General features: G+C 41.1%; 2 protein-coding genes across 2 annotated transcripts; both read right to left on the bottom strand.

Annotated features, from left to right (window-relative positions):
- Window positions 1–30,257: 30,257 nt before the first annotated feature.
- LOC124967516 (insulin growth factor-like family member 2) lies at window positions 30,258–32,411 on the bottom strand. The gene is made up of 3 exons (XM_047529898.1): window positions 32,360–32,411; window positions 30,650–30,902; window positions 30,258–30,487 (listed from the first exon to the last, which is right to left on the bottom strand). The coding sequence occupies exons 1-3, from the start codon at window positions 32,382–32,384 to the stop codon at window positions 30,484–30,486; spliced, it is 282 nt and encodes a 93-aa protein (XP_047385854.1). The 5' UTR covers window positions 32,385–32,411; the 3' UTR covers window positions 30,258–30,483.
- Window positions 32,412–51,994: 19,583 nt separating this feature from the next.
- On the bottom strand, window positions 51,995–63,772 carry LOC124966153 (insulin growth factor-like family member 2). The gene is made up of 5 exons (XM_047527208.1): window positions 63,745–63,772; window positions 53,994–54,131; window positions 52,645–52,695; window positions 52,252–52,504; window positions 51,995–52,089 (listed from the first exon to the last, which is right to left on the bottom strand). The coding sequence occupies exons 1-5, from the start codon at window positions 63,770–63,772 to the stop codon at window positions 52,086–52,088; spliced, it is 474 nt and encodes a 157-aa protein (XP_047383164.1). The 3' UTR covers window positions 51,995–52,085.
- Window positions 63,773–72,089: the final 8,317 nt, after the last annotated feature.

The following is a 72,089-nucleotide window of genomic DNA, read 5'->3' as shown; positions in this document are numbered from 1 at the left end:
CTCATGGTCCTGCTGGTTCCAGCAGAGAGAGGCCCCATTGACCTCCATATGGCCAATGTGACCTGGACATAAGGAGAAAACTGCAGGAGGTAGAGGGGCAATTGACACAAACCCCACGCAGCTCCTAGATGCTGCCTCTAAGGCAGAGAATGCCTGGCAGGAACAGAAAGCCTGTAAGGGGCCTCCCTCCCTGGAAGATCAGGAACCACTGTAAGAAAAGGGCCCTACAGGAGCCTTGGGTATAGTGTGCAGTGGGGAAGTAAATCTGATGGCACCATGAAAATGACAGGGGTGACGAATAAGTCTCAACTTTCTGTGCTCCAGCCCCCTGAATGCAACCTGGGAAAACCAAGAGTAAGCAGAGTTTTATGTGTGGGCCAGATTATCCCATCCCTCTCCTGGAATGAGACGTCACGAAACTAAACACACAGCTGGCCTCCTCACTGAACACAGGGACGCCATTCACAAGTGCCAGCAGAAAACTCACTCTGATTCCAGTTTTCACTTGCCAATCAAAAAGAGGCTGCTCTGCTGGAGTTCCACTCAAAAAGCTAGTAAGGTCGTTTGGGCTGAAGGGACCCTGGGAAGGGTGATCAGTGTTAGGGATACTGGTCTTGGAGATCAGGATTGGTCCTTGGTCCCCCAGTGTTGAAGATTAAACACCCAAGAAATCAGAGGCAAGTGTAGAAAGCAAGTTTTATTTGAGAGAGGGACAGAGATGGGTTTCTCCAGAGAGAAGGGGGCCCAGGCTAGGTGCCTGCAGGACAGTGGGGTCTTGCTTTCTTTTCGACCTCCATACCCAGTTTTCCTTCTCTGAGGATACCTAAGGGCAGGAAGAAGCAGCACAACAGGTAATTGCGTGTGTTGGGACATGGAATATGTGATCTCCGGTTGAGTTAAGCGGGTTAAGCGAGTTGAAAGGGACAGTGCGATTCCATGGGAGGTTGGCCATTCCCTGTGGTATATTTATATAATGCACAGAACTCGAGTTTGTTAAGTTCATCCCACATTCCATGCCCACACATTTCCCCTCCCTCCTCCCTCCCTCTCAGTCTCCTTCTACTCCACTGACATTCTCTATGTCTTTAACATATTCAATCTCTTCTTTCCATTATTTTGCTCTAGTTTCCACAAGTGAGAGAAAATAATCACCCCTGATTTCCTGAATATGACTTATTTCATTTAGCAAGATGTTCTCCATTCCCATCCATTTACCACCAAATGCCATAATTCTGTGTTTTTTTTTAAATGGTTGAGTAAAACTCCACTGTGTATATACAACACATTTTCTTAATTCAGCTATTGACAGGCATCTGGGCTGATTGCACAAGTTGGCTCTTATGAATTGCATTGCTAAAAGCATTAATGTGCCTGTATCACTATATTGGGCTGATTTTAGCTCTTTTGAATAAATACCAAGGAGTGAGATACCTGGGTCCTGTGTTGGTTCATTCCTCGTTTTCTGAAACACCTCCACACGACTTCCAGAGTAGTCGTACTAGTCTGCAGTCCCATCACAAATGTACAATGTGCCTTTTCCCCCTCGTCTTCACCAGCATTTGTTATTATGTGTGTTCTTGAGAGTTGCCATTCTGACTGGAGTGAGGTGAAACCTTTGTGTAGTTTTGATTTGCATTTCCCTGATTGCTGGAGATGTTGAACATTTTGTCATATATTGGTTGGCCATTTGAGTTTCCTCTTTTGAGAAATATCTGTTTAATTGTTTTTCCCATTTATTGATTGGTTTATTTATAAATTTTTTTGATGTTATGTTTTTTGAGTTCTTTTGTATTCTGGATGTTAAACCCCAGTCAGAGAAGCAGCTGGCCAAGTTCTTCTCCCACTCTGTAGGCCCTCTTCCTGATGTCAATCATTTCCTTTGCTGTATAGAAACTTTTGAATTTGACGCCATCCCACTTCTTAATTCCTAGTTTATTTCTTGAGCTTTGGGGGTCTTGATGAGAAAGTTGATGCCTGCACCTACATGCTGGAGTGTTGATCCCATGTTTTCTTCTAGCAGTTGTAGAGTTTCTGTTCTGATTGCTAAGTCCTTGATCCACTTTGAGAAGACTTCTGTGAAGGGTAAGAGAGAGGGATCTAGTTTAATTCTTCTACATATTTAATTCTTCTACAGATTTCCCAGCACCAGTCATTAGAAAGACTTTACTCCAAGGTGGTTTTGGCAACTTTGTCAAGTATCCGATGACTGTATGTATGTGGTTTTGTCGCTGAGTCTTTTATATTCCATTGGGCTCAATGTCTATTTTGATGGTAATACCGTGCAGTTTTTGTTACCATAGAGAGCTATAAGTAATAATGTTCCATGTATTCCGTCCACAGAACCAAATTCATGCACCCAGCCAATGCAATGCCAGGTAACTATAGGAGATCCACAATGCTAGATTTAAAGAATCTCTTCTTATGTATCTCACTGGAAAGGAAGACCCAATCACTGTTTTCTTTTGAGTGACAGGACGCTGATACCAAAAAGTAAGCACCCCACGATCTGGACTGTCTAACCTGAGGAATTTAAAAACTCTCCTACTCTGTTTTTCTAAAAAAAATTCTAGTTGTAGATGGACACAATACCTTTATCTTATTTATTTATTTTTATGTGGTTCAGAGGATGAAACCCAGGTACCCATGCATGGGAGGCAAGGGTTACACTGCTGAGCCCCAGTCCCCAAACTCTGCTACTCTGTTTAATGAGAGTCTAGCAAAAGACTTTCAAGGGTTACAGCTGGATCTAGAAATCCTTTTCCATATGTGAATGACTTGCTCTTAGCCAGTCCTGACTGCAAACATTGCCTTTCAGACACTATTGCTGTATTAAACCACCTCTCCCCATGTAGATATAAGGTGCCCAAAAGAAAAGTTCACCTTTGTAAATAGCAAGTCCCCTATCTCAGACTTCAGGGCTGCCACCTGTAGATTTAATAAATGGCTCTCTCTCAAGGGTACAATCGATTGTGACACCTGGCAGGGTACACCTGGAGCATAGCCTTTGTATTCCCCCCTTAAAAACTAGCTGTGTCCCCTGGCTGTTAGAATGACAGCCTCTGGGACAGAAGTCACTGTGTATTCTCCTTTGCTAATAAAAACTTCTTTTTCCTTTCTCTCCAAACCTTGTTCTTGTTATTGGATCAGCCTCAGGGACAATGACCAATTCCTTCAGTATCACTTACCCAAGATGCAGCCTTCCTGATGTCATCCCTTCAGAGACCCTAGAAGAGTTAAAGGAAAGTAGCAAAAGTTTTAACTTTCATATAAATGAAAGGAAGGCTTCATATAAATGAAGGGGAAGGCTCTCATCAAACCTGGAACTTGTCCACACAAGTCAGTGCGTATTTGGTCCCTTGTGATAATGGGAGAAGGCCTCTGCCATGGCTGAGGAGGGGATCACCTTGATTGCTATGCCCCTGACAGCTTCCAGTCATTGCAGGCAGACTGCAGGTAGGCATGACCATTCTAGCAAGCAGCAGCAGCACCAGAAATGTTCATGGGCAGTCCCCAGCATTTCACAGTTGCCCACATGGCCTTTTGATCTCACAGCTCTAATCTGTATTGTAACCAAGTGGCAATTTCTTCTGCTGGGCTTTCTCCAGCTATCTCATTTTTGCCTTTTGTACAATCTTGATCTGTGCTTCTCTGATAATGGGCTATGCAGAAAGGCAGCCTGAGTGGCACACAGTTAACTTCCTACAAGCTACAAGTCTTCTGCCCCATTCTGCACCTATGGCCAAGATCCAGTGGGGTCTTATGTCCCTTAATCCACTGCCAGGAGCCCCATCCAATGCTGTCCAGAGTGACCAGGATGGTAAGTTCAGCAGGTTTCAATGTGTCTAGTGTCCCAAATATTTGTGCCTGTATTATGGTCTGACTAAATATCTCAGTATACTGGCCAGGCCAGTCCCATATTGTCTGCCTCCTGTACAAATCATATAGGGGTCACAATGCCGAGCCAGACGAGGGATGAAAGACCTCCAGTTACCCAGAAGTCCCACAAATTGTTGTATTTGCTTTACTGAGTTGGCAAGTGGAAAGTGAGGTATAACGTCGTCCTACTGGACCTAAGAGTCCCAAGAATTTCACAGTCAGGGCTCCACTTTGTCAGGGTCACAGCAACCTTCTCCCTTGTAAGTGAGTCAGAAGCATGGGCAGAGCCTCAGTGAGAGATCTGGCCAAGGGAAGAATGTCAGCAACATAATGAGATATTTTTTATTTGTGGAGCTCAGGACCACGATGTTCATCAGTTTTCCCACGTGAAGGCTGCCAGGTCTTGACTCTCAGGGGCTCTACATGTGCTACAGAAGGCATCAGCAAGGTCTCCCACACAAGGGTGTGTTCCAGTTGGGTGTCTAGTTCTTCTGGAAAGGTGGCTGTGTTAGCAGTGGCTGCACAAAGTGGAGGGACTGCTTCACTCAGTTCCCTGTAGTCCACTGTCATGTGCCAAGTTCCATCCTGCTTTCTTACCTACCACTCGGGGGAGTTAAAAGGACTGAGGGCTGGGTGATCTGTATTTATTCTATGGAGTTCACCTATGGTCTCTGTTACCTCTTGATGTCCATGGGGGAGGGGACTATATTTTTGGTGGTGATGATTCAGTGGGCACAGGCAAAACAACAGGGAGTGTTTAGCATGTTCCCTTAAATATTAGCTTCACAGCACACGTGTCTGCTCAGCTCCTGAGTTCACCCTCCCTGTCTCTCTCTGAATATTTTTTGAAGACCAGTATGTAGTCGATTCTATATTTGGTCTCTGGTGCAGAGGCATGGCTTGGTCCTCTGAACCTTGACCTTTTCCCTACTTGTCCCACAATAAAGGGAATCAAGGACCCCTTAGTGGACTCATCCTTCATCACACCTCCCAGCAGGAGATGCGGTGCCTGCCTCTTTCTGGAGGAGGAGTCCATGCTCCCTGTCGCACTGTCTCCCCTTTGGTTTCCTTACTCAAAGGCAATGGCTGGAGCTTCTGGTCCTTTGGCAATTGGTCCACAGTGCACTATGGTGGCAATGCCGGGATCTTCTGTCTCCCCAGACCGTTGCCCAGTTACATTGCCAGTCACAGGGGCTGCCCTACGTGCGGGGGGTAATATTGACACCAGGGCACTGTAAGTGGACAGAGGGCTGCCTGTGACCCTGCATCCCTCCTCGTGGCAGGGGAAGGGTATTTCTGGTCCTGGGAGGGCTGCACATCAACAGCAGGTTTCACTCCAGTTCCTGCCCACATCTCTGAGGTTACCATGCACAGGCAGGAGCCTCAGGACCAGAAAGACCTCCTGGATTTGGCCACATATTGTGAGTAACAAGAAGCAGCCAAGCTAGTCACAACCCACTGTCATCAGCAGCACTGTGTGAAGTCCTTGGCATCAGGCTGGTGAGCAGTCACTGAAGTCACCAAGACAATTCCACACCATTCCACATCATCGGGGCAGCTCCAGTGTCCCTCAGGCAGGGCGGTCATGAAGGCACTTGCTTTCATTCTCTGCCTGGACTTGGCCCCAAGTCCCTCCGGCTCTGGGGCCTGGTATCCTGGGGGATGTGAACACCCCTCTGGCTGGAGCAGATCAGCAGGCTCCTCAGGCTGCTGACTGGGGCTCCCACTTGTGGACCCTTAGTGGTCCAGTTTCCTCCATGTCTTCATCTGACACCTCCACTTCTGAGTCGCTGGACCTAGTGGACTCCCTGTGCTGTTCCCATTCCGAGGGACCCTGTTTTCACTAGTCACCAACATCCTAGTGCAGGCTCTGGGCAAGCACATCTCCTCAGGTCAGCCTGTGGATATGCCTTGACGTGCAGATGCTCCTCTGTTCTGAACAGGCGTCTCTCTCAGTTTGGACTCTTCCTGTACTGGGAGCAGTACCGAGTGGCTAGCTCCAGGTCTGTGGCTAAGCTTAAAGACACAACAGGGCTTTGTCAGCCCTGCAGCAACAACCACTTTGGATGCTGCTTCTGATATTTGCAGCACCCCTCTGCATTAAAGGTGTCCCTGTGCTCACACTGTGGTCCCCACCGCTCCAATAGTGAAGCCAAGTCCAACCACGTCCAGGCTCCTGGCCAGCCCAGATTTCCCCACAAAGCCCATGTTGCCTCCGTCTCCTGAGTCAACCAGTCTCTCTCTGGGATCCTGCCAACAGTGCCCATTTTTCAACCCCAGGGCTGCAAAGGTCCTGGGTACTGTTTTTCAATCCCAAAGAAAGAACTTGGAAGAGTCCTTGCAGAGGCTTTGGTCATTTTATTCCTAACTTACTGCTTTGTTGTTTGCCTACTCCATTTATGCCAGCAGTGCTGGGTCCACATGCTGTGGGACTATACAGGACAGTTGCCTGCCCCCAGCACAGGTGTTATGAGTCCATTCTTTTACCTTAAATCCAGGATCACTACTCAGATCCTCTTCTGAGGCCTGGAGGCAAGGGGAGTGGCCATCCCCTCCCCATTTCCCTCATGGCCTCTGTCTTTTAGAGAACTTACCTCACTGCAGGCTTCCCCAGGTACTGCCCAGTGTTCAGTCCAACAATTAGGAGCACACAAACACAACCCCAAAGAAGGTCGTCTTTAGTAACAATTTTTATTTGAAGACTACCAGCTTGGTAAAGTGTTCTCCTAAAACTGTGGTGGAGCAGGTAATCCCAGGATCCGGCTGAGATAGAAGGATGGCAAGTTAGAGGCTGCCCTCAGCATTTAGTGAGGCCCTGAGCATTTTAGCAAGGCCCTATCTCAAAATTAAAAAAGAAACAAAGGACTGGGTATCTGGCTCAGTGGTAGAGTGTTCGGGGTTCAATCCCCAGTAGTGCAAGTACGCACAGACACACACACGGGAGTGTTCTCCCAAGCTTTGCATTTTAGAAAGTTTGTACACTTGGGGATCATAAATACCATGAAATTTCAAAGAAGCCAGTAACAATTAGCATCACAGTTACACAAAAGTCCTTTACATATTAACCTAGCTTTCACTTTTGAAGTAAAATGCAGAATCCCTGGTGCCTTAGGGTAATTATCATCATGTGACTCTGCCTTTAACAGATCTGTACAGGATACCATCACTGACCAGAATTACCAAGCAACATTAGATGTCTTATAAATTTAGGAATCACTGCTAATGACCACAGGTACACTTGTGTCCTGGCATACGATTGCATCTCACATAAATAATAACAAAATATTCATTCAGTCAAAGGAACAGAGGCAGACTGGGTTTTCAGCAGCTGGGTGCCCAGATGGCAGGGTTTTGAGATAGTGTTTCAGATGGTATTGTCATGGGAGGAGAGGAATTTCCAGGGAAGGGCCTGAGGAGTTCCCAGAGAGAAGGGGGAACTGGACTCAGGACTAGCAGGGTGCTTGGCTCACATGATGGAAAAATAGTGTAAGCATGTGTCACCCAGAGGTACAGACAGGTTGATTCAGGAAAGAAAATTCACACTCAAGGGAGAATGTGGACCAGCTGGAGAGTGAGAGGTGTGTTTGGGGAGTTCCTGGCTCTTCTTTTAAAGAAACCCTTGTGAAGGGGACTATGGAAAGGAACAAAGGACTGAGGTTATTTGTGCTAATTTATAAATTAAACATTATCACAGGTATAGGGTACAAGAGTATTTGTAGTTCAGTACCATTCAAGCTTTCACATATCTAGTGGAGGTCTTGGAATGTATCCCCGAAGTGTAAGAGGAAATGACTATATGTGCATTATTTTAAAAATCTCACTGAGGACTGTTTGGGAAGGAAGATTATGACTAATTTAAAAAATCTTCTTATTATGTACGTTACTGTATTTTTAAAAATCATCTCTTTTCAAAGCCTATTGCTATCAAGGTACTCTGCTTCCTGGCACCTGACACATAGTAGATAATAAATAGACATTTATCAATGAACAAACAAATATGAAAGTATGGAAGCTCTATTCTTACATTTATTTCCCATCAGAGACAATTTCTTGATTTAAATTCATGGCATCGGTCCCACAAATGCTCCCCTAATAAACAAAGAGCAGGTTAAGTGAAAAAATCACCTTAAACATATTTCCTGCAGACTTCCACTCCTCCCAAAAGAGGAACCATTTTTATACATTCATTAAAGAAATATTCACTGGTCGCTTACTGTATGCAAAGGACAGAGCAAAGGGCTGGTATTAACTTCCCCAAAAGACTGTCTTAGCAGGTGCAGGGACTGTGGGGGTGGCCCCTGCCCTATACACCTTAAGGTCTGGGTGCCAGGGTCTCAGCCCCTTCAGATCCACAGTGTCTTCCTCAAACAGGTCATGTTAGCATCCTTTCTCCTATCTGGGGGAAATTCAGAGGTCACACAGCATATCTACATGTTGAAGTTGAAATGTCCCTCCTCTGATGTAAAGGAGAAATTTGGAAAAAGCAGGGAGCCAAACTGAATGCTGGAGCAGGACTCCTGCCACCATAGTGAAGAGGTCACATGTTTGAACCTCTTTAATCCTTAAGGAAAAAATAATTATGTAGAAGACACTCTACTGGAGATTTTAGTTGTTAAAACTGCACAAATTTACTGAGTTCTATGCTCAGATCAATACAGATTGTACCTTGTTCTCCATGAGAGTTCTGCAGGTCCTGGGTAGTGGCTGACTGACCTGTGCATGCAGGGATGGCTAGGGCCCCTGCCCCATCTGTCAATCAGTAGTCTGGCTGTCCCTATCCCCAGAGTTAAGAACAGCAGAAATGCCTCCACCCTTCAAGAATGCTGGGTGTGGCCAGGGGAGGCCAATGCAGTCACTGAAGTCAGAGGCCGCCCCCTTTCACTGCACATCTTCACACTGCAGGGAGTCCCAAAACTCAGGAGAATGTGTTGCAAGAGCCCCACCATGCCCAGGGTCAAGGGTGTTGGCCTCCCAGCTGTCAGACAGCAGGATTCCAGCTGAGGAGTGTGATGATGACATGAAGAACCTTACAGTAAGGACCAGGACTGTGGACCTGCCATGCCTTCACCCAGGCCTGAGTGCCAGGCTGCATCTAATTTTTTCTTTTCTTTTGGTACTGGGGATTGAACACAGGGACATCCCCAGCCCTTTTTATACTTTATTTTGGGACAGGGTTGTTTTCTGAGGCTGGTCTTGCACTTTGGATCCTTCTGCCTCAGTCTTCCAAGTCGCTGGGATTACAGGTGTGAGCAACTGTGTCTGGTTTACATCTCCTCATTTAAAAACACAAACCCATTTGTCTTCCTTCCTTCCATTTCTTTCTTCTTTTGTCTCGCTCTGTTGTCCAGGCTGGCTTCCAATTCCTGGACTCAAGGGATCCTCCTGTCTCAGTCTCTAGTCTGGGACTAGAGGCATGGGCCACTTGGACCTAGTTGCTAAAAGCAATAGTTTTAAGGCTGTCTGGTTGTCTGGGAAACAAGGTTCTGATAGCTATTGTGTGAGGGTGCAGAACAGACAGAAACTTCAGAGAACAGGACAATAGTCAAGAGCCAGCTGCTGGGAACAGGCAATATTTTCTTGTTATTACTTTTATCCTTTACGAATCTTATTTGTTCATATTAATTATAATTTATACATTGCCATCTGTTATAAATTTTAATATAAACATATTACAACTAGGTGCAGCACTGCTTATCTGTAATCCTAGCAATTTAGGCGGCTGAGGCAAGAAGATCACATGTTTGAGGCCAGCCTCAGTAAATTAGTGAGATCCTGTCTCAAAATAAAATTGTGTACAATGAATCAAAATGCAGTCTGTAAAACAATTTTACAAAATAATAAAGAAAAGAAAAATAAAAATGTTTTGGGACGTAGTTCAGGGTTAGAGCAAACCTGAGTTCAATCCCCAGTGCCACTAAAAAGAATAAAATTATTTTAGTATAATATTAGACTATCACTCCACAAATCTAATAAACCTATAATCTCATTTTCTAAAATTGAGGGTTTTTTTTTCCCCTGTGAATATGTAATGTGCATCTCTTTATTTAAAAAAAATCCTGTCTTTTCTATATTGTTTTATTGTGTAGCTTGCTTTTCCCACTCAGAAAATACACCATTTTCCCATGTGTACTAGTCTGCTTCTCATTCCAGTGACCAAAACACCTGACATAAACAACTTAAGGAAGAAAAAGATAATTTTGGCTCTGGTTTTAGAGCCTCCAGCCCAGGGTCATTGGCTTCAAGGCAGAAACTTCATGGAACAAGGGCATGGTGGAGGAAAGCTTCTCAGTGTATGGAAATAGGGAAGGGGAAAGAGAGAGACAGACAGAGAGAGAGTGGGTGAGGGAGGGAGGGAGTGGAGGGGGAGGGAATGTTCCCCATTTTGTAAGTGCTCACAAATTGAGGCACTATAATGATCAAACATCAAACCAGGTGTAGCACCAGATGGAGCTTTTCTCCAAAGCTTCCTTCTTCCTTGAATTTCTGCTTCTCATTTTGGTGGAGGTGCCCCTTCTTCTGAAGCTGCCAGGGGCTTCTGAGCTGCCTGACAGAACTTGTGGTTTGGATCAGGTCAGGTACTCTGTGTGGGGCTTGCATCCATGGCTTTCGCCCAAAGACCAGCTCCCTCCCCTGTCTCACATTTATCTACTGATTCACAAGACAGGCCTAATGGGGCTCAGGGTGCAGGGCAGTCATCCTTATGGTTCTTCTAGTGAGCCAGTGAGGTTCCTTCTGACCCAGGAGTGAGCATTTTAATGAGGGGCTCCCCTGTGAGTCTGCTGCACATCCTGGGTTGTTCCCTGTGCCACCTCCACCCTGCTCAGGTGAAGGGAACAAGGGCCTCTGTGACCTATTTGTGATCAAGTGCTCATACCATTTCTATATGAAAAGCAGCCAGGTTGCAATGATCAGAAGAAAAAGATGAAAAAGCAAATGGATGACTTTATATAAGGGAGGAGTGGCAGGAGGAAAAAGACTCAATTCTAGCAGGAAAATGTTCTGACAAGCATTTTTGAAACAAAAGAAATCCAAATTAAACAATTTACAGTAAACCAATAACTGTCATCCAAAGAAAACAAATTTCCAGTAAGACCGTGACTGCCAGCCATCAGATCCTTCTGCCTTTATCAAGTCAATCATCATAAACACAGTCTAACAGCGGGACTAACACACAGAGGAGCACACAACAAGTTGCACGTCTATAACCCCAGAGACTGCAGATGTCCTGGCAGGAGAAACTCAAGTTCAAGACCAGCCTTGGCAACTGAGCAAGTCCCTGTCTCAAACCAAAAAATCAAAAAAGATGGGATGTAGCTTAGTTGTCATTCAACCCTGGGTTCAGTCCCCCATACCAAAACAGATAATAAAAACCATAAAATTTCACAAACCATAAAATACAAATTACAAAATCATAAAATAATGAAATCCATAAAATTACAAAAATCAGTATGCACTTTCAGATACATAGGCCATGCATGCTGTATATCAATAATAAATCATAAAAAAGATCAAAATCAGGGTAGAAAGGATAATAGAGTGAAACAGACATTAGTACCTCCTGTATCTATATGACTGCTGATCAATGTGATCCTACAATATGTATAATCCAAAAAGTGAGAAATTACACTCCATTTATGTATGATCTATCAAAATGTATAGTTCTACTGCATGTACAACTATTTTGAGCAAATAAAAAAATAAAAAATAAACCAACCTTTAGAAATAAAGCATCTTTTTCTTAGTGATAGGTATATAGCTATAAGTAGAACAGAAAACCAAAATGCTCCCTGGTGGGTACAGAAATAGAATTAGCACTTTCCATTCTTGGTAAATCACAGCATAGATTTCTCTGTGCCAGCCTGGTTTGTCTGTGTAGCTTCCCTGTTAGCTGGCACCACAACTTTATAGAACACATATTTACCAGTATAAAAATGGGTGAAATACAGATCTAATGAGTGGAGACAGAACCTGAAATTATGGAGTAGACATTTTTTTTTCTTCAAATATGCTAACAGGATTCTGTAGAATCACGTGGGAATTTTTCCCTGTGTGGCAATACAAATGCTGCTGTTTACTCTTCACCGTTCACAGTGCAGCTGCCTCATGGATATCAGTGCTGCTGAGGTGGAATTGGGGCATCAGAAAAGGAAAGATATTCTGCCTCTCAAAAAGAAGCAGGCACTGGGCACAGGGATACATGCCTGTCATCCCAGTGACTTGAGAGGCTGAGGCAGGAGGATGGCAAGTTCAAGGTCAGCCTCAGCAACAAAGTGAGGCCCTAAGCAACTCAGTGAGACCCTGTCTCAAAAACAATTATATAAAAAATGAAAAGAAGTGGTGCATTTGAATGCAGGAAAAACCTATGTATTTGTGAAAATTAAAACAAGCATTCTGTCACAAACCCAGCCCATCTCCACAGGCCTGCCCTTACCTGCAAAAGTAGCAAAAAAAAAAAAAAAAGTGAGAGTGCAGAACTGTGTAACCCCACCCTCCCTGCAGTGGCGGCACAGCCCCCTGCTCCTGTCCCTCTATGAGGGGTTAACACCCTGCACCCAGGGGTTGCTGTCTCCCTCTTAAGAGGGCCCCTGTCCTCCCTGGAATTTGTTTGCTTTTCTAAAATATCAGTGACTCTGACTGGGACATGATGGAATTCTCGTCCATCATGGAATCCGAGGACCCCACTTGTTCTAAGTTGAGGTCCCCCTCTCCAGAGACTCCTCCAGTGACATTTCTTCTGGCACCCAACGTGGGGCTCACAATTTACCCAAATTCTTTTGCTTCTACCTTCCTTATGACTTATTCCTGAAGCTCCTGTACTTCTAATCTCTTCCTCTGCTTCCTCCACTTACGAAGACCAAAGAATTCAATCCACTTTATTTGCTATGGCTCCCTATTTTTTGCTTATTTATTTATTTATTTATTAAAACTCTCCTTTTTAGGTGACTGGGGAACCCCTGAACTGTATTGATTCAAGTGGCAATATGGTGACAGTTGACAGTGTCCTTGGGATCTGGTAGGAGTTTCTGAAACCATAAAGTAGTTCACTGATTTTGTCTCTAAAAAAGAAGGGAGGGGACTGGATTGTAGCTCAGTGGTAGAGCACTTGCCTAGCATGTGCGAGGTCCTAGGTTCAATCCCCAGCACCTTTAAAAAGAAGAAGCCTCCCAGTGACTCAGGAGGCTGAGGCAGGGGGATGGGAGATCAAAGCCAGCCTCAGCGACTTAGGCCCTAAACAACTTAGTAAAACACTGTCTCAAAATAAAAAGCAAAAAGGGCTGAGGATGTGACTCAGTGGCAAAGCACCTCTGGGTTTGATCCCCGGTACCAAAACAAAACAAAACAAAACAAACAAAAGAAGAAGCCTATGCCTCTGTTTCTCTACTGTCTGTGATACCCAATCTTATAAGAGCTGCATCTCAATCATGCTGGAGTGTAAACTACATGTGAATCTTCCCCAGGGCACAAAGAATAAAGAAGTATCTCTTAAATTCAGCTGTAAGACTTCAAATAAGTGATCTAAATTTGCTCCTTAGACTTGGACTGTAAATGGATTTTTCCATTGAAGTTTGCCTAACTCTGCTCTGTCCCAGGATGCCTGTCTATTGTAAGATCCTTGTTTTATTTTTGTGGTGGTGCTGGGGATGGGGCCTCACACATGCTAGGCAAATGTTCTCCCACTGAGCCGCACCCCAGCAGAACAGAAGATCTTATGTCCTTGCCATTTTAAAAATCATAACTTCTCAAGTGCACCTAGATTACTTGAGATCGCAGGGATATTCTTTTCATAATGACCTTATTTTTCTTGAAGAACCAAAGTGGATGATCCTGGCCTCCTGGGAATGCTTGGAAGCAGGATCTTCCTTAGAATCTCTGTAAGGAATGAGCTGCATGGCTCACTCAGCTGTGTCCCTGTGTCAGAGCCTCCTGGCCACTGGTCAGATGGGCAGCAGGGGACAGACTAAAAAGTCTAATCCTGGTGGAGGCTCCAAGTGACTCAGGGGAATATGGGACAGACCAAGAGTGTGTTCCCTATAGAGGCCTATTTTTCCCCCAAGAAACCTTTGCAGCATGCAAACTAAAATATGACTAATTCACTGTCTATCCTTGAGAACTGACCCCTTAGGTACATATTAAATAATCTGGATTATTTAAGGCAGAGAATTTAAAGAAAAATAATTTTTTCCTGTACCGTGACTTGGTCCAAATAAATATTAGATAATGAAGAGGTATTCCATAAATAAGAGAGAAAATAGAGAAAATAGATTCTCTGCTTTTTATAACTGACTGCCTTAAAAAAAAAAACTAGTTATTCAACGGTTTTTATCTTAAACAATTATTTTAGTGTAATTCTCAACATCACTTGGAACTAAAGGTCAAAATGAGATCTTCCTAGAGGGTTGTAAATAGGGGGATAAATTGACTGGGATCTGTCTATGAATGGACAATGTCCACCTGAATCATTGATTCAGGTCCACCATGAGAGGTAGACCCTGACCAGCCATCCCCAACTGTAAGGTCTCCCCCATGTCTGTGTCCTCTATTCTATAATCTATTGCCCTGTCACATGACAGATGTCTGTGACAAGCTCTGTTCTGGTTTCTGAGGCCACAGTTTGGTTGTCCCCTAGTCTTTCTGGCAATGCATATTGACCCCATCCCCCCTCTTTGTGGTCATACAGGGCTTTCTAAGCAATTCAGGATTTCTCTAAAACCAGTATGGAGTTGTTTCTTCTCAATTCTTTTGGATTTTTTAGGGATTTCTGAAATTAATTTTGATATCTTTCTTGAGCTGTTTTTCTTTGTTGTTGTTGTTTGACAGAAAAAGATGGCTTTATTTTTGACAGATCAGTTTGTCTAGAATAGACACCAGAAGGCATAAAGAGCTGGGGTGTTTGGGAGATATCTGTTAGGAGAGTGAAAAGCACTAACTCTATCTGGGAGCCCCTTAGAGGAACTTTGATTGCAACGTGGCCCACAACCATGCAAGTGTGTGCTGGCTTACAGCAACTGCTTGCATGTTTATTAACTTCACAATCAACTCAACTAGATCTCACTTGGATGACTGCAGCAACAGATTTACCTATGAAGAGAGGGAATTCTCTTTCAGAGCACAACTTCTTCCTGGATTGGAAGGAACTCTGGGGGGGACCTTACGGAAGGTGCACATTTGGGCCCCAGTGACCCTCACCCTTGAGCCACTCTGCTCACTCCTTGATATCTGGAAATTTTCTGAGACATGTGAGGAGGATTGTCCAGCCCAGGGGTTAGACTGGGGAGGATTCCTAGGAACAGCCCACTTCATTGACCCCAAACACTTCCTGAGCCACAGTCCTGGCTTCATCATCAGATGACATTCTAGAAGAAATGGAAAAAAGTTTGCTCTACTTTGAGCTCTTTTTTTTTTTCTTTTTCTTTTTCTTTTTTGGTCTCTGGTAAATTCACTTCTTTTTTTGATTCTCTGTTATTAAATTATATTCTCTCATTTTATCAGATTTAAAGCATTTAAACTTTTTCTATCTTTTGAACATGTTTTTCTATCTCTGAAAAGAAACTGGTTATTTAATCTTCCCTGGCTTTAAGATGCAGTTTCTCCAGGCCTCAACATGGAAAATGCAATTTTGCTAAATGGCTTTTTGCATTTATTGAGATAATCATATGATTGTGTGTGTGTGTGTGTGTGTGTGTGTGTGTGTGTGTGTGTGTTTGTTATTGATGATTGAACCCAGGGCCATACCCATGCTAGGTTAGCACTCTATCAACTGAGTTACACCCCCAGATCAAATCATATGATTTTGATCCTCATTCAATTTACTTGACGTGTTATATTTATTGATTTACATATATTGAACAATTCTTGTGATACCACCATTTACTGGTGACAAGTTCTGCTTCCTCTAATGTTGAAGTTTGAACACTAGAAAAGCATGCCATGGCAAGCATATTAAGCAGGTTTTATTTAGAAGTAGTAACAATACAGACTTCTCCAGAGGGGGAAATGGGGGCCGTGGATGATGTTCTAGAATACCAAGAAGTGGGCACACCCTACATCTTTTATAGGTTAAGGTCTCTTTTGTTCTCCAGTTCTCTCCCTCCTTATCTCTTCTTCCTGCCTACATGACAAGGCCTGGTTTTGCAGGTGAGATATAAAAAGTGAGAAGTTGATGGGGCAGGGCAGGACAAAAGTGACTCAGCCAGGCAAGGGCCCAGGGAGCATTAATTAGCAGCTCATTGCCTGCAGTCCTTGATAAGGGCAGGTAAATTTGGTAATCAATGAGCTCCTGAGATCCTTGACATTTCATTCTCCCAGGGGCAGTCTCCAACTTCCAGAGGCAGATGGCTTTCATGGCCTCCATTTCCTTGATTTGACCCAATCCCTTATTTCTGCACTAATTGCCTGTCCTCAATTCTGGCTTCACTTACATCCCTGAAATGAAACCAACTTGGCTGTAGTGTATGAACACACTGATGTGATGTTGAACTGAATTTGCTAGGATTCTGTTGCTGGTTTTGCATCCATTTCCATCAGGGATATTGGTCTACAGTTTCCTTTGTTGTTGTGTACTTCTCAGGGTTTTTGGTATCAGGGTAATGCCAGCCTCACAGACTGAATTTGGACAGGTTAGCTTTCTTGCAGTTCTTTGGAATAGTTAGAGAAGACTTGGTGTTAATTCTTCTTTAAAAATTTGGTAAAATTCTGAACTGGGGATGTAACTCAGGTAGTACACTTGCCTGGTATGTGGAAGATTCTGGGTTCAAACCCTAGTACCTCCAAAAAAAGTTACTTCCTTTGTTAAAAGTTTGGTAAAATATAGCCATCTGGTCTTTGGGTCTTTGCCTCTTTTGGTTATTGGGAAATATATGATTCAATTTCATTACTTTATAGTCTCTTAAAGATTTTTTGTTTTCTGTTTTTGTTTGTTTGCTTTTGCTTTTGTTTTATTGTCCTGATGTTTCAATTTTGGCTTGCCATATGTGTCCAGAAAATTATCCATTTCTTTTTGGTTTTCTAATTTATTAGCACAGAATTTTTGATACTGATCTCATGAGGAAAGTCATTAGCAGAGAGACAAAAATAGCTACTGTGGATAATTTGGCAGAACCTAAAATAAGAAATCTTTTCGAAAACCTTGCAGGTAACTTTGACAACATCATTAATTCAGCAGCATTTTGTTCAAAATTATACAAGTGGGTCCTTCTTTTTAATACTTCACTCTCTTTATTTAGCCTAGTTATAGGGTAATAAATGATAACATTGATGAATATTACCAACAAGACAATGTCTGTGCTATTATCAATACAACATGCTGTTTATAGGTAACTTCATCTAGGGAAATTGAAGCCCAGCTTTGTAACATTATATAACAAGGTCAGCAATTGCAATCCTCATTCAGTTCCCCTTGGGTATTTGATTTATTCAGATGGTTACCTTCAAGCCTAAGTCATAAATCAAAATGATAATGTATACTGGCATTATGGAATTTCTATTAATATTACTTTGCATAATCCCAGTGACTCAAGAGACTGAGACAGGAGAAACACAAATTCAAGGCCAATCTGGGCAATTTAGTGAGACCCTGTCTCTAAAATTAGTAAAGGGGACTGAAAATGTGGCCTAGTGGCAGAATGCCCCTGGGTTCAAACCTCAGTATCACAAAAAATGCTGATAATAAAAATATCACTTTATATTATTTCCTTTTAAAATGAAGCACCTATTTTTGTCAGATCTCTGCAGAAATACAACTCTGCTCAAGTATGGTTTTCCTCACACTTTGAGACGACAACCAGCAACTATGGAACAGACAAGATTTAGTTTAGCAATGAAATACAGATGAACCAGGCCTGATAGTTCTCATTCTGACCTATTTGTTGCTCAGATGTGAGTAAAAGGATCTTGACATTGACTTCCAGTCATTAACTTCTCCCCAGTTCCACGTGGAATGTGACCAAACTGGGACATGTCTATCCCACCAACAGGGACACAGTCTAGCTAATGTTAGATAGCAGGTGGACGTGAGCCATGTGAACATGGAATGTGAAGGGTTAATTCTGGGGACTGAGCCTAAATACTCTCAGCATGTCTTTCTTTGAAGCAGCTCACAGAAAGTTCAGCCCAGCCATCATTTTTAAAAGTACCAATATGTTAATCCTCTGTCAGAGTGTAGCTACCAAAGATTTTCTCCATTCTGTAGTTTCTCTCTTCACTTTCTTTTTTTCTTTTTAAGGGAATTCTATTTTATCTATCTATTTATTTATTTATTTATTTTAAAGACTGCATTTTGATTCATTATATGCAAATGGGGTACATCACGTTGTTTCTATGGTTGTGCACGATGTAGATTCATACCATTCGTGTAAATATACATGTACATAGGGTAATGATATCTGTCTCATTCCACCATTTTTCAAACCCCCTCCCTCTCATTTCCTTCTACATAAAGTTCCTCCATTCTTCTCTCACTCCCCACCTGCGGGGGCATCTGGAATTCCATCCAGTGCTTGACAAAGATCCTCTGGAGGATGATTGCAAAGGCTCATCCTAAAAGGAATTGCCGGATGTTTTGCTCCGGAGCATGGTGTTTTCTCTGCTGTGTTTTTCTGATAATATATTACTCATTTCAGTCTGAACGGATTGCTTAAGGGGATGAAGGGAATACAACAAAAATTCTAGAAAATATTACCTACAATCTGAAAAACAATGGGTCTTTACCATTAACAAAATTAAAAATAATTTTGCAACCGTGCAATGAGTCCCTGAAAGCCTCTGGAGAAAATAGTTGTAGATCTGCCTTTGTCTCCAACAGGCTGGTTAAATTTTAACGATGGTTTTGTTCATGTGTGATGGTGAGGTAAGAGAATAAGGTTTCATAACATTCCTTCCTTCCTACAAAGAATATGTCACCCCTATAATAAACGTTGGTACACAATTACAATTGAGACCGCTGCCCTCCTGTACCCCTTAACTCAGCAATTCAGATATTAACCAGATGGACCTAGTAGAGATAGTCACATGAGATTACTTGTCTATTGTTTTAACCACGAGAATATTAAGAATAGTTTTAGGTCACATAGAGTTTAGATAATAATAGTTTGATATTTTTAAAACAATTGTGAATAGGTAAGGATAATCTGTAAGGTTACTGTTTTCTCATAATTTTCTGTTCCTTGTTAAAAACAATTTCTGCCTGTGCTTTGAAAACTTCTTTAATATTAACCACAAGACTGCCATTATAGCCTGAAGAAAACTGTATATAAACCCAGCCCTCCCCAGAATAAAGTGGGATTGATTGCACCAGAACTAGAGTCTGTGTCTTTCATTCTCCATCCATCGCCGACGCTGTCTCCCCGCACCCCGTTTACCGGTGTGGAACCCATGGACTCCTGCTAGGGCTGGACCCCGGCAAGTGGCGCCCAACGTGGGGCACTCTGGTAAACTCCCCATTTATTATTAATTTCTTTCCTTTTCGAGACAGCTAGGATCCTGCCTGGGGTGCCGCGGACCCCTCGGTAGAGAAGGCCGAGAAAGGATAGGCAGGGATAGAAAGAACAGCTACCATGGGAGGTAGTGAAAGCAAAGAAAGAGCATTATTTATTGATATTGCTAAGCACTTATTAACTAAAAGAGGAATGCACGTAGGAACAGCTCAATTAAAAAGATTTTTTCATTTTGTGCAAGAATGTGCCCCTTGGTTTCCTGAACAAGGTACTTTAGATGTTAAAACCTGGAAAAAGGTAGGTGATGCTATGCATGCACATCATAGATTATATGGCAATGAAAGAGTCCCCACGGATGCTTTTGCATTGTGGAATCTTTTTAGGGACTGTTTAGACCCTAGACATGAAAGTGAGCAGCTAAGTAAAAGGGTAAGATCACCAGATGAAATTTCAGAAAAGGAGCCTTTGCTGACAGCCTCGGTTAAAAAATATACAGAGGAAACTCAGAGTGAAAGTGAAGGTGAATCAGACGATGATGAAGACGGCAAAAAGGAGAAAGGTCTACCTGATCAGCTCTCCCCGTCTGATGAGGAGGACTTGGAAGAAGCCGCTTTCAGATATCACAATGAGGATCCACCTTTGGTGGCTCCTGTTGTGCCGGCCCTTCCTAAACCCCCAGATAAAATAAAAAGGAAAGTCCAAAAGGTAGGATTTCTAGGTGCTGTTCGTGAGGCACAAAAACAGGGAGATGTTGGTATTTGTTGCCCCATAGTATGGGCTATAGATGAGGGAGGAGAGCCTCATTGGGAGTCTCTCTCTTTTAAAATATTAAAAGAACTAAAAACAGCTGTAAAAGATTTAGGACCTACTTCCCCTTATACTCTGCAGCTAGTGGAGAATGTGAGCTCACAGTGGCTGACGCCTTTTGATTGGCAACAAACTGCAAAGTCGTGTTTAACACCAGGGCAATATTTACTTTGGAAGACAGAATATGAAGAATTAGCAAAAGCCTCTGTACAATTACAGACGGACAGAAGAAGAAATAGAATAACCTTAGGACAGTTAACAGGAACAGGGGATTGGCTTACTCCTGCAGAACAGATTAAACTTCCTAGAAAGGTTTTAGAGGAAATTTCTAAATTTGCTCAGTTGGCATGGAGGCGATTGCCTTCTGCTGATGCTCCTACAACCTTTCTTAGTAATATTAAACAAGGTAGCATGGAACCCTATGAAGACTTCTTAGCAAAATTAGAGGAAAATATTTCTAAAATCATTACTAATTCAGAAGCGGCTGAAATATTACTTAAGCAATTGGCCTTTGAAAATGCTAATCCTACTTGCCAGGCTCTATTAAGACCAATTAGAAGAACTGGCTCTCTTTCAGACTATATTAAAACCTGTATGGACAGTAGCCCAGCTCATATTCAAGGAATGGCTATGGCTGCTGCCTTACAAGGAAAAACTTATTCACAATATCTTAAAGGTATTAATCAAAATGTTAATGTTTCTAGGACTGCCGGTTTTTCTGGCAAGCCTCAAGGTAATTGTTTTTCTTGTGGACAACTTGGGCATTTTGCTAAAAATTGTCCTAATCTTAAGAATCCAATTGTGCCAGCTCCAATGGCCCCTCAGAATACTGCTGGGGGAACTGGAGCTCCTCCTAAAACAATTTGTCCTAAATGTCAAAAAGGATTTCATTGGGCTCGTGAATGTAGATCCAGATTTCATAAAGATGGTCATTTGCTTAATGGACTAGGACAAGGAGGTTCAAATATGCCTCCTATAAAACAGTCAAGGCAAAATTATCCGGGATTTCAAGCCAATAAATCTTATCCAAAAAACGGGATGAGGGGCCTTCCCCAGGCCCCTCTAAACAATTGGGGATCCCCCAATCCATTTGTAGGACAACAATTAATGACCTGGCCAGAGGAACCCCAGGAAGTGCAGGATTAGATCTGCCTTCCTCTCAGCATTTAATTATTACTCCAGAATCAGAGGTTACTTTAATCCCAACAGGCATATTTGGCCCTTTGCCTGAGGGACATATGGGCCTAATAATAGGAAGAAGTTCTATAGCAAAAGCAGGGATCCAGGTAATACCTGGTGTAGTAGATTCAGATTACTTAGGAGAAATAAAAATTATGGTCTATCCCCCATATAAGACAATACAGATTTTTCCTCAACAGAGAATTGCTCAGTTATTGTTAATACCCTATCTTAAACTTCCAAATCAAGTACTAGCTCCAGAAAGGAAAGGGGGTTTTGGATCAACTAATACTGTGGCCTGGATACAAAAAATTTCAGAACAAAGACCTATGAAAGCTATAGAAATAAATGGCAAAAGATTTAAAGAACTGCTAGACACAGGAGCGGACGTAACTTGTATTGCAGCTCATGATTGGCCTCCTACCTGGCCAACTACTAAATCCCCTTCTACTTTGGTGGGGCTAGGATTAGCCTCCAATGTGGCAAAAAGCTCTGTTATGTTACATTGGAGAGACAAAGAGAAAACTGGGACTTTTCAACCATATGTTATTCCTTCTCTCCCCTTTACATTATGGGGAAGAGATTTAATGGAACAACTCAATATTACTTTAACTGATGAACAGGAGGAAAGTACACATTTTTCATAGGGGCCTCTGTTACCAAACAGGCTGACCCAATTATCTGGAAGGACAACCAACCAGTATGGGTGGAACAGTGGCCCTTATCTAAAGAAAAACTCGAAGCAGCCACAAAATTAATACAGGAACAATTACAGCTAGGACATATAGAGCCATCTAATAGCCCATGGAATACACCTATATTTGTTATAAAGAAAAAATCAGGAAAATGGAGATTACTGCAGGATCTAAGAGCAGTTAATAATACAATGGAGACTATGGGGGCACTTCAGCCTGGCCTCCCTTCTCCTGTGGCTGTCCCTAAAGGCTATCATATTATTGTCATTGATTTACAGGATTGCTTCTTTACTATCCCTTTGGCTAAACTAGATAGACAGCGTTTTGCTTTTAGCTTACCATCGCCTAACTTACAAAGGCCTTATCAAAGATTTCAATGGAAAGTATTACCTCAAGGAATGAAAAATAGTCCTACATTATGTCAAAAATTTGTAGATCAAGCTTTAATTAATTGTAGACAAAAGTATCCAGACTGTTATATGATTCACTATATGGATGATATATTGATTGCACATTCTCAAAGCCATTTGTTACAAATAATATTACAGGATTTGATTAAAGATTTACAGAGGTGGGGTCTGATAGTGGCTCCTGATAAAATTCAACAGGAACCTCCTTATAATTATCTAGGAAGAACTATAAAAACAGATTGTGTCAGCTCTCAAAAGTTACAAATTCGAAAAGACAAACTATTAACATTAAATGATTTTCAAAAATTATTGGGAGATATAAATTGGATTAGACCTTATTTAAAACTCTCAACTAATGATTTAAAACCTTTGTTTGAAATACTAAAGGGTGACTCAGATCCTAACTCAAGTAGAATATTAACTAAAGAAGGAGAACAAGCCTTACAAGTTGTTGAAACTGCAATTCAAAAACATTACTTGCAACAAGTTAATTATAACTTGCCTTGGGTTTTTATTGTGCTAAAAACGAAACATACTCCAACAGGTTGTTTATGGCAAAATGATCCACTTGAATGGATACACTTACCAGTATCAGGAAAGAAAATATTAATGTCTTATCCTACTATGGTAGCTTCTTTGGTATTAAAGGCTAGATTTAGAAGTAAGGAATTGTTTGCTTGTGAAATGCATGAAATAATTATTCCTTACACAAGAGAACAATTTGACCAATTATTACAAATTGATGATCAATGGGCTATTGCATTTCTAAATTTTACAGGAAAAATTTCTTTCCACTTGCCCAATAATCCTTTACTACATTTTTTATTTCAAACAGAAATAATATTTCCTAAATGGTGCTCCTCAACTCCAATTAACAATGCTATGTTAATATTTACAGATGGGTCATCAAATGGAAAAGCAGTTACAATAATTAATTCTCAACCCACAGTTCTATGGACACAAGAAACTTCTGCACAAAGAACTGAATTAGAAGCAGTCATCTATGCTTTCAAGACTGTTGCTCAACCCTTTAACTTGTACACAGACTCACTATACATTGTTAAACTGTTTCCAACCATAGAAACAGCAACACTCTCCTTTTCGTCTAAAATTATACATAGGTTACAAGAACTTCAATATTTAATTCATAACAGAACTTCACATTTCTTTATAGGTCATATTCGGGGACATTCTGGATTACCTGGTCCCCTTGCTCAGGGGAATACCCATGCTGATCACTTAACTAAAAATTTTATTTTAACAGCTATAGAAGAAGCTATTATATCACACAAAAATCATCATCAAAATTCATCTGCCTTACAAAAACAATTTCATATTTCTAGAGAAGAAGCTAGAACTATTGTTAAAAATTGTCATGTTTGTCCTAAATTTATTCCTTCTCCACAGATGGGAGTTAATCCTCGAGGACTTTTACCTAATGTCTTATGGCAAATGGATGTAACTCATATATCAGAATTTGGAAAATTGTCTTATGTTCATGTTACAGTCCATACCTTTTCTCATGTTATTGTGGCCTCAGCCAGAACTGGGGAAGCCTACAAGGATGTGATTCAACATTTATTCCTTTGTTTTTCTGTTTTAGGAATGCCTAAAAAATTAAAAACTGATAATGCTCCTGCTTATACATCAAAACCATTTAAAGATTTTGTTCCAGGTTTAATATTTCTCATTCTACAGGAATTCCTTATAACCCACAAGGACAAGCAATAGTAGAAAGGAGCCATCAAAGATTAAAAATACAAATAAATAAGTTAAAAGAGGGAGAGCTTAAATACTCTTCCCCACATCATATTTTACAACATGCTTTATTTGTTTTAAATCATCTAAATACTGACAAGGAGGGAAATACTACAATGATGAGACATTGGGAAAGTAAAAGGTCAAAACAAAGTTTAGTAAAATGGAAAGATTTATTATCTGGTAAATGGAAAGGATCTGATGTCTTGCTAACCTCCGGTCGAGGCTATGCTTGTGTATTTCCACAGGATGCAGAAACACCTTTGTGGATTCCAGACAGATTAATACGTCACTACAATGAGCCCTATTCGAAGTAGGAAGAACAAAAAGTATTGGATCCCTTACCAACCCAATCAGAAGGACGCAAACGGACTAGTATTTAAGATGAAAAAGTTGCGTCTTGCACAATCATCTGCCACTCGCAACTCAGACCTGCCAACTTGGGGACAAGTGAAACGCCTGACTGCCGCTGCTGAACACCTGGTGAACAGCTCAAACCTAAAACCCCAGAGGCTTTGTTTTTTGCATTGATTGCTCTCATTTCGACTCAGGTACTGCCTATTCATGCTTATGATAATGAAGGGAAAGCTTTCTGGACCTATTTTCCAAATCCTCCCTTACTGCATCCAACTACTTGGAGCAGATCTAATATTAAAGTATTTACTAATGAGCCTCAACTACTTGGAGGGATTGCAGATTCTTTAATACCACATAAAATAGCATTTACAATTACTTTTCATGGAATTACTGAAGAGACACCAATGTGCTTTAGTACAGATAATCTACATGTGCCATTGGGATGTCTCCCTTTAAGTTATAGGACTTACATTACTGATTCTCTAGGAGAAGAAGACAATGAAAGAGATATATGGTCCCTAGAGATAACCTTACTTAGATATGCTAATTATAATGATACAAATATTTCAGTGGCTTTACCGCCTCCTTTTAAACCATGTGATGACTTTAACAGTCGTAAAGACAGCTCTTGGAATCTACTCAATTTAGAAACAGATTTCCCAAAATGGTTTGAATGTGGTTTTCATCATACTGCACTACAGTTTAAGCCACAAAGCTCTGCTACTACTATTACAGATTATTCTGTGTCTTCTCCTGATTTTGATTATAAACTTTGGTTAAAGATAAGACGAAATAAAACAGTACATTTTAATTTTAACCCTTTTCTTACCAATGAGCCTATTCATAGATGGTTTACTCCTGGATGGGTAACACCCATCTATCGGAGTGACCTTATAAATGGTAAATTCTCTTACTTTCCTGACTTGTATAAACTATTAGCAGTTACTAATATAGTATTACTACAAAGACCTAAGTTAAGTAAACCTAATGACTTTGCAGTACGTGCTTGTATAAATGCTCCTCATGCTATTCTTATGTCTACCATAAATAATTTCAATATTACTAAAAATAAGGAAGCTTATAACATTTATTGTCATGATTGTGTTCTTACTAATTGTATTAATTCAACCATGTCTAAAGATTTAAAGGTGTTTTTAATTGTACATCAGCCTAATTATGTTATATTGCCAGTCAATCTTACAGAATCTTGGTATGATGATCCAGGTGTTGAAATTTTAAAAACAGTTAATGAACTTTTAAGACCAAAAAGATTTGTTGCAGCTTTGATTTTAGGAATAACAGCTTTAATCAGTATAATCACTTCCTTAGCTCTCTCGACCACAGCGCTTGTACAGGAAATTCATACCGCTTCACATGTAAATGATTTATCTCATAATGTCTCTGTGGCTTTAGCGGCACAAGAACAAATTGATAAAAAATTAGAAACTAGAATTAATGCCCTTGAAGAAGCTATTCTCTTTATGGGAAATGAGATTCAAAATATTCAAACTAGAATGACCACTAGATGTCATGCTAATTATAAATGGATTTGTATTACTCCTTTAATGGTTGATAATAATACTAATTGGGAACAAGTTAAAACTCACCTTAGAGGAGTTTGGAATAATACTAATATAGCACCAGATATCAATGCTTTACAACTACAAATAAGAATGTTGAGTCAGGCTCATCTCTCGGTTGTTCCAGCAGATAATTTGGCCTCCCAAATGTTTCATAATATAAAAACAACTATATTTAATAGTACATTCCTAAATACAGTATTACAATATGGCTTGATTGGAGTATGTATTTTAATTTTAATTTTTTGTCTTCCAGTCATCCTCCGAGTAATCCTCAGACTAGTCAAGAAAATAAAAATTCAAGAAGGCCTCTTCACTTTACAAAATAAAAAAGGGGGAGCTGCGGGGGCATCTGGAATTCCATCCAGTGCTTGACAAAGATCCTCTGGAGGATGATTGCAAAGGCTCATCCTAAAAGGAATTGCCGGATGTTTTGCTCCGGAGCATGGTGTTTTCTCTGCTGTGTTTTTCTGATAATATATTACTCATTTCAGTCTGAACGGATTGCTTAAGGGGATGAAGGGAATACAACAAAAATTCTAGAAAATATTACCTACAATCTGAAAAACAATGGGTCTTTACCATTAACAAAATTAAAAATAATTTTGCAACCGTGCAATGAGTCCCTGAAAGCCTCTGGAGAAAATAGTTGTAGATCTGCCTTTGTCTCCAACAGGCTGGTTAAATTTTAACGATGGTTTTGTTCATGTGTGATGGTGAGGTAAGAGAATAAGGTTTCATAACATTCCTTCCTTCCTACAAAGAATATGTCACCCCTATAATAAACGTTGGTACACAATTACAATTGAGACCGCTGCCCTCCTGTACCCCTTAACTCAGCAATTCAGATATTAACCAGATGGACCTAGTAGAGATAGTCACATGAGATTACTTGTCTATTGTTTTAACCACGAGAATATTAAGAATAGTTTTAGGTCACATAGAGTTTAGATAATAATAGTTTGATATTTTTAAAACAATTGTGAATAGGTAAGGATAATCTGTAAGGTTACTGTTTTCTCATAATTTTCTGTTCCTTGTTAAAAACAATTTCTGCCTGTGCTTTGAAAACTTCTTTAATATTAACCACAAGACTGCCATTATAGCCTGAAGAAAACTGTATATAAACCCAGCCCTCCCCAGAATAAAGTGGGATTGATTGCACCAGAACTAGAGTCTGTGTCTTTCATTCTCCATCCATCGCCGACGCTGTCTCCCCGCACCCCGTTTACCGGTGTGGAACCCATGGACTCCTGCTAGGGCTGGACCCCGGCACCCACCACTTCACCCCCATTATATATCATCCACTTATCAGGGAAAACATTTGACCTTTGGATATTTGTGATTGGCTTATTTCAACTACCATGATATTCTACAATTCCATCCATTCCCTTTGCTGTGTGAAAACTTTTAAATTTGATGCCATCCTATTTACTAACTGTTGACATTAATTCCTGAGTTTTAGGGTCCTATATGCTGGAGTGTTGACCATACATTTTTCTTTAGCAGTTGCATAGCTTCCGGTCTAATTCCTAGGTCTTCAATCCATTCTGAGTGAATTTTGTATCAAAAAAGTGTCTAGTTTCATTCTTCTATATATGATATCCAGTTTTCCCATCACCATTTGTTTAAAAGACTCTTTTCTCCAGTGTGTGTTTTTGGCATCTTTGTCAAGGGTCAGATGATTATATCTGTGTGGGTTGTCTCTGTGTCTTCTATTCTGTACCCCAGGTCTATGCATCTGTTTTTATGCCTATACCCTGCAGTTTTTCTTACTATAACTCTGCAGTGTAATTAGAGTCAGATATTGTGGTGCCTCCAGCACTGCTTTTTTGACTTAGGATTGCTTTGGCTATTCTGAGCCTTTTATTCTTCCAAATGAATTTTAGGTCTGATTTTTCTAGTTCTGTGAAGAATGCAATTCATATTTTGATGGGGATTGCATTGGATCTATATATTGCTTTTCATAGTATGGCCATTTTAACAATAATAATTCTGCCTATCCATGAACATGGGAAATCTGTCCATCTTTTTGTGTCTTCTTCAATTTCTTTCTTCAGTGTTCTATAGATTTTGCTGTAGATGTTTCTCACCTCCTTGCTTAGATTTACTTCTAGGTATTTTCTTTTCTTTTCTTTTTTAAGTATGCTGAATAGAATTGTTTCATTTTTTCTTAAGAGATTCATTGTTGATGTATAAGAAAGTTATTGATTTTTGTATTTGATTTTCCATCTTGCTACTTAGCTAAATGTTTGTTAGTTCTAGCAGTCTTTTGGGGAAGTTTTTTGTACCTTCTAAGTATAGCATCACATCACCTGCAAAGAGTACTAATTTACTTCTTCTTTCCTATTTTTATTTCTTTTATTTCCTTGTCTTGCCTAATTGCTCTGGCAAGAATTTCTAGCATTATCCACTTTGCTATACTTTTACTAAATCCATGTCTTTCTTGGTGCAAATGCACAAGAGCTGAGATCACAACACAATTGCTGGTAAAGACCTTATTTTAGCTATTATCCTATCTTTGTTTTCAGCAAAAGAGTGATTGATCAACAATACTTTTGGAGAAATATCTGTGTGTGTGTGTGTGTGTGTGTGTGTGTGTGTGTGTATGTGTGGTACTAGTGATTGAACCCAGGGGCACTTTATCATTGATCCACATCCCTGTTCCTTTTTATTTTTTATTTTGAGATAGGGTCTTGCTAAATTGCTGAACATGGCCTAAAACTTGCTATCCTCCTGCCTCAGACTCCCAAGGTGCCAGTATTACAGATGTGTGCCACCAGATCCAGCTTAGAGAAATATTTTGATTCAAAGAAAAGGGTAACATGTTGGGGCTGGGCTTGTGGCTCAGTGGTAGAGCACTTGCCTACCATGTGTGAGGCACTGGATTCAATTCTCAGCACTGCCCACATATAAATAAATAAAAGTTCATCAACAACAAATAAAAATATTTTTTTTTAAATGGGGAAATGTGAAAGTTGATGATACTCAGATGATATCATTCTTCTCACACCCAGATGAAATTGAAGTCAGGAAGTAATGAAGGGAGGGGCTCAAGCTACCTAAGATAAGCAGTTTTAAATTACTTTCTAAAGTTCCACAAAATTTCTTCCTTTTCTACAGGCATCCCACACTTTGACCACCTCACCTCCATATGAATAGATTTATGTAATGAAGTTTATTTTTAGCACTCTTTAATACTGCCATAATACAGAAAAGATTCTCATGTCAGAAAACATGCTGAAATTAGAGAATTCAAATTAAAACTACACTGAGATTCCATCTCAGTCCAGTCAGAATGGCAATTATCAAGAATACAAATAACAATAAATGTTGACGAAGATGTGGGGGAAAAGGTACACTCATACATTGCAAATTGGTGCAAACACTCTGGAAAGCAGTATGGAAATTCCTCAGAGAATTTGAAATGGAACCACCATTTGACCGAGTTATCCCACTCCTTGGCCTATACCCAAAGGACTTAAGATCAGCATACTGTAGTGACACAACCACATCAGTGTTCATAGCAGCTCAATCCACAACAGCTAAGCTATGGAATCAACCTATGTGTCCTTCAACAGATGAATGGATAAAAAAATGTGGTATATATACACAATTGAATATTACTCAGCCATAAAGAAAAATAAAATCATGGTATTTCCTGGTAAATGGATCTTTTTATTCAGCTTTTTCACTGCTGTGACTAACATACCCCTCCAGAACAATTCTAGAGGAGGAAAACTTTATTTGAGTGCTCACAGTTCCAGAGGTCATAGTCCCTTCTAAGGACTATGTTCCATTCCTTGGGACTCAAGTTGAGGCGGGACGTCAAGGCAGAAGAGTGTGGCAAAGGGAAGCAGCTCACATGATGATCAGGAAAGAGAGAGAGACTCCACTTGCCAAATACCTCAAAGCCATGCCCCCACAATGCCCCACCTCCTCCAGTTACCACTTAGTTAATCCCATCATGGGATTAATTCACTGATTGTGTCAAGATTCTCACAACACAATCATTTCTTCTCCAAACTTTTTTGCATTGTCTCACACATGTGCTTTTGGGGGACACCTCCCATCCAAACCATAACAGAAGAGACTGGGTTTGAAGGCTGGACAAATTCTCTATCACACAGGCCCTGTGGCCCTACCTCTATCACCAAATTGACTATTAACTGCCTTCCTAGGGAAAATTTCCTATTTGATCATTTCTCAGCAAGTTGCCTTGAGGACGTCTGGAGAGAACACACTTAGCCAGACCACCTTGTGGGACACGTTGTTTTAATGCTGTTCACAGAACCATGCCCCCCATTCCACTTATATCCTAGAATGCATCCTGTCCACGTGTTCCCAGGCTCCAGGGAGGAAACACTGAAGGACGGTGTGGTTGACCAGATCAGCTGCAAGACAGGAAAGAGGCAGAGACTGAGCAACTGGGAGAGATACAGACCTGGAGGGGGCTGGGGAGATGCAGGGCTCACCCTCCCAGAGGGCCAAGTGCCCAGCCCCCTCCCTACCACAGTCCCTCTTCCAGTCTCACCTTGATTAAGGCAGGTCCTTACCTCCTGCAGGTCCTGGAGGTGGGGGACGTGGGACACCAAGACGTCTCACCATGGATCTTCAACTTCACAACAAACTTCTTGTGGCGGCCAAAGGACTGAGGACAGCAGAGCTCAAAGCAGGGCCAGTAGGTGCAGGTGGGGCCACAGCGCTGCGTCCGGTTCAGGGGCAGGATGGTGTCATAGTCACAGCACTGCTCCCAGGGGTTGTAGATCCTGTCCCCACACCTGGGTGCTGGCTGGCACAGCCATGGTTCTGAGCAAATGTGATGCGTGTGAGACCCAGAGTTTGTGTCCCTCCCCAGGAAACAGATGGAAATCACCAAGTGGTGGCCCCAGGCAGGCTCTGACCCCTGCCAAGAGGCCTCCTGTCCCCTCCCTCCAGGTTGTCCTTACCTGTGCTTCCACCTGTGCCTGCAGTCAGGAGCAAGACGATGCCCACACATACTGCAATGGTGAGGAAAAGAACTTAGTGGGGGTGGGACTGGAAGGGACACCCTCTGGGAAGGCAGGTGTGGTCGGAATTTGGCTTCAACTTAGATTCAGGAGAGGTTGGAGCACTTTGGGATATATAATGGGGGAACTGACCTTGCAGAATGTTTCCCTGAGAAGAGACAGAAAGCAGGACATCCTGAAGGCTGAGCTGAGCTTTAACTCCTCTATCTGTCTACTGCAGAAGGGTCAGACAGTAGGCAGGAAGGAGCAGGTGGTTGAGCAAGGTAGCTATGCAGGTGGGGCAGGTGAGGCTGACTTTGCAAAATGACTGGCAGCCTGGACCGGAGTCCTCTTCACTCTGCAGCCAGCCTTTACTCCCCCTCTGTCCTGAACAGAAGTTCCACTCAAATCAGAGCACACACTCTTGTCACTAAAGAGTTCTAACAGTTCTCATCCTTATGAGATATGTGCAGGCGTAAAACAGCAGGGGCCAGAGAACAACATGGGAGGTTGCTGAAAGGCATAGTGGATGGCACAGCATCTTGGCAGGGAGTCCCTTGAAGAGGTCTGGAAAGAGGAGAGCAGAGGTGGGAGGGTCAGGAGTGTGAAGAGAGAAGAGGAGGGTCTCAGAGAGCAGGAGAAGAGACCAATGAGGCCAGGGGAGGAAAAGGCAGGAAGAGCCGGGCATGCTGGGCACACATGTATCCAGCTCCTGGGAAAATGGAGGCAGGGAGATGACAAGCGTGAGTCTACCCCAGGCAGCCTGACAAGACTCTAGGGCTGGGGACGTGGTTCAGGGGTAGAGCACTTGTCAGCATGTGCATGTCCCAGTACTGGGGGAAAGGGGAAGGGGAGGGAGAGAGAGGAAAAAAAGAAAAGAGAAAATGGAAACAGGGAGAAATGAGCAGAGATGGGAAGAGGTGGGGAGAGACACAGGAGGCGAGCAGAGGTGGAGGGAGGGCAGAAAGGAGAGGAAAAGGAAGTGCTGGGAGACACCTGAGAGAAGGGGAGAGCCAGGGAGGAGGCAGGGGACATGGGAGGCATCTGGGTGTAGAAAAGGAGGCAGGGGAGAGGAGAGAGCAACAGCAGCAGGGAAGAGGCAGAGAAGACCAGGGGAGGGACAGACAGCAGAGGAGGGGAAGGCCAAGCAGCAGGGCTGCAGCCATCTGGGCAGTGCTGGCTGTGAGGTGGGGTCTCTGAAGGGCAGAGTTAGAGTTAGGTCTGCAGGAGGGGGAGGGCCTGAGCAGCCAGGCCTGGGCTGGGCTGGGTTCCCCTTACCTAGCATGCAATCTCTGGTCTTCATATGGACAACTCTAGCTTCATGCTGCAAGGATTGCTCAGAGTTCAAGAGAACTTGGAGAAGAAAGGCAGCACATTTATAGATGAGAGGGTGGGGGATGAGAGGTGGAGACTGTTTACTTTGAGATAAAAGTAGCACTGGACCAACCAGTGATGCCACTTAAGAATGGCAGAGAGTACAGAGAACCTCCCAGGTAACCCTTCCTTACTGCCTCTCTATGAAGACAGGAGCAGCCTGGCAGTAATCACCACGCTGTTGAAATAGGTTTCATTTTCAAACTTGCTCCAGGAACATTTGCATCATGTTCAGATGGCCAGCAAAGCAGGTGGGCAGGTGCAAGGCAGCGAAGCGAGGCAAGGGGGAGGGTGGGAAGGAGCATGAGGCTAGTGGACAGATGGCAGTTGAGACAGGACCGCCAGTGGGGACTGATGGACCAGTTTAGGGGTCAGTGTCAAATCCTTTTATCTGCACTTGAGTCACAAGGTGGGAGTGGTTCTCAGGCTGTTTCCCCAGAGTCCATTTTCAAGTTCAGTTCTAACTGCTCTGTAGGTGAGGGCTGTCATTTCACAGTGCAGTGCCAAACACCATTTTGTTAGGAGTTGTACTTCTGTTGAATTTTGTCAGGCAACAGGTACAATATTTTTTTCTATTTTTGGCATTGTGGATTGAACCAAGAGGTGCGTAACCACCAAACTACATCCCCGGCTCTTTTTATTTTAAGACAGAGTCTTACTAAGTTGCTTAGGGCTTTGTTAAGTTGCTGAGGCTGGTTTTGAACTTGTGATCCTCCTGCTTTGACCTCCTGAGCTGCTGGGATTATAAGCATGAGCCACAGCACCTAGCAACAGGTACAGTATTTAAAAGGCAAAATGTAAACAAAACCAAGACAATAAAAAAGCCAGTTTCCATAACTGTCTTGAGCCATGAACTAACCTTGAAAGTAACCATCTGAATAAGTAAAATGTCCAAGGGGAACTGGGTGAGATCTGTTACTCATCCAGTCTGATGCTTTTGCAAGTGGGCCTCAATTTCCCCAGTAGTAGTTGCCTAGATATTGCATGTAGTGCTGCTAATAGTACATTATCTTATTTACATAAATAGATAACCTGCAGCAAAATTATCATTTCATAGCTCATGATTGTGTTGAATTAAAAACAGCACTATTATCCAATAATAGCAGATTATAGTTTTTCCTTGGAAATGTAATTGTTTTTCCTCTATAGTAATATCAATTTTTACCAAATATACTTAAAAATCTTTTTCAGAATCAGTTTAATTTGGGCATGATTATTTACATAAGTGCAGCAAGATAAGTGATTTGCCTCATAGCACTCTCAGATTTAGAAACATTTTGAGATTAGGAAGCCAAACTAAGGTAGAGTTTAGGTTTTCACCTGCAGTACCCACTTTCTTGGGGTCTGCCAGGAGATAACAATTTTATTCACTCACTGTAAGGCTGAGAAATCCACAGTATACAATGGCTCATACCTGTAATCCCAGCAATTTGGGAGATTGAGGCAGGAAGATCACATATTTGAGGCCAGCCTCAGCAACTTGGCAAGAACCTGTCTCAAAATAAGAAAATTTAACAAGGCTAGAAATGTAGCCCAATGTTAAAGCATCCCTGGGTTCATCCCTTGTACTGAAAAAAGAAGTAAAAACAAAAATAATTAGGTAAAAAACTGTCTTAAATAAAAGATATAAAAATTTATAAGTTTTTTCAATTTATTTAGTCTCATGGGATTTTCTTTTCCATACTTTTATTGCTGCTTATAGTTGCACCTAATGGTGGAATTTATTGTTAGTATTCAAAAATTCACACACTTTAACTGTGTAATTTGGCCAATATCATTCCCCTTTCCTCCCCTCTTCCTTCCTCCTGGTCCCATCCTTCTATTCTACTGATATGCCTTCAATTTTCATGAGATCCCTCCCCCACCACTTTTATCTGCCTTTTCCCTTTCTAGCTTCAACATGTGAAGGAAAATCCACAACCCTTGACTTCTGGAGTTTGGCTTATTTCAATTAACAATGTTCTCAAGTTCTATCTATTTTCCTGCCAATTATGTAATTTCCCTTTTCTTTATTACTAAATAAAACTCCATTCTGTATGTACACCACATTTTTCTTATCCATTCACACACTGACAGACACCTAGGCTACTCTCATATTTTGGCTCTTGTGAATTATTCTGCTATAAAAGTGGGTAAGCATTTATTGCTGTAGTATGGCTGACTTTTATTCCTTGAAATAAATACTGAGGAGAGATATAGCTGGGTCATGTGGTGATTCCATTTCTAGTCTCTTGAGGACCCCGATACTGATTTCTATAGTGATTATACCAATTTACAATGCTACCAATAGTGTAAAAGTGCTCTTTTCTCTCCACATCATCTCCAGTAATTATTATTACTTATATTCTTGATGACTGCCATTCTAACTGCGGTGAGATGGAAGTGTAGCTTTGATTTGCATGTACCTGATTGCCAATGATGCAAAATATTTTTTTCACATGCTTTTTAGCCATTTGTAATATTTCCTTTGAGAAATGTCTATTTAGTTAATTTATCCACTTACAGATTGGGTTATTTGGCTTTTGGGTCTTGAGGTTTTTGAGTTTTCTATATATTCTGTATCATAATTAATTTTGACTTGAAGTCTGCTTTGTCAAATTAAGAGTAATTACTTCTGCTTGTTTGGGTTCTTCATTTGCATGGTGTATCAATTTCCATCCTTCCACTTTCAGTCTGTGGCTGCCTTTGCCTGTGAGGTGATTCTCTTTCAAACAACATAAAACTGGATCTTGTTTTTTCCTCCATTCTGCCAACCTATGAGTTTTAATTGGACAGTTGAGACCTCTCACATTCAATGTTGTTATAAAATGATATTTATTAATTCCTTCCATTTTGATTTGTGTTTTTTGATTAAATATGTTTGATTAAGCATTTATAATGTTTAATTTGGGGTCCTGTTTCTCATTTGCTTATGTGCTCTTCAAATGATATTTGTCCTTTTGTGAGCTCTGGGGTCTGTGTTCTGTATCTTCTATATATAGTATTTATTTATTTTCTGTAGCACCAGCTTAGTAGACATGAATTTTTTAGTTTCTGCTCACCTTGTAAAATTTTTATTTTTCTTTGATTCTGAGGGATAGCTTTGCTAGATATAGAAATCTCGGTTGTCAGTTACTTTCTTTCAGAACTTGGAACACATCCATTTCAATCCCTTCTGGATTTTAGAGTTTGTGCCAAGAAATCAGAAGTATTCACTTGCCTCTAAATATGACCTGACATTTTTCTCTTGAGAATTTAAAAATTCTATTCTTTTTCTGTATGTTAGACATTTTAATTAAAGTGCATGGCAGAAAAGGTATTTTTTGTTCTTGTCTATTTGGGGTTCTAAATGCCTCCTATACCTGGACGTCCATCTTGTTCTCAAGGTTTGTGCCAGGGTCCAGTCCTGGCAGTGGTTGGTGGTCCTAGATGGATGGAAGGCATTGGCATGGTGGAGAAATAGCAGACACCAAGTGTTGTGAAGCTGAAACTCTATCTTTATTTTTCTGCCAGTCTTTTTTTTTTAACTTTTTTTTTATTATGCAAACAAATGGGATACATGTTGTTTCTCTGTTTGTACATGGCGTAAAGGCATACCCTTTGTGTAATCATAAATTTATATAGGGTAATGTTTGATTCATTCTGTTATTTTTCCCTTCCCCCCACCCCTCCCACCCCTCTTTTCCCTCTATACAGTCCTTCCTTCCTCCATTCTTGCCCCCCTCCCTAAACCTAACTCTAACCCTAACACTAACCCCTCCCACCCCCCATTATGTGTCATCATCCACTTATTAGCGATATCATTCGTCCTTTGGTTTTTTGAGATTGGCTTATCTCACTTAGCATGATATTCTCCAGTTTCATCCATTTGCCTGCAAATGCCATAATTTTATCATTCTTTATGGCTGAGTATTATTCCATTGTATATATATACCACGGTTTCTTTATCCATTCATCAATTGAAGGACATCTAGGTTGGTTCCACAATCTGGCTATTGTGAACTGAGCAGCTATGAACATTGATGTGGCTGTGTCTCTGTAATATGCTGATTTTAAGTCCTTTGGGTATAGGCCAAGGAGTGGGATAGCTGGGTCAAATGGTGGTTCCATTCCAAGTTTTCTAAGGAGTCTCCACACTGCTTTCCAGAGTGGCTGCACTAATTTGCAGCCTCACCCAGCAATGTATGAGTGTATCTTTCTACCACATCCTCACCAACACCTGTTGTTGCTTGTATTCTTGATAATCGCCATTCTAATTGGGGTGAGATGGAATCTTAGGGTGGTTTTGATTTGCATTTCTCTTATTACTAGAGATGTTGAACATTTTTCCATATGTTTGTTGATTGCTTGTATATCTTCTTCTGTGAAGTGTCTATTCATTTCCTTAGCCCATTTGTCGATTGGATTATTTACATTCTTGGTGTAGAGTTTTTTGAGTTCTTTATAGATTCTGGAGATTAGTGCTCTATCTGAAGTATGATTGGCAAAGATTTTCTCCCACTCTGTAGGCTCTTTCTTCGCATTGCTGATAGTTTCCTTTGCTGAGAGAAAGCTTTTTAGTTTGAATCTATCCCAGTTATTAATTCTTGCTTTTATTTCTTGTGCTATGGGAGTCCTGTTGAGGAAGTCTGGTCCTAAGCTGACATGTTGAAGCTCTGGACCTACTTTTTCTTCTATAAGATGCAAGGTCTCTGGTCTGATTCCGAGATCCTTAATCCATTTTGAGTTTAGTTTCGTGCATGGTGAGAGATATGGGTTTAGTGTCATTCTGTTGCATATGGATTTCCAATTCTCCCAGCACCATTTGTTGAAGAGGCTATCTTTTCTCCATTGCATATTTTTTCTGCCAGTCTTTTTATACATTTTTTTCTCTAGTAATGATTGTATAATTTTATGGTTAGTTTAAAATAAGAAAAACCTTCAAAAGTACTATCTATACTTCTTCTCAAAGTACACGTTCCCTCTGTATGAGAGCCCAGAGCAAAACAACCTTACTTCTCAGCCAGACCAAAATAACCCCATCCCCCAGGCAAACTGAGGGCACCACAATCTGCCAAACTTCAAACTTCAGAACAAACACGTCACTAGATTTTCTGAGAAACCACCCCCACCATGAACTCCAGTGTTTAACAGTGAAAAACTTTTACTATTATTAACAAAGGGCAAATAAATCAACTTATGTTAATATTTAGTCTATTCTATTTCATTTAATGGCAGACTACAATCTTATTTTTATTCTCAAAGAATCAGACTAAACATAGGAAAAACACAAATTATGTTTATGACTAACCTAAATATTTTTATTATGTAAAGTATCTCTAGAATCAATTATTAAAACAAGGAAAGCAAAACGGCTAATTACCGCATCCAAGCTCAGAGGAATGCCTCTTTATCCATGTATATTTAGAAATTATTATACTAAAGTAATCACAGGCTCCTTTTAATTCGAGCCTGCATGTTTATTTTCATATGTTTTATCTATGTATTACTACTAAATTTTTATTGTGTACTATTGTGTGTCCCAATACAGTAAAATCTTCCCAATGTTTTTCCAATAACTTTCTAATGATATATTGATTATTAATATTAAAAAGCAACTACACATGGAGACATGCCACACCTATGACCCTCAAGAGAGAGGAAAATCTTTCAACAGAACCGTGTCAAGTGTCGGAGAAGTAAGAAATAGGTGAAGCAGGTTTGGGAATTTTTTTGTTTATTATTTGCTGAAGAGGGTATTGGTGCCATTAACCCACATCTCACAATCCTATTTGAGTCTAACAATTCTTAAATTGGTTTCTTAATGATGTCCCAGAGTTCTTGTGTATCCTGATAATGGTTCCTTTTTTCTTTAATATTATCTAAACATTCAAGGATGCCACTTTTGTCTTCCAGCTTTGATATTCTGTCTTTAGCATGGTCCACTGTATTAGGGAGATATTCTCCCTAATATTTTATATTAATATTGAATACATTATTTGATTTATTGTGTCTTTCACTTCCAAGATTTCTGTTTGGCTCTTTTTCAGTATTTCACTCTCCTTACTGAATTTCTCATTCATATCCTGAACTGACTTTCTTAAATCATTCCATTGTTTATGTGTGTGTATTCTCTGGGAATTCATTGACCATCTTTATAATCATTCTTTTGAATTCCTTATCTGGTATTTCAATATCTTTGGAGTCAATTGTTGGTGAGTTATGAACTATAGGAAGGTACTTTTTTTTATTTTGTATTACTGTGTTGGCTTTTAAATGTCTGTTGGGATAGATTTTTCTTCCACTCTTATCTGTGGATCTTTTAAGGGCACAACCTTCTCTTGTCAAAGTGTCCCAGAATGCTCTGGGGTTTCAGCCCTCATAGGTGTGGTGCCCACAGTTTTGGTTCTAATTCTATTTTTGCTGTAGGAGTGAATGTCCATGAGTAGAAGGAGCCCCTTCCAATGATTGCTACTTGGGGTCTGGTTGTTTGGGGGGTTTTGTCACTCTAATTCTTTGTATTAAAATATTACTGAAGTTTGAGGGTTGTTAATTTTTGTATAGACCAAGGTATGCTGCCTCTTGACTGGGTCTTGCTCAGCAGCAGAGTATCTACCCTGTGAGCTTGTAGTGTCCCAGTATATTACCAGCTTCTCACAGAAAAGGGGAAAATAAACAATAGTAATAACCAATGAAAACAATGCACAGCATTAAAGTAAATACCCTGTGCCTGCTATGATATCTACAACACTAAATACTACAAAAACAGAAATGATGGAGTCAATAATTATCAAAAGCGAAAACAGTAGATAACTGTAAACTAGATCTGTTGCTAAAGTAAACAACAGGCGTCCACTGTGCCATCCACAGTACTAATAACTGCAACAGCCTGAGTGATGGGAGCAGAATCATGTCAACCAGATAGTTATAATATGTGGTAAAAATATTGTTCATTAAGAGAAAATAAATATGATGAGAAGGCAAAAGAAAGTTGATAATGTTCAAAATCTTAACAGAGAGAAAGCAGAAGAGATGTAACACATGATGGCTATAAAGAAGGAGGAAAAATAGATTTAAAAAGTAAAGTAAGTAATGGGAGAAAGTGAGGACAAAAGACTTGGCTGTTAGAGGGAGAAGACAGGAAAGAAAGACAAACAAGAGAAAGAAGCAAAACAAAACAGAACACAAAAGTACAAACAAAAACCCCTAGCTCCCAAAAGGAAAAATAGCAATCATTTAGAAATGCCAAATGAGATATTTTGGTCATGTTGTGGGGCACAACTTAAGAACAGACCAATCACCACTGATAAGTCCAAATTTGAGAGTCTTTATTAAGCCGGCTTGATGACTGTCTCAAACAATGCCCCAAAAATGGCTATTGGGAGAACAGCCCGACCACAGGGTTGAAGGGGTTCTTATACCAAAATTTACGTTAATCATAAATGTCTGTTCCTAAGATTCGAAATTATAAACTAACATCAGGAGATCATCAAAAAAGGAGTGGGTCACCTGGGTGCAACCTATAGAATGATTATTAATAACCACACAATTACATTTACATGGTACATTGGTTAGGAATGATTACTAATAACTACATGGTTACTGCTTTCACAGTACATTGGTTAGGGGCAATAGAGGTCAAAAGAGCAATTCTTTACTACATAGGATTTGCCATTGTATATTATTGAACATGTCACATCAAGTAACTTATGATGGGTACAGAGGCGGGGTGTTCCCATGGGAGAAAATTATTTCCCACATAACATGGAGTCTCAGAGCCAAATAGAGTCTATTTAGTTAATTCCCTTATAGTCTGGCCTATAATATTCTCAGGGTACTAGATTTATCAGCCCATCACAGTCAGATTTTTCTCAACTGTAACTAAATGATCTGACCAGCACAATTATGGAGGAGGAAAGGTTTATTTGAGTGCTCGCAGTTTCAGAGGTCTGAGTCCACAGAAGCCTGGCTCCATTCCTCAGGGCTCGAGGTGAGGCAGAACATCATGGCAGAAGAGTGTGGCGGAGAAAAGCAGCTCACATCATCAGGAAGCAGAGAAAGAGACTCCACTGGAATATATACACCACAAAGCTATGCCCCAATTCCCACCTCCTTTAGTCACAACCTACCTGCCTCAAGTTACCACTCAGTTAATTCCATCAGAGTAATTCACTGATTAGGTTAAGACTCTCAAAACCCAATCATTTCTCCTCTGAACCTTCTTACACTGTCTCACATGTGATCTTTTGAGGGACCCCTCACATCCAAACCTTAAAATGAGACCAAAAATATATATATCCATGAACAAATCAGTCCAGCAAAAATACGCAAAAATACACACAAAAAGGGGGGAGGGATTAAAGTTTCTTAATGAAAAATGAAAGAATTTTCTTTCTCCACCAAGAAACAGTCAACAGGGTGAATGGTCATTGCCTGTTATCAACAGGCCTTCTTTCCATTTGTTTTGGGCATGTACCCCTTTAGAGTAAGGGTTAGAGGTTACTACTCTTCTTCTTTATGTGTTGTGTACCAAGCTTACAGCTTGAGTGGCCTAAAACCAAAGCTGATTGAAATAGATTTCAACTTCCCTTCTCACCAGAAGATAGTGGGATGAGATGGGAGGTATTGTTGTCTGGAGTTTTGTTGTAACAGACCAGATGGATCTCCTCCCCAGGTGGGGCTGCTGCAGGGTTCTAAGTGGGGAGCTCTGGTGGTTGGGGCTTCACTCTAATAAGACTTTATGGTCTTTGTTGGGTGATATCTGCTGGTATATGCTAAGAAAAGGTTATATCGACACATGCCTAGAATTGGGTGAATGTCAATCTTTGCTGTGAGTCTGGATCTCAGAGGCCTCCAGAGAATTCTGCTGGGGAACCATGCTACTGCCAATGAATATGACCTTCCCAGGTTTAATACCTGAGTGTATTCATACCTGCCCGCCTGCCCACCTCTTCATCTTCCTAACCATCTTCAGTGGGTCACATGAACTGCCAGATTCAAAGGCAAGTAAGTTTCACTGAGTCACCCTGGGTTCAATCTTCTCTCTGCCTCTTTCACTGATGTGCTAACAGGTAAAACTTAAACCTGGGCACTTGCACAAAGGCACTTGCCAGGACAGTATGGCAACATTTGCTATGATCTTTGAGGTTCCTGTAGCAGAAGACTGCAGCCTGACCTCTTCAAGATGTCTCCTTGCCTCAGGTCTGAGTTTGCCTGTTGAGAAACAGAGCACTTTTCAAGAACCAGCTCACTGTGCAGCCTCTGGATTTCAGACTGCTTTTCTGATCTACAGGTTTTTTCCATGCCAATTTTGTCTGTTGTGTTTCTTTCTCTGTTTGTATCATCCCTCCCCTCTGCAGTGAACCAGCACCATTGCCACAACCAGCTTTTCTCTGGTGGACTCTTTCTTGTTCTTTGTCCAATTCACCTAAATTTCTGAGTCTCTAAGGCTCTGATTTTGTGATGTTGAATTTCAATGAATTTCCTCTTTCACCCACCTCACTGAAAAGCAGTATTCCCACTGCTGATCCCCAAGCCATGAGCAGCTGGAAGTGCAGCCTTCCTTCAATCTGCCATCTTGTATCCCCCTTCCTCATGTAATTAATCATTACTGTTTTATCTTTATTTGTAATGTCATGAACTCACCAGTTTGTCAGAGTTCTGGAAATATTTATTTAGTCCATTGATCTAAAGGTTATCAGAAATCTGCACATAAAGATACTTGTTTAGGGCTGGTTCTTTAGCACAGTAGTAGAGGACTTGCCTAGCTTGAGTTTCTGTGACTCTGCTGTAGTAGAGGTCTCATTCCAGTAGACAAAAGCATACTACACATTCCTTTGAAACAGGGCCTTTGCTCTTCCTTGAGTGAGAGACTTAAGATACTTGGGAGCCCTACTGTGTGCAAGGGAGGTTCCATGAGATAAGCCATTCAGACACTCTGAATGAGAGACCCACCTCAATCTACCGAACCACTGGAATTACAGGTACATGACTCCATGCCTAGACACCACCTGTATTTCACAGATTATATCACTGACACATAGGTTTGGATCCCAGAAATTGCTGGTATTTCCCCCAAGGGAAAGAGAACCAATCCTACCAATGTCTATATCATCAAACCTCCCCCATATCTGTTCTGAGAGCTGGGAATAGTTATTGCATAACATAAGTAAGAGGATGAAATTTAATTTCAGCAGAATAGACTCTTAGAAGCCATCTGAGGTCTACATGTTTATTTACATGTCACACTATGGTGATATAAAATATTTCTGGAAATTCTAATACTTCACCACCACCAAGCTCAACTTTTATTGAAGACATACTCATCTCAAGTACTAGACAACATAAATCTTGCTTTGGCTTACCCAAGGGTCAGTGCAATGTGTAGGTCTCCTCACTAAACCTTAGACCATTGCCCAGACCCATTAATGATGACATTAATGGCATAAAAGGAAGGAAGTATCAGAGTGCATATTCTATAGGGTTAATATGTGAAGGGTTCAAGACTCAAAGATAACTTTCAACTTGTTCTACTTCAAAAAGGCAATAGTTGGGAACACATCTGTTTGCCTTAAGAGCTGCACACCTGGTCTCATTTCCATTTTCTGAGTTTTCCATGTATTAAAAATGTCAAAAGTGAGAAAGGCAGGTGTGGTCACATCTACAATTCCAGATACTTGAGAGGCTGAGGTGAGAGGATTTCAAGTCTGAGACCAGGCTTAGCAAATTATAGAGACCCTTCTCAAACACGGATTAAAAACATGGAAAACCTGGTCATGGGTATTCACAGTTTAAAATCACGAATGATCTCCCCAGTGCATAAAAGTGGAAACAAACCCCCCAGTGGATCCCTCAAGGCCCTTCATGACCTGGCCCTGCCCTGTACTCCAGCATCTTCTTCCCCTCCCCTGTTGGTCTCCCACTGTTCAGCCAACACAGTCCCCACATGCTAAACAGGCTTCTGTACCCCACCACCCCAGCTCACCTGTAGCTCCCTGCTTGGAAACCTGACTTGGGCCTCAATGAAGTGACTTTCTTCTTCAGAGTTCAGCTCAGGTATCTTCTACCACCTTCCAGCCTGATTCCAGTTTCTTCCACTGGTGGAGTTATGGGCCTGATCTATGAGTGGAGCAGTCTGGATTTGGGGGGCCCTCTGAAGTTAAGAACAACTTGTTCATTCTGAGAATGCAAGCCCTCCCATGCCTAAGGAAACTGAGATGGACATTGCCCTGCCTGACCTGTTAGCATGGGCTAACTAAATCTGTATATATGTGTTTCCTGCTTTCCTTCCATTTTTGCTTATTCTTCAGGCCAATTAAATCTACATATGTACATCAACTTTTGTTTCTAAGAACAGTAACTTCTTCGACCTAACTGCCTCTCCCCAGTTTGAACAAACTGCACAAAGTGAAGACAGAATTGGGGACAGGCAGTTAGTATAGAAATAGGGGATTGGGTCAAATCAAGGAAACGGAGGCCATGAAAAATATCTGTCTCTAGAAGTTGGAGACTTCCCCTGGGAGAATGGAATGTCAAGGATCTCAGGAGTCCATTGATTATCAAATTTACCTGCCTTTATCAAGGACTGAAGGCAAGGAGCTGCTAATTAATGCCCCCTGGACACTTATCTGCCTGAATCACCTTGGCCCTCCCCCTGCCCATGGCTTCTCACTTTATGCAAAACCAAACCATCCTAGTCACTGTAGGCAGGAAGGGGAGAGATAAGGGGGGAGAAAACTGGAGGACAAAAGAGACTTTAACCTGTAAAAGATGTAGGGTGCGCTCACTTCTTGGGACTTTAGAACATCAGCCATGGCACCCTTCTTCCTCCCAGGAGAAGTCTGTATTATTACCTTTAAATAAAACCTGCTTAATATGCTTGCCTTGGCATGCTTCTCTAGTGTTCAGACTTCAACATTAGAGGGAGCAGAACTCGTCACCGGTAAATGGTGGTATCACATTCATGAAGGACTGCTTGCTGGAGGAAGTGTTCCCTGGAGGTAGGTGACCTTGGCAACAGGTTAGAGGAGTGGGAAGTGCTCTGGAGGCATTTCTTTTCTCTTGAATCAACCTCCGACCTCCCTCTTCCTGACTGGGTCATCCGTCATCTACATCCATTTTCCCCCATCTCAGTATTATGTCAACAGCCATTGGAGTGTGAGGCACCACTCAGAGGTGCAGCCCAGACAGAGAGAGGGTCAGGGCAGAGGAAAGTGCCAGCGACAGAAGGACCTGGACAAGTTCAAATGGTCCCAAAGCCTGGGGGGTGGTGATCCTCCTAGGAGGAGAGGACTAAGGGCGTGCCTGGCTTTCCCTCCTGCCCTGTGTGGGATCAGGTTGCTGGTGTACATTCATCCCATCTTCCCTCCAGCCTGCCAGACAGCTCTTCTCATCCAAGCTTTGTTCCCAGCTTCCCGAGCACGGGTGGCGTGGAAGTGGGACTCTGGTCTTGATGTGTGGGGCTGCTTTCTCCTGCCCTGGAATCTGAGAAGACCAACAGCACAGAGTTTTCTAATGAGCCAGCCTATTAGCTTATTACCAAACTTTGAAAAGAAAACTCTGGGTTTGATTAGATAAAATACAAAGGAAAAATAATATCTTTAAAATACAAGCATCACCCCTTCAAACAAGCTTTCCAGTATGCTACTGAGAGCTGGGAATTTAGGGTGTACTCGTTTTTCCCCCTTGGAAGTGTCTTGGGAGGATTGGTGTTAATTCTTTAAGTGTTTGGTAGAGCTCACTGGGGAAGCTGACTGGTCCTGGGATTTTCTTTTCTGGGTGTTTTTTGATTACAGATTCAGTCTCTTTGCTAGTTGTAGATATGTTTAGGTTTTTCTGTGTTGCCTTGAGTGAGATTTGGTGGTTTGTGTATGTATAGAAATCATTCCATTTCTCTGGGTTATTAATTTGTTGATGTACAATTAGTGGTGTGATATATATACTTTTACAAAGGGTATTGGGATAGTGTTGGAAAGGGCTTATCTGGATTTAGTTAAACTGAAGCCCAAAGTAAACTTGTTAACATGTTGAGAACAAAGGAATAAAAACTGAGGGAAGAATTCCGTATTGAATTTCTTGCTTGTCAGAAGTCATTGCCATACCAAGTTTACAATAGCATGCCTCAGTGAGGGCTACTCCAAGAAAATATTCTTGTTCAGAAGGAATTTATCTGGTGTGCAATAAATGGTATAAGCCCTGATATGCCAGTGCATGCTGGCATGTGGTTCCTTTGCCTCTGAAGGATGTCTTGAAAACTAATATTGCAATGCCTCCAACTTTGTTCTCTTTTGCCTAAGATTGCTTTAGATATCCAGGGTCTCTTTTAGTTCCCTAAGAAATTTTTTTGGTACTGCATGATTGAACCCAGTGGGGTTTAACCACTTAACTACATCCCTGCCCTTTATATTTTGAGGCAGTGTTTCACTATGTTGCTTAGGGCCTTGCTAAGTTGCTGAGGCTCGCTTTGAACTTGTGATCCTCCTGACTCAGGCTCCTGAGCTGCTGGGATTACAGGCATGCACCACCATGCCTGGCTGGTTCCATAAGCAATTTAGAATTTTTTCTACTTCTATGAAGGATGTCACTGGTGTTTTGATGGGGAGTTAATCAAATGTATAAATGTCTTTAGGTAGTATGCACATATTAGTAATGTTAATTCTTCTAATCCATAAGCATGGGAAGTCTTTCCATTTGTTTGTGTGTCCTCTTCAATTCTTTTCATCAGTATTTGGCAATTTCCACTGTACATGATTTTCACTTCCTTGTTTACATCTCTTCCGTGTTATTTTGTATTGTTCCCTTTTTTTCCCCCCTAGAATGTGATTGCTTTTTTGACTTTTTCTTTGGTGAATTCACTGCTGGTATATTGAAAGGGCTACTGATTTGGTTGTGTTGATTTTGCATCCCTCTACTGCCCTGAATATGCTAATCAGTTACAAGGGTCTTTTGGTAGAGTCATATAGAATCATATCATCATCTGCAAGCAGGGATGTTTTAATTATTTTGTTTCTGTGACTTTCATTTATTTCTCTTGCTTAATTTCTCTGATTAAAATGTCTAGTACTTTACAGAATAAGAGCAGTGAGAGTGGACATCCCATCTTCCTCCTTATCATAGAGGAAAATTATCAGGTTTTCCTCACACAGCATGACGTCAGCTGTGGGTTTGTCACATGTCCCTTTATTTGTTGAGGCATGATCCTTCTATGTCTAATATGCTAGGGCTTTTATCATGAAGGGATGTTCAATTTTGCTAAATGCTGTTTTGCATTTATTAAGGTGATCATATGATTGTGTGTGTGTGTCTGTGTGTGTGTGTGTGTGTGTGTTATTTATGAATGAACCCAGGGCCTTGCCCATGCTAGGTTAGCACTCTATCAACTGAGTTACACCCCCAGAACAAATCATTTGATTTTGATCTTCATTCTATTTCCATGATGTGTTATATTTATTGATTTACATATATTGAACCATTCTTGCATCCTTGGAATGAAACTAACTTCATCGTACTATATGATCTTACTGATGTGGTCTTGAACTGAATTTCCTAGGATTTTGTTGAGGGTTTTGCATCCATTTACATCAGTGATGTTGGTCTATAGTTTCCTTCGTCATTGTGTACTTATCAGGGTTTTTGGTATCAGGGTAATGCTAGCCTCACAGACTAATTTGGATGTGTTACCTTCCTTTCAATTTTTTGGAAACATTAGAGAAGACTTGGTGTTAATTCTTCTTTAAAAATTTGGTAAAATTCTGAATGGGGATGTAACTCAGAGGTAGTACACTTGCCTGGTATCTGCAAGATTCTGGGTTCAATCCATAGTACCTCCAGAAAAAAGTTCCTTTGTTAAAAGTTTGGTAAAATGAAGTCATCTGGTCTTTGGGTTTTTGGCTCTTTGGGTTGTTGGGATATATATGATTCAATTTCATTACTTGTTATAGTCTCTTAAAGTTTTTGTGTTTTCTTTATTTCTTTGAGTGTGTTTTTTTGTTTGTTTGTTTTGTTTTTTTGTTTGTTTTTGTCCTGATGTTTCAATTTTGGCTTGCCATATGTGTCCAGAAACTTATCCATTTCTTTTTGGTTTTCTAATTTATTAGCACATAGTTTTTCATTCTGATCTCATGAGGAAAGTCATTAGCAGAGAGAAAAAGTAGCTACTGTGGGTAATTTGGCAGAACCTAACCTAAGAAATCTTTTTGACTACCTTGCAGGTAACTTTGACAATTTCACTAATACAACATTTTGTTCAAACTTATACTGGTGGGTCCTTTTTAATACTTTGCTCTCTTTATTTAACCTAGTTATGGGATAATAAGTGATAACATTGATAAATATTACCAACAAGACAATGTGCTATTATCAATACAACATGCTGTTTATACGTAACTCCCTCTGGGGAAATTGAAGCCCAACTATGTAACATCATATAACAAGGTGGGCAATTACAAGCCTCATTCAGTTCCCCTTGGGTATTTGATTTATTCAGATGGTTGCCTTCAAGCCTAAGTCATAAATCACCATGATTATGTATACTGGTATTATGGTATTTCTATTAATATTACTTTGCATAATCCCAGTGATTCAAGAAGGTGAGGTGGGAGAATCACAAATTCAAGGCCAGCCTGGGCAATTTAGTGAGACCCTGTCTCTAAAATTAGTAATGGGGACTGGAGATGTAGCCTACTTATAGAATGTCCCTGGGTTCAAACCTCAGTATCACAAAAAATGCAAATAATAAAAATATCACTTTATAGTATTTCCTTTTAAAATGAAGCACCTGTTTTCTGTCAGATCTCTGCAGTAATACAACTCTGCAGAAGTATGGTTTGCCTCACACTTTGAGAAAACAACCAGCAACTATGGAACAGACATGATTTAGTTTAGCAATGAAATCCAGATGAACCAGGCCTTACAGTTCTCATTTTGGTCTCCATGTTACTCAAATGTGAGTAAAAAGATCTTGACATTGAGTTCCAGTCATTAACTTCTTCCTAGTGCCACATGGAATGTGACCAACTAACTGGGACATGTCTATCCCAGCAATAGGAACATGGACAGTCTACCTAATATTAGGTAGCAGGTGGACATGAGCCATGTGAACATGGAGTTTAAAGGGTTAATTCTGTGGACTGAGCCTAAATACTCTCAGCATGCCTTTCTTTGAAGCAGTTCATACAAATTTCAGCCAAGTCATGGTTTAAAAAGTACCAATGGGTTAATTCTCTGTTGGAGTGTAGCTAGCAAAGATTTTCTCCATTCTATAGTTTCTGTAGTTTCTCTCGTCACTTTCTTTTTTTGTTTAAGGGAATTATATTATATTATTTATTTATTTATTTATTTATTTATTATTTTTCACACTGCATTTTGATTCATTGTACACAAATGGGGTTCATCACTTTGTATGGTTGTACACGACGTAGATTCATACCATTCATGTAAACGTACATGTACATAGGGTAATGATATCTGTCTCATTCCACCATTTTTCATACCCCCTCCCTCTTATTTCCTTCTACATAATCTAAAGTTCCTCCATTCTTCTCTCACTCCCCACCACTTCATTCCCATTATATATCATCCACTTATCAGGGAAAACATTTGACCTTTGGATATTTGTGATTGGCTTATTTCACCTACCATGATATTCTACAATTCCATCCATTCCCTTTGCTGTGGAAAAGCTTTGAAATTTGATGCCATCCTATTTACAAACTGTTGGCATTAATTCCCGAGTTTTAGGGTCCTATATGCTGGAGTGTTGACCCTACATTTTTCTTTAGCAGTTGCACAGCTTCCGGTCTAATTCCTAGGTCTTCAATCCATTTTGAGTGAATTTTTGTATCAAAAAAGTGTCTAGTTTCATTCTTCTATATATGATAACAACTTTTCCTAGCACGATTGGTTTAATAGACTCTTTTCTCCAATGTATGTTTTTGGCACCATTGTCAAGGGCCAGATGATTATATCTGTATGGGTTTGTCTCTGTGTCTTCTATTCTGTACATCTGTTTTTATGCCTGTACCATGCAGTTTGTTACTATAGCTCTCTGGTGTAATTTGAGGTCAGGCATTCTGATGCCTCCAGCACCATGTTTTTCACTTAGGATTGCTTAGGCTGTTCTGAGTCTCTAATTCTTCCAAATGAATTTTAGGACTGGTTTTTCTAGTTCGGTTAAGAACTCAATTCATATTTTGCTGGAGATTGCATTGAATCTATATATTGCATTTGGTAGTATGACCATTTTAACAAAAATAATTCTGCCTATCCAAGAACACAGGAGATCTGTCCATTTTTTTGTGTCTTCTTCAATTTCTTTCTTCAGTGTTCTATAGCTTTTGCTGTAGAGGTTTTTCACCTCCTTGCTTAGATTTACTCCTAGGTATTATTTTATTTTTTTTAAGTATGCTGAGTGGAATTGTTTTATTTTTTCTTAAGAGATTCATTGTTTATGTATAAGAAAGTTATTGATTTTTGTAGTTGATTTTGCATCTTGCTATTTTGCTAAATGTGATTGTTAGTTCTAGCAGTCTTTTAGGGAAGCTTTTTATACCTTCTAAGTATAGCATCACATCATCTGCAAAGAGTACTAATTTAATTCTTCTTTCCTATTTTTAATTCCTTTTATTTCCTTCTCTTGTCTAATTGCTCTAGCAAGTTTTCTAGCACTATATGCTTTGCTGTACTTTTAATAAATCCTTGTCTTGCTTGGTACAAAGGCACAAGAACTGAGAGAACAACACAATTGCTGGTAAAGATTTTACTTCAGGCATTATCCTAACACTGTTAGCACAAATTGATTGATCAGCAACATTTTTGGAGAAATATCTGTGTGTGTGTGTGTGTGTGTGTGTGTGTGTGTGTGTTTGTGTGTTTGTGCATGTGTGCAGTACTGGGAATTGAACCCAGGCACACTTCATCAATGATCCACATCAGTGGATCCTTCTTATTTTTTACTTTTAGACAGGGCCTTGCTAAATTGCTGAATGTGGCCTGAAACTTGCCATTTTCCTGCCTCATACTCCCAAGGTGCTTGGATTACAGATGTGTGCCACCAACCCAGCTTGGAGAAACATCTTGATTAAAAAAAAACAAAAAGGGAAATGTGTTGGGAGTGGGTTGTGGCTCAGTGGTAGAGCACTTGCCTGGCATGTGTGAGGCACTGGGTTTGATTCTCAACACAACATACAAATAAATAAATAAAGGTTCATCAACAACAAATAAAATATTTTTTAAGAAAGGAGAAATGTGCAAGTTGAAGATGCCAAGATGATATCATTCTTCTCACACCCAGATGAAATTGAAGCAAAGAAGTAGTGAAGGGAGAGGCTCCTGCTGCCTAAGATAAGCAGTTTTAAATTATTTTCTAAAGTTCCACAAAATGTTCCTTCCTTTTCTACAGGAATCCCACACTTTGCATACCTCACCTGCATATGTGTAGATTTATATAACAAAGTTTTTTTTAACATTTTTTAAGACTGCCATAATTCAGAAAAGATTCCCATGACAGAACACAAGCTGAAATTAGAGAATTAAAATTAAAACTACACTGAGATTCCATCTCAGTCCAGTCACAATGGCAATTATTAAGAATACAAGTAACAATAATTACTGATGAAGATGTGGGGGAAAAGGTACACTCATACATTGCAAATTGGTGCAAACACTCTGGAAAGCAGTAAGGAAATTCCTCAGAGAATTTGAAATGGAACCACCATTTGACCCAGTTATCCCACTCCTCGGCATGTACCCAAAGGACTTAAGATCAGCATACTGTAGTGACACAGCCACATCAGTGTTCATAGCAGCTCAATCCACAATTGCTAAGCTATGGAATCAACCTATGTGTCCTTCAACAGATGAATGGATAAAGAAAATGTGTTATGTATACACAATTGAATATTCCTCAGCCATAAATAAAAATAAAATTATGGTATTTCCTGGTAAATGGATTGTTTTAATCAGCTTTTTCACTGCTGTGACCAATATACTGCACCAGAACAAATGTAGAGGAGGAAAGGTTTATTTGAATGCTCAGTTTCAGACGTCTTAGTCCTTAGAAGGCCAGTTCCATTCCAGGAGGTTCAAGTGAGGAAGAACATCAAGGCAGAAGAGTGTGGCAAAGGGAAGCAGCTCATATGATGATCAGGAAGCAGAGAGAGACTCCACTTGTCAGATATCTCAAAGTCACACCCCCACAATGCCCCAACTCCTCCAGTTACCACTTAGTTAATCCCATCATGGGATTAATTCACTGATTGCGTTAAGACTCTCACAACACAATCATTTCTTCTCCAAACTTTCTTGCATTGGCTCACACGTGAGCTTTTGGGGGACACCTCCCATCCAAACCATAACAGCAGAGACGTAAACTCCAGAACTGGGTATGAAGGCTGGACAAATTCTCTATCACACAAGACCCTGTGACCCTACCTCCATCACCAAATTGACTATTAACTGCCTTCCTAGGGAAAATTTCCTATTTGATCATTTTGCAGCAAGTTGCATTGAGGACGTCTGGAGAGAACACACTTAGCCAGACCACCTTGTGGGACATGTTGTTTTAATGCTGTTCACAGAACCATGCCCCCATTCCACTTATATCCTAGAATGTGTCCTGTCCACGTGTTCCCAGGCTCCAGGGAGGAAACACTGAAGGACGGTGTGGTTGGCCAGATCAGCTGCAAGACAGGAAAGAGGCAGAGACTGAGCAACTGGGAGAGATACAGACCTGGAGGGGGCTGGGGAGATGTAGGGCTCACCCTCCCAGAGGGCCAAGTGCCCAGCCCCCTCCCTACCACAGTCCCTCTTCCAGTCTCACCTTGATTAAGGCAGGTCCTTACCTCCTGCAGGTCCTGGAGGTGGGGGACGTGGGACACCAAGACGTCTCACCATGGATCTTCAGCTTCGCAACAAACTTCTTGTGGCGGCCAAAGGACTGAGGACAGCAGAGCTCAAAGCAGGGCCAGTAGGTGCAGGTGGGGCCACAGCGCTGCGTCCGGTTCAGGGGCAGGATGGTGTCATAGTCACAGCACTGCTCCCAGGGGTTGTAGATCCTGTCCCCACACCTGGGCGCCGGCTGGCACAGCCATGGTTCTGAGCAAATGTGATGCATGTGAGACCCAGAGTTTGTGTCCCTCCCCAGGAAAGAGATGGAAATCACCAAGTGGTGGCCCCAGGCAGGCTCTGACCCCTGCCAAGAGGCCTCCTGTCCCCTCCCTCCAGGTTGTCCTTACCTGTGCTTCCATCTGTGCCTGCAGCCAGGAGCAAGACGATGCCCACACACACTGCAATGGTGGGGGAAAGAACTTAGTGTGGTGGGGCTGGAAGGGACACCCTCTGGGAAGGCAGGTGTGGTCAGAAGTTGGCTTCAACTTAGATTCAGGAGAGCTTGGAGATCTTTGGGATATATATTGGCGGAACTGACTTTGCAGAATGTGTCCCTGAGAAGGGACGGAAAGCAGGATAGCCATGGGCTGAGCTGAGCTTTAGCTGGACTATTTGTCTACTGAGGAAGGAACAGATGGGAGATGAAGGAATTCTTTCCACATAGGCAGGAAGGAGCAGGTGGTTGAGTAAGGCAGCTATGCAGGGTGGGGCAGGGTGAGACTGATTTTACAAAATGACTGGACCAGAGTCCTCCTCACTCTGCCACCAGTCTTTGTTCCCCCTCTGCCCTGAACAGAGTTTCCACTCAAATCAGAGCACACACTCTTGGCACTAACAAGTTCTGACAGGTCTCATCCTGATGGAATGCATGCAGGGTAAAATGGCAGGGGCCAGAGAACAATCTGGGAGGTTGCTGAAAGGCATAACGGAGGGACACAGCATCTGGGGGGTCCCCAGAAAAGGTCTGGAAAGTGGAGAGCAGAGGTGTGAGGGTCAGGAGTGTGAAGAGAGAAGAGGAGGGGCTCAGAGAGCAGGAGAAGAGACCGATGAGGCCAGGGGAGGAAAAGGCAGGAAGAGTCAGGCATGCTGGGAACACTGTAGCCCAGCTCCTGGGAAAATGGAGGCAGGGAGATGACAGCATGAGTCTACCCTGAGCAACATGGCAGGACTCTAGGGCTGGATATGTGGTTCAGGGGTAGAGCACTTGTCTAGCACGTGCATGTCCCTGGCTTCAATTCCCAGTACTGGGGGGAAGGGGTGGGAGAGGGAGAGAGAGGAGAAAAGAAAAGAGAAAAGGGAAAGAAGGAGAAATGAGCAGAGATGGGGAGAGATGGAGAGGTGGGGAGAGACACAGGAGGTGAGCAGGGGTGGAGGGAGAGCAGTGAAGAGAGGAAAAGGAAGTGTTAGGAGACACCTGAGAGGAGGGGAAAACCAGGAAGGAGGCAGGGGAAACAGGAGGAATCTGGGTATAGAAAAGAAGGCAGGGGAGAGGAGAGAGCAAGAGCAGCAGAGAAGAGACAGAGAAGACCAGGGGAGGGAGAGACAGCAGAGGAGGGGAAGGCCAAGCAGCAGGGCTGCAGCCATCTGGGCAGTGCTGGCTGTGAGGTGGGGTCTCTGAAGGGCAGAGTTAGAGTTAGGTCTGCAGGAGGGGGAGGGCCTGAGCAGCCAGGCCTGGGCTGGGCTGGGTCCCCCTTACCTAGTACGGGATCTCTGGTCTTCATATGGTCAATTCCAGCTTCATGCTGCAAGGATGACTCAGAGATTAAGCGAACTTGGAGAAGAAAGAAAGGACATTCATAGATGAGAGGGGGAGGATGAGAGGTGGAGATTGTTTCTATTGAGAAAAAAGTAACACAGGACAAAGCAATGCTGTCACGAAAGAGTGGCAGAGAGTACAGAGAACCTCTCAGGCAACCCCTCAGTACCACCTCTGAGACAGGAGCAGCCTGGCTGTAATCACCACGCTGTTGCAATAGGTTTCATTTTCAAACATGCCCCAGGAACATTTGCACGGAGTCCAGATGACCAGCGAAGCAGGTGGGCAGGTGCAAGGCGGCGCAGCGAGGGAGCGGGAGGGTGGGAAGGAGTGTGAGGCCAGTAAACAGGTGGCAGGTAACCACCAAGCCACATCCCCAGCTCTTTTTATTTTTTATTTTGAGACAGAGTCTCACTAAGTTGCTTAGGGTCTCATAAAGTTGCTGAGGCTTGTTTTGAACTTGTCATCCTCCTGCCTTGGCCTCCTGAGCTGCTAGGATTATAAGCATGAGCCACAGCACCTGGCAACAGGTACAGTATTTAAAATACAAAATGCAAATGAAACAACAAGACAATAACAAAGGCAGTTTCCATAACTGTCTTGAGCCATGACCTAAGCTTGAAAGTAACCATCTGGATAAGTAAAATGTCCAAGGGGAACTGGGTGAGATCTGTTACTCATCCAGCCTGTTCTCTGATGTTTTTGCAGGTGGGCCTCAATTTCCCCAGAAGTAGTTGCCTAGACATTGCATTTAGTGCTGCTAATAGCACATTACCTTATTTAACTAAATTGATAATCTGCAGCAAAATTATCATTTGATAGCTCATGATTGGGTTGAATGAAGAGCAGCACTATAAACCAGTAATAGCAGATTATAGTTTTTCCTTAGAAATGTAATTGTTTTTCCTCTAGTAACACCAATTTTTACCAAATATAGTTAAAAATCTTTTTTTCAGAGTCAGCTTAGTTTGGGCTTGATTATTTACATAAGTGTAGCAAGAAAAGAGATTTGCCTTACAGCACTGTCAGATTTAGAAACATTTTGAGGTTAGAAAGCCAAACTAAGGTGGAGTTTAGTTTTTACCTGCAGTACCCCCTTTCTTGAGGTTCCAGGGTCTGCCAGGAGATGACAATTATATTCACTCACTGTAAGGCTGGGAATCCACAATGTACAGTGGCTCATACCTGTAATCCCAGCAATTTGGGAGGCTGAGGCAGGAGGATCACATATTTGAGGCCAGGCTCAGTGACTTGGCAAGACCCTATCTCAAAATAAGAACATTTAAAAGGCTTTGAATATAGCTCCATGGTAAAGCACCCCTGGGCTCAATCCCTTGTACTGAATAAAAAAGTAAAAACAAAAATTTTTAGGTAAAAATCTGTCTTAAATAAAAGACATAAAAATTTACAAGTTTTGTCAATTCATTTGTTCTCATGTGATTTTCTTTTTCCATACATTTATTGATGCCTATATTTGCACCTAATGGTGGAATTTATTGTTAGTATTCATACACGCACACACTATAACTATGTAATTTGGTCAATATCATTCCCCTGTCCCTCCACTCTTCTGTCCTCGTGGTCCCATCCCTCTATTCTACTGATATGCCTTCAATTTTCGTGAGATCTCTCCCCCACCTACTTTATCTGCCTTTTCCCTTTCTAGCTTCCACATGTGAAGGAAAATCCACAACCCTTGACTTTTGGAGTTTGACTTATTTCGATTAACATAATGTTCTCAAGTTCTATCTATTTTCCCACCAATGATGTAATTTCCCTTTCCTTTATGACTGAATAAAACTCCATTCTGTATGTACACCACATTTTTCTTATCCATTCACACACTGACAGACACCTAGGCTGCTCTCATAGTTTCACTCTTGTGAATTGTTCAGCTATAAAAGTGGGTATGCATTTATTGCTATACTATGACTGACTTTAATTCTTTTTTTTTCCATTCTTTTTTTATTTAGCTTTTAATTGTTTACAAACTGCATTTTGATTCATTGTACACAAATGAGGTACATCATTTCATTTCTATGGTTGCACACAAAATAGATTCAATCCATTCGTGTAGTCATACATGTACATAGGGTAATGATGTCTGTCTCATTCCATCATTTTTTAGACCCCCTCCCTCTCATTTTCTTCTACATATTCTAAAGTTCCTCAATTCTTCTCTCATTCCCCACCCCCCCACCCCCATTATATATCATTCTCCACTTATCAGGGAAAACATTCATTTTTGTTTTTTTGGATTTGGCTTATTTCACTTAGAATGATATTCTCTAATTCCATCCATTTATTTGCAAATGCCATAATATTATTATTCTTTATGGCTGAATAGCATTCCATTGTGTATATATATACCAGAGTTTCTTTATTCATTCATCTGTTGAAGTGTATCTAGGTTGGTTCCACAATCTAGCTATTGTGAACTGAGCTGCTATAAACATTGATGTGGCTGTGTTACTGTAGTTTGCTGATTTTAGGTCCTTTGGATATAAACCAAGGAGTGGTATAAGTGGGTCAAAAGGTGGGTCCATTCCAAATTTTCTGAGGATTCTCCATACTGCTTTCCAGAGTGGCTGCACCAATTGGCAACTCCATCAGCAATGTAAAAGTGTACCTTTTTCCCCACATCCACTCCAATATCCATTATTGTTTGTGTTCTTGATAATAACCATTCTAATTAGAGTAAGATAAAATCTTAGAGTTGTTTTAATTTACATTTCTCTAATTCCTAGTGATTTTGAACACTTTTTCATATATTTATTAATTGCCTGTGTGTTTACTTCTGTAAAGTGTCTGTCCAGTTCCTTGGCACATTTATTGATTGGGTTCTTTGTATTTTTGGTGTAGAATTTGGTAAGTTCTTTATAAATTTTGGAGATGAGTGCTCTATCTGAAGTGTGTGTGGAAAAGATTTTCTCCCACTCTGTAGGCTTTTTATTCACATTCTTGATTTTATCCTTTGCTGAGATAAAACTTTTTAGTTTGTGTCCATCCCATTTACTGATCCTTGCTTTGATTTCTTGTGCTTTGGGAGTCTTGTTGAGGAAGTCTGATCCTAAGCCAACATGATGAAGATTTGGGCCCACTTTGTCTTCTATTAGGGCAGGGTATAGCTGGGTCAAATGGTGATTCCACTTCTACTCTCTTGAGGACTCCCATACTGATTTCTGTAGTGTTTATACTAATTTACAGTGCCACCAAGAGTGTAAAAATGCTTTTTTCTCCACATCATCTCCAGTAATTATTTTTGTTTTTATTCTTGCTGACTGCCATTCTAACTGCAGTGAGATGAAAGTGTAGCTTTGATTTATATGTACCTGATTGCTAATGATGTGAAATATTTTTTCCCATGTTTTTTGGCCATTTGTAATATTTCCTTTGAGAAATGTATATTTGGTTAATTTACCCACTTAAAAATTGGGTTATTTGGTTTTTGGGACTTGAGGTTTTTGAGTTTTCTATATATTCTGTATCTTAATTAATTTTGGCTTAAAGTATGCTTTGTCAAATGTGAGAGTAACTACTTCTGCTTGTTTGGGGGCTTCATTTGCATGTGTATCAATCTCCATCCTTTCACTTTCAGTCTGTGGCTGCCTTTGCCTGTGAGGTGATTCTCTTGCAAACAACATAAAACTGGGTCTTGTTTTTTACTTCATCGACCAACCTATGTATTTTAATTGGAGAGTTGAGATCTTTCAGATTCAAAGCTGTTATAGAGAGATGTTAAATAATTCCTTCCATTTTGATTTACATTTCTTGATTAAACATGTTTTGATTAAACATTTATAATGTTTAATTTGGTTCTGTTTCTCATTTGCTTATGTGCTCTTCAAATGATATTTGTCCTTTTGTGAGTTCAGAGGTTTCTGTTCTATATCTTCTGTGTGTAGTATTTCTTTCTCTTCTATAGTACCAGTTTAGCCGTCATGATTTTTTAAGTTTCTCCTCACCTTGGATAATTTTTTATTTTTCTTTGATTCTGAAGGATAGCTTTGCTATATATAGAAATCTTGACAGTAACTTTCTTTCTTTCAGAACTTGGAACACATCATTTCAAGCCCTTCTGGATTTTAGAGTTTGTGCCAAGAAATCAGAAGTATTGACTTGCCTCTAAATGTGACCTGACATTTTTCTCTTGAGAATTTTAAAATTTGATTTTTGTTCTCTATGTTATACATTTTAGTTATGATGCATGATAGAAAGGTTATTTTTTTGATCTTCTCCTTTTGGGGTTCTAAATGTCTTCTGTATCTGCATGTCCATCTTGTTCTCAAGGTTTGGGAAGTTTTTTTTGGTTATTATTTCCCGAAAGAGGATATCTGTGCCATTAACCCACATCTCACAACCCTATTTGAGTCTAACAGTTCTTAAAATTTGTCTCTTAATGTTGTCCCAGAGTCCTTGTGTATTCTGATAATGTTTACTTATTTTCTTTAATACTCTCTGGACATTCAAGGATGCCACTTTTGTCTTCCAGCTTTGATATTCTGTCTTCAGCATTGTCCATTCTATGAGGGAGACATTGACCCTAATATTTTATATTAATATTTAATATTTGATTTGATTTATTGTGTCTTTCATTTCCAAGATTTCTGTTTGGCTTTTTTCAGTATCTCACTCTCATTATTGAATTTCTCATTCATATACTCAAATGACTTACTTAATTCATTCAGTGGTTTTTATGTGTGTATTCTCTTGGAATTCATTGACCATTTTTATAAACATTATTTTGAATTGTTTATCTAGCATTTCATCCACTTCAATATCTTTGGAGTTAGTTGCTGGTGAGATATGAACATTAGGAAGGTACCTTGTTTTTTCATATTGCATTACTGTGTTGGGATTTATATGTCTCTTGGGATAGATTTTCCTTCCACTCTTATCTGTGGATCTTTTTAGAGCACAACCATCTCTTGTCAAAGTGTCCCAGAATGCTCTGGGGTTTCAGCCCTCATAGGTGTGGTGCCCACAGTTTTTGTGCTAATTCTATTTTTGCTGTAAGAGTGAATGTCCATGAGTAGGAGGGGCCCCTTCCAGTGATTGCTACTTGGGGTCTGGTTGTTTGGGGGGTTTTGCCTCTCTTTGTATTAAAGTATTGTTGAAGTGTGAATGTTGTTAATTTGTGTATGGAACAGGGTATGCTGCCTCCTGACTGGGTCTAACTCAGCAGCAGAGTATCTACCCTGTGAGCTTGTAGTGTCCCAGTAGATTACCAGTCCCTCACAGAAAAGGGGGAAATAAACAATAGCAATAACCAATGCAAACAATGCACTGCATTAAAATAAATACCCAGTGCCTGCTATGACATCTACAACACTAAATACTACAGAAACAGAAAGGATGGGGTCAGTAATTATCAAAAGCAAAAACAGTAGAGAAATGTAAAATAGATCTGTTGTTAAAGTAAACAACAGGCGTCCACTGTGCCATCCACAGTACTAATAACTGCAACCACCTCAGTGATGGAAGCAGAGTCATGGCAACCAGAGTTATAATATATGGTAAAGACACTGTTCATTAAGAGAAGAAATGTGATGAGAAGGCAAAAGAAATTTGGGAATGTTCACAATGTTAACCGAGAGAAAGCAGAAGAGATGTAACATGTGATGGCTATAAAGGAGGAGGAAAAATAGATTAAAAAAGTAAAGTAAGTAACAAGAGAAAGTGAGGACAAGAGACTTGGCTGTTAGAGGGAGAAGACAGGAAAGACAAACAAGCAAGAGAAGCAAGCAAAACAAAACAGAACAAAAAAGTACAAACACCCCTAGTCCCTAAAAGACAAGGAAAAATAACAATCATTTAGAAATGCTAAATATGAGATGTTTTTGTCAGATTTTTCTCTGCGGTGACTAAATGATCTGACCAGCAGAATTATGGAGGAGGAAAAGTTTATTTGAGGGCTCACAGTTTCAGAGGTCTGAGTCCACAGAAGGCTGGCTCCATTCCTCAGGGCTTCAGGTGAGGTTGAACATCATGGCAGAAGAGTGTGGCAGAGAAAAGTAGCTCACATCATCAGGAAGCAGAGAAAGAGACTCCACTGGAATATATATACGTATTGTTGTCTGGAGTTTCATTGTAACAGACCAGATGGATGTCCTCCCCAGGTGGGGCTGCTGCAGGGTTCTAAGTGGGGAGCTCTGGTGGCTGGGCTTCACTCTAATAAGACCTTATGGTCTTTGTTGGGTGGTATCTGCTGTGAAAAGGTTAGATCAACACACCCCTATGGTTGGGTGATGCCAATCTCTGCTGGGAATCTGGATCTCAGGAGACTTCAGAGAATTATACAGGTGAGGCATGTAACTTACTATGAATATGGCCTTCCCAGGTTTAATCCTTGAGTGTATTCATGCCTCCATGCCTACCCACCTCTTCAGTTACCCAATCATCTTCAGTGGATCACATGAACTGCCAGACTCCATTACTGTCTTGAGTCCCCCTGGGTACAATATTATCCGTGCCTCTTTCACTCATATTCTGATAGGTACATCTTAGGTCACACATAGGTCACACATCTTGGGTCATACTTGCCAGGACAGTATGGCAACATTTGCTGTGATCTTTGAGGTTCCTGTAGCAGCAGGATGCAGCCTGGCCTCCTCAAGATGACTCCTTGCCTCAGTTCTCAGTTTTCCAGTTGAGAAACACAGAGCACTTTTCAGGAACCAGCTCACTGTGCAGCCTCTGGAGTTCAAGCTGCTTTTCTGGTCTACAGGTTTCTTCCTTGCTGATTTTGTCTGTTGTCTTTCTTTCTCTGTTTGTATCATCCCTCCCCTCTGCAGTGAACCAGCACCACTGCCACAACCAGCTTCTCTCTGGTGGACTCTTTCTTGTCCTTTGTCCAATTCACCTAAATTTCTGAGTCTCTAATGCTCTGATTTTGTGATGCTGAATTTCAGTGAATTTTCTCTTTTACCCACCTCACTGAGAAGCAGTATTCCCATGACTTGAGCCCTGAATTGTGAGCAGCTGGAAGTGCAGCCTTCCTCCAATCTGCCATCTTGAATCCCCCTTCCTCATGTAATTAATCTTTACCGTTTTATCTTTATTTGTAATGTCATGAACTCACAAGTTTGTCAGAATTCTGGAGATATCCACTTAGTCCATTGATCATAAGGTTATCACAAATCTGCCCTTAAATGTACTTGTTTGGGACTGGTTCTATAGCACAATAGTAGAGGGAACCCTAGCATGAGTTTCTGTGACTCTGCTGGCAGGAGAGGGCTCACTCTTTAGACAAAACCATACTACACATTCCTTTGAAACAGGGCCTTTGCTCTACCTTGAAGAGAGAGACTTAAATCTTAAGATACTTTGAAGCCCTATTGTGTGCAAGGGAGGTTCCATGAAAGAAGCCATTCAGATACTCTGAATGAGAGGTTGGAGGTGTAGTTTGGTGGTAGAGCACTTGCCTAGCATGTCCTAGTGCCTGGGTTCATTCCCAGAAAACAACACACACACACACACACACACACACACACACACACACCAGGTAACAAGAGGGCATTTTGTTAAAAAAGTATGAGGCATCTTCTTGAGTGTTTCCAAGGCCTTTGAAAGAATGAAATGATCTCACCTTGAGTTTGATCTTCACCACAGAAGTTTTCATTGTGTCTGTTATTTTATTTTTTATTTTTTTTTTTTGTTTTGAGAATTTTGTCATTTGGAGAGGCAAGTGATTTGTAACTGTGCTATTTTTGAATCCAGCAAGTCCTGATACTTCTATAGACATTCTATGAAATTTTCATAAAAAGATATTCTCTCTCTCTCTCTTCTCACATCTAATCTTATTTGTAACTAAAAAATCCAAATGTTATACAGAATATTATGCATAGAAATAGACGTAGTCAAATGCATGAGTTCATTAGGTATTTCTGCTATTTTTTCAGATACCACAAGTGTTCTTCTTACCAAAAGTTCCCCTAGTATATGAGATCATGCTTTTTTAAGATTTCAGTAATAATTTTCTCTGTTCTCTCAGTTTTATAAATAGTCAAACTACATCCATTTATTACATTTCTGGTCTATACAATCTTCTTTAGGTCTCTTACTTATAGCAGCTCCTTAGCCTCAGATACCAATTTCTGGTCTAGTGATATTGTAGGAGTGAGTACTAATCAGTGCATAGGAAAGCTTGCAGTGAGGTAAGAGGACTCTAAAGAGTGTGATAGTGAAGGAAATGGAAAGGAGAAGCTGGGTGCTTTCCCTGTTGCCAATGTTTGGGTGAGAATCAAAGCAGAGTGACCCTGGTTGTAAAGTCATAAAGCATCTGAAGAAGTCCATCTGCTCAGTGGGCATGCCACCTACCCATAGGTCCTCCCTGCCATAGGTACAGTGCAGCCCTCCACTGTACCCTGGCCAACAACCACCAGGGAACACTGGGAGAAAGAACATGTCCAAAACCTCTCCATTGAGTCTTCTGAGTTCTTTCTTTGGTAGCAGTAAACACTGTGCTTGGGGTAATTGCAATTCTGGGGTTGAACAGATGTGGTGCTTCATCAGAAAAGGCCATAAAGGTGAGACAGAAAATAATCATTTTATTGTTTTCATGGATTTTGTGGGTCAGGAGTTTGGACAGGGCACAGTGGAAATGGGGTATCTGCTTCATTATTTCTGGAGGTTCATTAAAGAAAAATTGAAAGCTAAGTATGACTCAATGGTCAGGGGCTGGAATCACTTGGAAGCTTCCTTTCACAAATATTTTGCACCTGGGACAGGGAGACTGAAAAGCTCAGTGTATCTGGGACTCTCTTAAACCACTCAGGACCTCTCCATGTGGAGAGGGCTTTTTGGGCTTTTGAAAAGCTGGAGGCTCTGTTCTAAATGGGAACATCTCAGGGTGGATCATTCAGAGCCAATGTTCCAGGACAGACAGATGGAACAGACAGGTGGCAAGGTCATACTGCAGAGGAATCTGCAGGATAGTGAACATGGTTATTTTCATCTTTGAATAATGCATCTGACACACCACAGTGACACTTCTGCTCTTCCCCTGCCTGATCTATGAGTTCTTTCATGATGTCTCCACCTTTTTCAGCCATCTCTTTCTTTCTTTTATTATTTTTATGTTTTTACTTTATTTTTGAGAGATCCAAGATGGCAGAGTAGAGGGAGACTGCATTCCTTGTTGCTCCATACTCGGTTTTCAAGAAGAGAATATCTGTTTCAAGGTGAGGCAGTCTTAGTTGCTTATCAATCCCCTGCTGTTTACCCCATTTGTCCACTGTGATCACCTGCAGTCTGTCAGCATATCAACTACTTTTTGAGTGCAGATTGCTTACTGATTGGTGCCTATCATCCGCCTTTGCCTGCCTCTTGCCTGCCCATCACCCACCTTTTACCTACCCATCACCCACAGAATGAGGTCCACCCACTGATCATCTGTTGGTAGCTGGCAGACAGACAGCAGGCTGCCAGTGGATCAACAACTGCCTGCTGTTGCCTGGAAGTCCACTGTCACAGAACCTGTAGGTTTGGTTACACATGGCTGCCACCATTTTGAGACAACAGCCAGGACCTATAGGACCCCTGGGCCAGACTGACTGAGTTCCATCTCCAGGATCCCCAGACAAACTGATCACACACTGCCTCCAGGACCCCTCAACCAGACCAACCACACCCTGCCTCCAGGACTCCTGGCTGACCATGCCCACATCCTGAGCTGCAGGTCCTCATTTACCAACAAATTTGGAAGCCAGAATGACCATCTTGGCTTATCCTGCAAGTGGTAGCTCCCATTTTTAGGTGGGGCAAATCCCATCCTGAGATGCCTGCTGGAGCCTGGAAGCTCATTGTCAGGTACCTTTCATGCATCAGACTACTGAAGACTGGGAGGTTTTAAATACTTTATAGTTATAGTATACTTCTTTTTCTTTCTTTCTTCTTTTTGACAATTTTTATTTTGGTGGTACTTGGGATTGAACCCAGGGGTACTCTACCATTGAACTACATCCACCTTTGTGAGACAGCATCTCACAATGTTGCCCAGGCTGACCTTGAACTCGCCATTCTCCCACCTCAGTCTACTGAACTGATTAGAGGTAAGTGACATCATGCCTGGAAACCATCTGTGTTTCACAGAGTGTGTCACTGACACACATAGGTTTGGATCCCAGAAATTGCTGGTATTTCCCCAAAGGAAAGAGAACCAATCCTACCAATGTCTGTATCATCAAACCTCCCACATATTTGTTCTGAGAGTTGGGAATGGTTATTACATAACATATAATAACCATTATATTATGGTTATTAAAATAACCATAATATAATGGCTATATTAACATATTACATATGTTATATATAATAACATATATAAGAGGATAAAAGTTAATTTCAGCAGGATAGACTCTTAGGGGGTATCTGAGGTCTACATGTTTATTTACATGCCACACCATGGTGATATATAAAATTGCTGGAAATCCTACTTCACCATACTCATCTCAAGTAGTAGACAACATAAGACTTGCTTTGACTTACCCAAGGGTCAGTCCAATGTGTAGGGCTCCCCACAGAACATTAGACCAATGTCCAGGCCCATTAATCATGGCATTAATGGCATAAAAAGAAGGAAGTCTCAGAGTGCATATTCTACAGGGTTAATATGTGAGGGATCAAGATTCAAAGATGGCTTACAACTTGTTCTACTTCAAAAAGGCAATAGTTGGGAACATAGATCTGTTTCCTTAAGTTTCCATTTATCAAAAATGTAAAAAATGAGGGAGCCAGGTTTGTGCACATTGATAATTCCAGATACATGAGAGGCTGAGGTGGAAGGATTCTAAGTCTGAGACCAGTCTCAGAAAATCATAGAGACCCTTCTCAAAATAAAAAGTAAAATAAAAGGAACTGAAAGACTTGGAATGTGGCTCAGTGGTTCAGTGTACCTGGGTCCATAAAAGATAAATGACTGAGGATGAAGCTCAGTTCAGTGGGTTCAATATCCCAGTAAAAAAAAAAAAGCAGTGTTACAAAATCATGTTTTATTTTAAATATTATCTTTAATTTTGTTTAAGTACTGGGGATTGAGCCCAGGGGTGCTTTACCACTGAGCCACTCTTCCAGTCTTTTATACTTTTTCATTTTGAGACAGAAACTAAGTTGCTGTGGGCCTCACTAGGTTGTTAAAGTTGGCCTCAAACCTAAATCCTCCTTCCTCAGCCCCCTGAGTCTCTGGGATTACATGTATGTGTCACTGCTCAGAGCATTATTTTTCTTCAGTGCCAAAGATCAAACCCAGGGCCTTAAACATGCTAGGAAAGCACTCTACCATTGAGTCACATCCCCAATGCTTGTTAAATTTGATGTGACTACCTTGAAAAGTTTCAATATTTGGGAGTTGTTTAATTTACAAAATCATAGATTGATAGTGTGCTGCAGGGAGTATAAAGGGGACGGGTGGACTTTGCCTTATCCCCCTGGGAGTCTGTGATGGAGGGAGTCACCTCATGGGAAGGATAACAGTGACTCTATAAGGTTGTGAGGTCTGAACCTGGTGATCCACTGTCCACAGCGTCAGAGTCAGCTGCATTCAGGAGCCATGAATCTGGGAAGAGCCAGAGAAACTGAAATCAAGAGGGAGTTGCTGAACTCAGAGCTCCCCAGGACCTGCTGACTTCAGGTCACACCTTAGAACTGTTCTCCAGGTGAGGAGGTGACGGAGTATCTTGGCAGGGGTCAGGAATCCTAAAGCTGCAGTGCCGTCATATACTAGACCTGTGCTGTGCATTATGACAGCCACTGGGCACATGGCTATTTAAATCTGTTAACATTAAATAAAATTGACTTCAATGCCTCAGGTCCACTAACCACATTTCCAGTGCTCATCAGTCATGGGTGATTTGCGATTACCTTATCAGGCAGTGCAAACAGATGTCTTCATTGAAATCAAGGAGTATCTCAGTGATTGAATTAATAAAATTAATGATATAAAAGAGTCTCCACCCAGAATGTGATATGAGGAAATCTCTGATTATTTTAATTAGACCCAAAATGGAAATACTTAAAATGTAGTTAGCATAAAGTCCATGTGTCGTATACTTTAAGCTGGTAAATATTATTGTAAGCTCTAGGGCAAGAGCTGGTGGCCAAACAAAAGTGGGCAGAAAGCAGACGAAACAAGCTTTATTGGAATTTGGCTCACAGGCAAAATCCCCAGCCCCCCCGCCAGTGTACAGTTCGGGGTGGAGATCCAGAGAAAATTACCCATGGCCCCAGCTTCCCAGGATCTTTATAGGCTGGAATAGGCAGGGGGGTCCTGCTGAATGATAGGTGAATGTAAGTGTCAGTGGAGTTTAGCTGTCCCTGTTGGATTGGCTGCTGTTTGGCATGCTGCCCACTGCCTCAGTTGTTTTGCTTTCTCTCATGTAGCTGCTCAAGTCCTGACTTAACATCCCAACCTTTTTGGTGATATAGGGTGACTGAGTCCATCTGGCTACTTCCTGCATGTTAAGGGGCAACGTGGGGAAAAAAAGGTTCAGGTTCTAGGTCGGTGGGGAAGTGGCTATAAGAGTGTAGGAGCATCTAATTTTATGTCACCCTGGCAACCTCACTCGTGTGGTTCCAGGCAAACATGAGAACACAGGGAGAAATCATTAGTAGAAATCGTATCACAAATAGGGGAGTAAGGATAGGGGTCAGCAGGAGATAAGAGTGGAGTTCAGTCATCCTGGCCAGGGGTCATTCGATTGTTGTTGCTTCAGCCTTTCACTCAGATGCCTGAGAGTTTTGACGTTCTTCTTGACCAGTTCAGTTTCAATGATGCATTAGCAGCATTCTTCTCTTAAGAATAGTCATGTTCCCCTTTTGTATGCTGTCAGAAGAACTAGTGATTGACCATTCTATAAGGAAACTTGAGTGATAGATGTTATTCGTCTTTGTACAGATGCCAGGGAGGCAGCAGATGCTGCTACCACCTCTTAGAGTTGCTGTTCTAGCTTTTGGGTGGCAGTGACTGCATCACTGAGTCCTCTTGTTGCTATAACCTGTGTTTAGTAGAGATCCCTATATTTCTGTGACTTAGGGTTAGATAATCATACTAACAACCTAGATTACGCCTACATGTGCAGCTTAGGAGGATCTGTAAGCCTTAAACTGACTAAAAATTTCTGACTCTTCTAGTTTCTTCTGATAGTTATCAGTCTGTTTTCTAGGGGGTTAACACAAGAGTACATCTTAAGTTACATCTGACTATTGGTTCTTTTAAATGCCCAAGAATGGCTATATTTTAGCTTTAACTGTTTTGCTAGGTGTTTAAGACCAAGCTGGTCAAATTCAACTGTTCCTGTCTGGTAAGAGTTGGCTGAGTTCCCACAGGGGTCACTTGTGGGGAATTAAGAGCAGCTTCTTAACTCCATTAGTACCATTCATTAGGCAGGGTCTCCTTGATGAGGTGGCTTCCCTCGGAAACATCAGGGATGTTTCCATTTTTCATGACCTTCCTCTGCAGCAGGTGCACCAATTGATTTTTTATCTTCCAGTGGTCTCATAAATCTCCCTGATCAGGAGGTCATGTGGCCCAGAATTGCAAAGCTCCTTAAAGGAGTTCTCTTGTTCCCTGGATTCAGGCTGACTCTGAGGGCAAGAGCCAAATACTTGGATTTTCTTCTCCTCTTTGGAGAAGAAAATCATTCAGCAGGACCCCCCTGCCTATTCCAGCCTATAAAAATCCTGGGAAACTGGGGTCATGTGTAATTTTCTCTGGTTCTCCACCCTGAACTGTACACTGGGGGGCGGGGCTGGGAATTTTGCCTGAGAGCCAAATTCCAATCTCAGTCTCAAAGTTTGATCTTACACATCCAGCAAGTTAGTTTCACCAGTCATAAAGTAAAAGTATTGGACTTTAACTTCACTGTCTATAATTTTACAGTTATCTACCCCCTTTTATCTAATTGGGGTCTATATTATCTCTCCTATCAGTGATGACTTACTATTTCAAGTTAATTTATGTTGTTTGCTCTTGAAGCAGTACTTCTGTAAAAAAATTAATTAGGCAACAGTTATAGAGTTCATAAGGAAAATGGAATCACCAACAGTAAAACATTCAGTTTGTGCAATAGCTGTCTTGAATTTTGACTGGGTTATTCATTATATCCCATGTTTGAGATCATAGTAATCTTTACAACAAACTTCAAACTTTTGAACACAATTTGAAATGAGCTAAAGAGTGGCTTAATTTGGAGCCATCCTAACATGCAGCAGGATGGGAGGCAGAGCCTTATCTCAGGTAAGGAGGGGCACTTCACAAATCTTAGGTAAAATATTCTAGTTCTGAAGTTGATCGTTGCCTCTTTCTTAAATATCATTTTAAGAAGTTACTAAAGACTAAAACTTAACAGACACAATGTCCAGAGTAAATTAGTGTTTTCAAAGGAATCTTTGTCATTTTAACATATAGATTAATCTTTGGTTTGTATCAGTTCATTAGTATTTGACCTTAGGAGAAACCTTAAATAGCTTTAAGTAATGGTCTCATGTACATATACCAACTCAGTTACATGTAATCTTGTTGAAACTTGCCTTTTACTTACACACAGGCTTTCTTAGCACTTACTTAAAATCTCGTGTGTTTTATCACACAAAGACTTTTTTACCCAGAAACATTTTCTTTTCCCTTCTACTGAATATATTTCCATACTTGGAATCCTCTATTTTTCTTTCCTCTCTGGTGATCCCTTTGTGGTGAGAAATTCATGCTCCTTCCAAATAGCCAAATATGAGTGAGCAATCAAGAAGGCATATTTGGAATCTGTGTAGATGTCAACCTGTTTACCATTGGATAGAATTAAGGCCCTAATGAGAGCAAAGAGTTTGGCTTTTGGGGAAGTGGTTCTTCTGGAAGGCATTTGGCTTCTGGAACTGAGGTGGTGGTGACTACTGCATAAGTGGTTGTAGGCATCCATCGGGCCCCAGTACAGAACTGCCATCTACACAAATGGTTAGGTCAGGTGAGGGGAGTGGGTAATCAAAGAGGTCTTTACAAGGTGAATGTAGGGCCTCCAGCATCAGTGACCGGAGTTGCTGATGATTGAGGGAGGAGGGCACAGTGGGAGAAGTGTAGCAGGGATGAGAGAAGAAGAACAGAGAGTAATGGTGGGGTTTTCTATAAAAAGGAGATAAATTCTTGAATCCATGATGGGCTCAGGAGTGGAAGGGATTTATGGCTTAAGAGGTCCTGTAGTCCATTGGTGGAGAACACAGTTATTGGTTGGAGTATTGTGAGTTTTAGCGTTTCCTTAGTTAATTCAGTTGCTACTGTTAGTGCCCAGAGACTTGATAACCACCCACAAACAGTAGAAACAAGATGCTTGGAGAGATATGCCACTGCTGTGTAGGGAAGTCCAGTTGGTTGTGCAAGAAGGCCAGTGGCAACACCCTGTAAATTAATCAGATGTCTCCAAGAAACACATTTGAGTCATCCCACACATGTCAAATCCTTATTTTACTATAAAAACCAAGATATCAGATAGGTATATTGAACAGTATTTGTGGTCTCTTTTCTGTTGGAGTAAAGTTCTAGAAACAATTGATTAATATCAATTAACATTTTTAAACTTGACCACCTGGAGATTTGCGAGGTAAGTCATGATATCATCTACACGATTTTTGGACAAACAATAGACAGACAACACGATATACACATAACACAAAAACAAAGGCTTTGTAGTTTTATAGGTGGTATTTCCATTGCAATGTAACAGATGTTCAAAAACTCAAGTTCAATAAAACTATAACTATAAAATATAAAATATATATCATTTAAGATATATAGAAAGTATATATATAAAATATAGAATTTAAGGGAAAAAACAATAGTCCTTGAAAAATGACATGGCCATTAATTATTACTTTGTTGGAGTTCTGTTTAAAGGCTCTTTTTGCACCTGTGGGGTGAGTTATGTCTATTAGGTGGAACTGGTCAGCATAATCTTGTGCCTGCTGGAATTAGCATTGTTAGTATGGGGTGAGAGTGGAAGAAAGACATGCCAGCTGAGATAATACGTCTGGGAAAGATATCTAAATTCCTTAATATAAGTAGAGGAGTCAGCAGAGAAAGACCCTAAATGTTTCTCAGTCTGGGAAAGATCCTGGAGTGAGAATGGAATGTGGGCTTCCACAATGCCCTCTGCACCTTTGCACCAGCCACCTCCCAGGGGGGACAAAGAAGCTCTGGGTTAGGCAGTGGGAGGGTCTGATGAGATTGTGTGTGCATGTTAACAGGGGAGGATGACATGGAGTGGGTGGAGGGAAATTCTGGAGGAGGAGAAGGAGGAGAGGTGGGAGGGCTCTGCATAGGAAGAGGAGAAGGGGCTGCATCTACAGGAGGAAGGGGAGCATGTTTGGCTGCAGGAGGAGAGGATGAAAAGGAGGAGGAATTCTGGCCAGAGTATGGATGGGGAGAAATTTGGGACCAGTCCAGTGAGGAGAACTTGGGTGGTGGAACAGGGAGAAGAAAGGACGGGGTGAGCAAAAATCCTGAAAAAGTTTGCAAATGGCCATTAGTGTCCTCTGGTAGCCATCTTGAGCCATTATCTGGAATATACTGAGGCCAATTACAGCCTAAGTCTTGGGTGAGTCCCAGTTAAGTGAAATTACACTGAAAAATGGCAGGCGGGCCAAAAGCCAAAACATCTTTTGACATTTTGGGGTCCGGAATGGAATAAACTGGAGGTGAGGACATCTCCACAGCTATCAGATCCCAAATGAAATGGGCACAGGTCTGTGGTGCACGCAAGGACAGACCTTGCGCAGATCAGGATCAGATGGTAAAGATTAAAATTGTGAATGGGAAACCCCAGGGAACTTACCCAATCTGTTGCTGGATAAAGAGAAATGGGTTGGAGCAGAACAGAGCAGAGCTTAGGGGAATGGAATCTCCTGGTTCCTCTGAGGAGAAGGTGGACATCAACCCTGATGGGGGGAAGCCCAAAAACCCTCCTGGGTTTTGGCACCAAATGTAAGCTTGAGGGCAGGGCTGGTGGCCAAACAAAAGTGAACAGAAAGCAGCCAAAGCCAGCTTTATTGGAATTTGGCTCTCAGGCAAAATTCCCAGTCCCCTGGGGTACAGGTCAGGGTGGAGAGCTGGAGAAAATCAGACATGTCCCTGGCTGTCCAGGGTCTTTATAGGCCAGAATAGGCGGCAGGGGTGTCCTGCTGAGCGATAGGTGGTCACAAGGGTCAGTGGAGTTTATCTGCCCCTGTTTGATTGGTGGCTGTTTGGTGCTCTGCCCGCTACCTCAGTCGTTTTGCTTTCTCTCATGTAGCCACTCAAGTCCTGACTTAACAATTATGATATGTAAACTATATCTCGATAAAGAGGCTAAACTGTAGTCAGTATAAATTATATTAACACAAAATCACTTATATACAACTATGTCTTTCTTTAACTGTGAAGCAAACAGCAGGACATGCAGAGACCTTTTGGAAACAAGGTAGTGTATATGAAGTTATAGTTAAATAAGGGCCTGTCAAACACTACAAGGGAATTGAGATGGTGCCTTACTATAACTGGTCATATTTTTGTGTTTTCTCTCAGGAAAAGCAAGACTTCCGGGCAGAGACAAAGGACAGTGTCTTCTTCAGATCAACAGAGAGTAACCAGAGCACATGCATTTGTTTGCCTTCCCTGAATGCATTCCACAGAGGTCCAGGTGATGCTGGCACATAGAGTTGGTTGCATTTGCCAGACATTAGCCCCAGAGTTAGGGAATATGAATTTTTCCTAAAATGCTGTAAGCCTGTGTGGCCTTTGTCCCAAAGGAGGATAGCATCATTATTATGCAGGACACTAAACAATTAACCCTTTGTTTTGGAGGGAGACATTATTTTATTTTCCCAGGTTATTCACTGAATAAATGTCCTTGAAGATTGTGGAGCAAAGGGATCATCCATGCCTCACCTCAAGGCATGGAACAATGCAAGAGATCATGGAGAACTGTCTCCAACATCAGCAAACCAATGTTTGATTTAAATAGATTAATATATAAACAAAGATAAAAGGTTTAGGGAAATGTTGCCTTTATGTAATGA

The sequence above is a fragment of the Sciurus carolinensis genome, chromosome 16 (assembly GCF_902686445.1).
Source record: "Sciurus carolinensis chromosome 16, mSciCar1.2, whole genome shotgun sequence".
Lineage (NCBI taxonomy): Eukaryota > Metazoa > Chordata > Mammalia > Rodentia > Sciuridae > Sciurus > Sciurus carolinensis.
The sequence above is the reverse complement of the archived record's forward strand: the minus strand, read 5'-3'. Positions and strand labels throughout refer to the sequence as shown.

What these genes read in the sequence shown, in the direction of transcription:
- LOC124966153 (XM_047527208.1), bottom strand. Translation starts at nt 63,772, where the DNA reads ATGGTCATTCTGGCTTCCAAATTTGTTG. An exon ending in TCTGGCTTCCAAATTTGTTG is followed by an intron (nt 54,132 to 63,744) that starts GTAAATGAGGAC and finishes TTTTCTCAATAG; the next exon opens with AAACAATCTCCACCTCTCAT. An exon ending in AGGCACAGATGGAAGCACAG is followed by an intron (nt 52,505 to 52,644) that starts GTAAGGACAACC and finishes ACATTTGCTCAG; the next exon opens with AACCATGGCTGTGCCAGCCG.
- LOC124967516 (XM_047529898.1), bottom strand. Translation starts at nt 32,384, where the DNA reads ATGAAGACCAGAGATTGCATGCTAG. An exon ending in GACCAGAGATTGCATGCTAG is followed by an intron (nt 30,903 to 32,359) that starts GTAAGGGGAACC and finishes ACATTTGCTCAG; the next exon opens with AACCATGGCTGTGCCAGCCA.